Source organism: Aethalodelphis obliquidens, unplaced genomic scaffold (genome assembly GCF_003676395.1).
Source record: "Aethalodelphis obliquidens isolate GAN/ISIS:26980383/991018 unplaced genomic scaffold, ASM367639v1 scaffold34, whole genome shotgun sequence".
Taxonomy (NCBI): domain Eukaryota; kingdom Metazoa; phylum Chordata; class Mammalia; order Artiodactyla; family Delphinidae; genus Aethalodelphis; species Aethalodelphis obliquidens.
In genome coordinates, this window is record NW_020837978.1 from 11,054,456 (window position 1) to 11,126,544 (window position 72,089).

Below are 72,089 nucleotides of genomic sequence, written 5' to 3' on the forward strand. Positions count from 1 at the left end.
AGTTGACTCTGCAGGTGGTACTGTGGGAAGTACCTAGATTGCTGGACATGGTTTAAGATGCCACAATGATGGACTCTTGGCTGAGAACAGAATATATCTCATGAGGACAGGAAAGAATTGGCCTGGAAACTCACTGATCCAATCAAGAGTGTTTTAATAATTCAAGACTGGCAAAATGTTGATAATCTTTTTAGAGTAGACACAGAGATATGCTGATTGCCTCTAGGAAAGGATGCTTGGCCCAGCCGCACAGAGGGTGGTTAGAGACACCCTCCTCTTGTTAACTCCTTCAGGTCAACCTTAGCGTCTGAGTCAAGGCCACATTCTTCTCAGGGTAGCCCCAGCCAGTGACTGAGCAAAACTGTGGTCCAAGGGCTTAGCCATTTAAACTCAACATGGGACTCCTTTAATGGGTAATTTTTGCTCCAGACCTCTCCACTGGGCTGGCAGAAGGGAACACATGTGGACTCAGGAGATCCACTTGGGTGCCTCTTGGGCCAACCTTGCTCAGTTGTAATTATGAATGGAAAAGTGCAGCAAGCTTGGAGGTGTGTGTTCAGCTGACATCTTTTAGCTGTTAATTGCTTCAAGGATACTAGAGGTCACAGTCTTCTCAGGATGGCCCCAGCCAATAGCCACCAAGGCCAAGGGCCTTGGTCCAAGGGCCCAGCCATTTCTGTCAATACAGGACTCCTCTAAAGACAATCTTGGCCCTGGGTCCCCTTGTTAAACTGTGACAAACTCTGTCAGATCTGCATTACCATCTGACAGCTCCCTCTGCCCAGTCCTGCTTCCTCCCATTTCCTTCTGTGGGTGTCACTCCCCAGTAAGACTTTTGCTCTCCTAACTCCATCTCAGCATCTTCTTTCGGAAGGTTCAACTGACACACAGCTGAAGCCAAGAGATGTACATTAAACTTCGTTGTATTAGTCTCTCTACTTTGAAGTGTTTTTTAGTATTTTCACAATAAAATGTCTTTTAAAACGAAATAAAACTGAAAAGGGGAAAAAGAATGCCTTAAACGTAAAGTATAGATGAGGAGAAATAAAATGTCCAAAAAAATCCATAAAACTAATTGCTGTGAAAATCAGAAGATATTACATAGAAAAAAATAAATGAGTAAAGTGTCGGTGATATTTTTTTAACCAGAAAGCAATTGAGCAGGGGGGACAGAAAAAAATTGTTCTAATCTTAGAAGTCTTTTTTATGTCAGTCAGCAGAGCAGGAATAACAAAATGAATTGGGGATAACGTGAAAGAAATTCTTACAAGATAGGGCAATAAATATGAACTTGTTTCACCAAGCCTGGGAAAGAAGAGATACAGAATTGAAATACGCTGATGGAAGCATATGCTCTATTCGAGACAAACAGGCCTGTTAGAGGAAGAGACTGACTAGAGTCTATGCCAAGAAGCAGACATCTTTGTGGAAATCCATGGACCTGTGGATGGATGTGAGCTGAAGAGCCAAGAGATAAGGGTACGAAACTAGCAGGGATATTGTTGTGGTACAGGCAGGTCAGTGTTTCTTAAACCTGGCCAATCATTAACATTGTTTAGGGGACCTTCAAAATGCAATTTCTTCTTATGATTTCTATTAAATCATAAATTCTGGGGTTGGATCCTAAAATTTGTATTTTTACCACTCTCCAAGCAGTTCTGAGGATCAGTTAGGTTTGTGAATTTCTAATATACAGACTGGGCCAGTGGACCAAATAAATAAAAAGTGTAATATGTTCCCAACACAGTTTTTTTTTTTTTTTTTTTTTTGTGGTACGCGGGCCTCTCACTGCTGTGGCCTCTCCTGTTGCGGAGCACAGGCTCCGGACACGCAGGCTCAGTGGCCATGGCTCACGGGCCCAGCCGCTCCACGGCATGTGGGATCTTCCCAGACCGGGGCACGAACCCGTGGCCCCTGCATCGGCAGGCGGACTCTCAACCACTGCGCCACCAGGGAAGCCCCCAACACATTTTTTTAAATGACTGCGAGCATGATTCGGTAATGAAGGGGGATTTCAACTCTGTAAACATCTACTAAAAGCCTCACTGGGCCCAAAGCAGAGCAGCCTAAAACTTGCCTTGCTGTTTCCAAACAGATCAAGCACACGATGGAGAAATTACTGTCCTAGATTGAATTCTGACCTACTAGGATAAAGTAGTGTTTATCGAGGAGGATGAAAAAGGAGTCTTAGGGCAAAGGTCACTGAGTTCACAGACTGTGAGCCAACAGAAATGAAGACAGCATGATTCCCAGATAAGATTCATAGGTAAAGAAAAGCAAAATTCCGAGGCATGAGGAAGGAAGGTCCATTGCACTCAAAATGTTTCAGAAACTTCTCAAACATTCAAATCTCACAACGCAGATACAGGTAAGGCCAATGATAAAGAGAAAAAGAAAATCTGAAACAAATAACAAAAACCAGCACACAAAACCAGAAACAAACAAAACTAACATGCCACTACATTATACTTCTAACTTTGGCTGTCCACTGGGGGACTTGAAAAAAATATATATATATACAAATGCTTCCATCACTCCCTGAAGTTTTGATTCCATTTGTGCAGGGTGAGAAATCCACATAAGTCATTTTTTTAATCTCCCCAAGTGATCCCAATATTCACTTACGGTTGCAAAACACTGCTCTGGAAGCTCAGATTTTTAAAGGACAGGATGGGAAGAAGGACACAAACTTAAGAAGCATGTGAGAAAATGACATAGACAGCATTTTATCATAATGAACTCAGGCTGACAAACAAGCAAAAAGGCAAAAGCAAAAACGAAATACCTTTCAGCTCTCTTTGGGACTAGCTGGAGATCAGGGACAGGATAGGCATATGCTGTTTGGGAAGAAGTCAAAAGATCTTAGAAGGCTGGAAATGAGTAAATATCCTTCCAATTTTCTAAAATGGAGAGAAAATGGATTCTGTAAACCATGGATGATTGAGCTCGATATGGATCTCAGAAAAGATTCCAGAATGTATTACTAAAGCAATGTTATAATAGGCACCCAAATGACAAAGAAGTGATTATAGGACCCAGCATGGGTTCACAAGAACACATCCTGTTAGTCCGGCCCATTTCCATCCCTCAGTAGGGGGGTTGCCAGATAAAGGCAATGTTCACACATTTCCATTCAGGCATCTGGACTACAGCAAAACACTTGGTGATGTCTCTAATGATATACTTGTGCTTAACGCAGAGAAAAATGGGTCGGATGCTAGAACATTTTACTGGGTTATTAACTGTTCAGAAATCACATCCAAAGAATACTCGTTAATGGATTGATGTCAAACCTAGTGAGGGCTTCCTAGTGTCCTGGTGATCTGTCAGAGAAATAGTTCACAGCCCTGTGTATGCCTCAATATTTTTGATGGGCCAGAGTAATAAGCAAAATCTAAAGATAATTAGATTTAATAAGGTTAATAGGCTGGGACTTGAGTCCTAAAATCTTACAGTCCATGTAGAGGAGAAATTCAATATAAAGTCAGCTGACATTTTTTAAGAGCCTTGAGAACTTTAGTCAACAATTAATCCAATACCAGTTAAAAGCAATGTGGCTGCTATTATAGTGAAAGTGACCAACTCTGACTCTAATAAAAGTAAAGAATCTATAATAAGGGGCAGCACTTTCATCCTGTACTGTGTGCTGCTCAGATCACACTTGGAATTTTGCATTCATTTCTGGGTTCCACATTTTAAAAGTGAAGTATACAATCTGAAATATGTTTCAGGGAGAACCCCAGCAAGGTGAAGGAACGTAAAACCAAGCTATACAAAGAACAAATGACGGAACCGTCTTGCTTATTAAGAGAAGACATAAGGGGATAAGATGCCTGGCTTCAAATAATTCAAAGACTGTCTTAGGGAAAAGAAATTAAACTTATCTTGTGTGTTCCAAAGTGTTTAAACTAGAACAAGTACCTGGAAGCTTTGGAAAGGCAGAAAGACTTTCCATATGTAGAACCAAACATGGGCAATAAGCTATCTGAAAATAAAAACAGTGCCCTCAGGAAGCTGAGTTCTCCATCACTGATCATGTTAGGGCAGAAGCTGGGTGCTCACTACAAGGGATGTTGCACAGGAAAATCACGCATCAGATAAAACTGGATGACCTTGGAGGACATTTAGATCCTGGTATGTCACGGCACTAAGAATACAGAATAGACTTGTACAGCACATTAGCACACTCTGTCCCTAGGGGAAGATGGGAGGTGTTTCTAGCTACAATGAGGGTGAGGGCAGAGTCTTACCATCTCCTTGGATAGGAACTGATCATCCACTGATTGGTACCCTCTCTACCCAGCAATCCAAAATGGTACAGTCCATTGCCCACCAGGCGATTTTGGAGTAGGAGCAACCCCTTTCCCAATTCCACCACGCCAGTGCGGCCCAAACTAAATACATACTGAAAACCAATGGAGATCTAAGTTGATCTTTTACCAAAGGGTTCAGGTGAGTATCCCAGAGCTGGGGCTGGACGATGATGGGGACCTGCACCTTGACTGAGCTACTCTTGCTCTTACACCAAACAAACGCTCTCTCTCGGCCTTCTCAGAGAGCCTATGTGGACATCGTCTCCTCCCCAACACCTCCTGTCTCCTCTGGTCTTCCTCAGGTTCTCCCACTGTGTGCTCTTGAGGCCCTTCTCCCCAGATGAACTGCAGATTAAGCCACTGCACCCTCAGATTAACAGAGCCCTGTCTCTTCTTGCAGGTTGAAGATTCTGCTGCCTCAGGCTTTGGGTGGGTGTCAGTAGAATCTTCCTTTGAGAGCTCAGGTGTCTGCTGGCTCACTGGTGGAAAGAAGCATGAAAGAAGTGGAAGCAGGAGCTCTTAACGGGACACATGGTGGTGGATGAAGAGTTGACTTTACCTGTACCTTGATTTCTCTCTGCCAGCTGAACTCTGGCCATTAACCCTGGAAGGTCCATGAAGAAAATACATCTTCCACTGCAATAATCAAATTATCTCCCAAAGCCCACAGATTCAAATGTAGGAGTGCACGCATCTACAGACATGCCTCTGACTCATTCCTTGATAAATAATGGCTCTCGCCGTATTATTTTACGTTATTATTCATTTGCCTCTTTTCTGGCAGGGTCTTTAAAAACCATCAACTCCCACTGTATTAACCATGTCTTTTATTTTCTGTATACTGAGGCTATAATATCTGGGGACTTGCTGACCATGGAGGCTCTGCTCCTGTCAGGATTAGCCAGTTCCTAGAGATAGTAAACAACTCAGGGAAGCAGACTTTTCAAATGCAAACCAACCAATCCAGAACCCAGACGACCACCACCACCACCACCACCACATCCTTTATTGGGCTCTCACACTCTGGTCCACTATTCATCTACCCTGATTATCCCAGCGCCAGGTCCCAGACAACTAGGGACAGCCCTTGTGCCCCAGAACCCATCTGCTTACCTACTTTGCTCACTCTTCCCTGCAAAAACCACTATAAAGTCTATGCCTACATTTCTTCCCATTCCTTCGGTCTCCTAACTGACCCTGGTGTTTTCCCACATGGCCCTGCAGGCACACTGTGCCTCTTGTTTCTAAGGAACTGTGAATATAAACTTTTTCCTTCAAGACAGTTAAGTTATTTCCATATCTCTGTGTCTTACTAAATCTGGTTAAAACAAATCCTGGATACCCTTAAAACAACGAACTTAGCTCCCTGATTCCTCTTTACCCTTCTCTAGTCTTAGTCTCTGCACAGCAGCCAGAGGGAATTTCCTAAAATACGTACCAGAGCCCATCACTCCCCAAACCCTTCGGTCACACTTGGAATAAAATCCTAACTCCTTCCATGCCCACCCACACTGCAAGCTCTGGACCCTCTTGCCTGCAGCCCCAGGTCCTCTGACTGAAGCCCCTAGCCGTCTCTGCTCACTCACTCTGCTCCAGCCATGCTGGCCCTCAGCATGCCATGCCCCGTCCCCTCAGGGCCTTTGCACTGGCTAGTCTCTCTCACCCAGATCATCACGTGACTTGTTTCCTCACTCTCAACTGGTATCTGTCCAGGTTTCAGACCTCCCACACCCACCGCATCTAAACAGTTTCCTGTATCTATTTTTCTCTACCGTTTATTCTGCTTTCTTTTTCATCATTGATCCAGCATCTGAAACGTATATTTATCTGTTACTTGTTTCTGGTCTCCCCCTCCATCAGGGCAGGCATCTTGTCTGTCTTGTTCATTCTCAGTGCCTGGAACCTCGCCTGGCTCTACAAATATTCTGTTGAACAAATGAGCCCAAGTTGAACCCTGACTGCAGGGCCTTTGAGGCAGAGCACAGAGGTTACTTTTCCTACCCACCCCACGCCAAGCTATCCCGCCCCTACCAGCTTGTGAAAATGTAAGAGATCGATTAGCTGTGTTTGGCTTCATCTAATCCAGGAAAACGGCACTTGTTTTTCCTGATACTCCCAGGCCTCTGGGTGTCCTGGACAGAACACCTTGGCTAATGTAAACAGCCTCCAGCTGTAGGTTTTATTTGAGTGAGAGTGTTCTCCAGGTATCTTGGTAATGAAACTGGGCTTTCTTCAGAGGTAAGTTAACCTTTGACTGCCCATTGGTTCTCTGTTCCAGGTGGGGAATTCCTCTCCACGCTGCCTGCTGCTTTGTTAGAACAGCCCCAGAGCACACAGCGGTGGGGTGAGCGGGGTGAGGCATTAAACCATCTGTCTGGAGTTCTAGATTAGGAAAAATCGTAAAGCCTAGAAGGAGAATGATAGTGAAATAACGGCCGAGTAAAGCCTGGGGAGTCTTGGTGTATAATTTATCCAGAGTATCCCCTAGACCCCCACTACCACAGAAATGGGCATGGCTGCACACTTATTAAATTAAATTAAATTCTGGATAAATTAACGTTCTGTGCTAGAACATTAATCACCCATTCCCCATCCAAATGTTCATATCAAATGGTTAGAGCATCCAGGCTATGATGGCCAACTCTGAGCCCCAGGAAGGAGAAGTTATAGTTAAGAAATATTCATCCTGAGAAGTTATTATAAACCTGGGATAATTTTTTAAGGCAAGCAGACATGAAAATAAATTGTAACTGTGTATTATAATTATATTACTAATTATAGCTTCTATTTACATTGAAAGGAGAAAACCAGCAAACGAGAGTGACGATGACAATGATGATGACAAACCCTCATCTGACACTCACTCTGCTCCTGGCGCTGTTCTAAGGGCTTTACATACAACAGTTTAACCCTCACAGCAGCCCTGTGAAGTAAGGACATTACCCCCATTTTACAAATGAGTAAACTGAGGCAGAGAGTGGTTAAGTCACTTGCTTGTGGTCACACAGCTATTAAGTGGTAGCCTTTGTACTTAGATCCAGGCAGTCTCTTGACCACTATGGTACACTGCCTCTCCCAAGCTCTTGGGGACACATCCCTAACCTCGGGAAGGGAACACCAGACTTGGCTCAACTACACATTGCGGGAGAAGTTGATCCTCAGAGGCAGGGTCACTGGTTCATTCTTTCATTCATTTCAACTCGTATTTCTTGAGCAACGTGTGCAGGCTCTAGGAGAAGGGCCTTGGAGCAGTCCAGGGTGGGCAGGTCTCTTACACCTTTGCTCTTTTCTGCAGTCTGTATCTTTTCTCCTTTTATACCCCCAGCAAATCCTTCCACAAAAGAAAAGAGGCCCCGCCAGTCAGATAAGAAGATACCGGAGCAAAAAGCAATGCACTGGATTCCCCACTCTTCTGGCCTCTCCCCACACACCCAACTCCACTCCGATGACAAATCCCAGGGCTGTGCTGAGGCATGACCACTCACTTCTCTTCCCAACTCCGTGTTCAGTGACATTACGGCAGTGCCTTGAAATCAGCCACTGGGGGAGTATTTGCACCATGAAATCAGCAGATTCTACAAATCAAGGTGTGTGTGTGTGTGTGTGTGCACGTGCGCGTGTGCGTGTGTGTGTGTGTGTGTGTGTGTGTGTAGCGGCTTACCAGCCCACCACTCCACACATCACCAGCTGCCTCCCCAAGAGACAGAATGACGAGCCTCAAGCCCTTCCCCTCTTTCCAGTAACTGCACCAGGATAAGGCACAGCACACACTTGTCTTCCCCCGTGATTCCCTCCAGAGCCATTATCATCTGTCCAGCAGAACGTTCATTATGAACATTTTCACTCCGAAGAGGCACCAAACCACCAGAGTCAGCCCACTCACAACTTTCTCTGGTCACGTCATGCACAGACCCCGCATTTCTTCACATCTGCTGGCTCCTTCCCCAAATTCCCAGCTCCCAGCTCCCAGGCCCTTTCATCCCTCTCAGCACTGTTGGATTCTCTACTCCTGGTGTCAGTTAGAGTTAGACCTGCATTCGAATCTCAGCTTCATCACTGTAGATCCATTTAGGCCTCAGTTTCATCACCTGTAAAATGGGGACCATGGTAATGCTCAAGCTCATAGACTTGGTTTGAGGAATAAACTTGTAAAGGTACACAGAGCACACAGCAGTCCCCGGCATGAAAGTAGAGGCAGCTATTGTTACACACTCTCTCACAGGCAACTCTGGACACTAACTCTCATAGGCTGCTGCCCCGCCCAGGGATCCTATAGACACAGGGCACGTGTGCCACCCACCTCCCCTCTCCCTTGATGTGCTCACATCGCTCCCTTATTCTGGAAGGCCTTTCCCTATCTGTTGAAGTCCTACACATCCTTCAAAACCCTACCCAACGCCTCTGCCGCAGGAATCTTTGCTGCCCCTCCTACTTGCATTAAACTTTGACTTCAGGAGGCCACTGGCTGACTCCGATGGCAGCCTCACCTTTCCCCACCCAGTCTTCTTCACTTTGCCTGAAAGGCTGGTGGAACTCCACTCCTTTGGGCTAAGGGGCACAAAAGCATTGTTCAAAATGTAAATGTGCTCTGGGAGGGACCCGCATTTTCCCACGCTTGTGCGCTGTCCGGTATTCCTCAGCACCCACTAATTTCCTAGCCTCAGGGGTTCATAGTGCTGGAAGAGCTCCTAGAGGTCTCGGGCCGACCTGCATGTTTCACAGATGAAGAAACTCTGAGGCCTAGCAAGCCACTTAGCCCACGTCACACAGCTGGACTTAGAACCAGGATGCCGTGACTCCCCGCCTGATGTTCTGACCATCCCGCCAGGCTCCGGGAAGATCAGGACAAAGCCCAACGGAGGCAGGTTGAGGGACAACAGTCCGAGCGTGGAGGGTTTCCAAAGAAGGCTTGTGGGGCCTCCAGGAGGGCAGGACAGCCAGGGCAACATGAGGCCATGGGTCTAAGGGAGGGGAGAGAATCAGGCAAAGGGCTCGAAAGAGTTTCTGAAGCCAAAGTCCTGGAGAGCAATTATCTACCTGCCTCAAACTGTGGTCCATATTTTTGCAGGCTCCCTACCCACAACCTTGGCCAGGCCACACAAACGGCCACATGCAGAAGGCATCAGGCTGGGAGCCCGTCAACACTCTATTATTTAGGATGTGGGCTTTTTCCATTTCCTAATGGCTGCATGGGTTCCCGTCCTTGGAAGAATTCTGAAGTCTAAAATAGCCACCACCAACTCGCCACCTCTCCTGGGTCTCTGTTCCTTTACTCTGCTGTGTGTTCCTCAGCTTCAATGTGCTTCTCACTACTTGTAATTTTTATTCATTCATTCATTCATTCATTTTCTTATGTACCATCTGCTCCCCCATGAGAAGAAATGCTTGAGGATTAGGACTTTATCTTTTCCTAGTATGTACTAGGTGCTCAGTAAACATTGGTTGAATGAATGAATAAGAGTCCTAGCCATACCATATTGTTAGATATTGGTTCTTCGTACTTGCTTGGGAGCTTCCTTCTGCTGTTCTTTTTCTTTCTTCTTAAGACTGATGCTTGGCTCAATCATTTTGATCCTGCTTTCCTAATGCAAGCATTAACTTAAGTACTGGTTTAGCTGCATTCCCAAGTTTTGATTTATAATATGTTAATTATTCAGTCCCAAGTATTTTCAAATTTTCATTAGGATTTCTTTTTTGACTTATAAGTTATTTGGAAGCCTGTGTACGCTATGTGTACGTGTTTACTGTCCATATGAATGGGGGTTTTCTACATTTAACGTATTATTTCTAATTTATTTGTGGCTTGAGACTGCAATATGGGTGAGCACAATCTTCTGAAATCCAGTTTTATGGCCCAGAACTTGAGCAATCTGCATTACTATTTCATATGTTTTGGGAAAAAAAGTATTTTCTCCTACAGCTGCCATGGTCTATGTAGGTCCATCTGATCAAGGTCGCTAATTGTGCTGATCAAATCTGCATACATCCCTTCTTCTGGACGGGTTATTATTTATTTCCTTTTCTACTCCACTTTTAGTCTCTAGCTGTTTGAAAGCTAAAGGCTTTGGTCTATTCTTTAGTATTTATTTTTCCTTTTACATAAGATAAAGGACCTCATATCTCTTTAACTGTAGTCAAGGCTCTCCCATCTTACATGCCGTCGTTCTGTAAATATTAGCTTCCCTAGCCTAGATTTCCACACAAACTAGACATTATTTTATAGTTTTAAACAGTCTTATTTAAATGTACCTGCATCTTTGCTCATCATTCTTACTGGCATCTCAGAACTTTCACCTTGAATGATTTTCCTTCTTCCTAAAATAATCTTTCAGAATTTTCTTTGGTGGCAGTCTTTCCATGGTAAACTCCATCAGATATGGTTTGTCTGTAAATGTCTTTATTTTAGCCTCATTCTTAAAAGGTAGTTTTGCAGTGAAGTATTATAAATTGGCTAGTTTTCTCTAAGCACATTGAAGATACAGACCCTTTGTCCAGCCATTTCCACCAACGCTGATGAGAATCAGCTATCAGTCTAATCGCCAATCCTTTGTAGACGATCTGGCTTTTCTCACTGGCTGCTTTGTAAATACCTTCTTTTTTCCCTTTGGTATTCTGTAGTTTGCCTGTGGGGGGTCATGGTATCTACTTCTTTTTATTTATCTTGCTTAGATTTAGGGGCTTCCTAGAATAAATACTGGAGTCTTTCAATAATTCTGGAAAACTCTCAGCCATGATCTCATCGTCTCTTCCCCATTTTAATTATCTCCTCTGGAACACTGATTAGGCAGAGGTTAAACCTGTGATGTCCAAAATAATAGTCACTAATCACAGGTGGCTATTTAGGAGATTTCCATCAACGGAGAAAATTCTACTGGACAGCATGGCAGAGACCATCACTCTATTGTTGTTTTCTCTTAACCTTCCCTTCGTATTTGCCAAATCTTTGTCTCACAGGACCACAGACTGAATGATTTGTTTAGATTAATCTCCTGGTTCACAATTGCTCAATTTCTTGAGTCTGCTTTATCATTTTTTAAATTCCAACTATTATATACATATATTTGTATCTAGACTAGGATATATGTCATAAATACTATATAAATGGTAAAATAATAATAAGCATACCTAGTGGTGATTCTAACACAAGATTTCTTCAAATTACATTTGGGTGTGTGTAAAATTTTTTTCAGCCCACAAATGTCGTGTGAGCTCAGACTGAAAACTCCCATGAGGGTTGGCTTATGGTTACAGGTTCTCATGGGGAACCTGGAACCTAGGTCCTCTACCCAGCACCTAGGGTTGTGACAGACAAGTTTTCTAGCTGTCCACTTCTGTGTGGTAGAATTTATTTCCCATTAATCTGACAGTGACTGTAAAATCTTGCTCCCAGCTTACCACGGAGGCGGAAGACTTGGCGGGTTGACAGTGGTTTTCTATGATATTCCTCACTTCGAGGAAGCCCTAGATTTTATGTCCTTCCCCCACCCTGTGAGGCCATCAAAGCTAACCCTCAGATCTCAGGGCATCGAGGTTTGGCAGTTAGTCCTGGAGAGATTTGGTACTCATCTATTTTCTAATGTCATTTCTTTTACTTTGTTTAAAACTCTATAACCTGAGGAAAATCATCAGACAAACCCAAGTTGCAGGCCATTCTACAATATACCTGACTAGCACTCTTCAAAACGGTCAAGGTCATGATAGACAAGGGAAGACCAAGAAACTTTCCGGACCAGAGGAGACGAATATAATGTGACAACTCATGCACTGTGGTACCTGGGCTGGATTCTGGAATGGAAAAAAACTGGCGAACTTTGTATAAAGTCTGGAGTTTAGTAACATACCAATGTTATTAACTTAGTCGTGACAAATGCAGCATAATGTAAGAGGATAACCTCAGGGAAAACTGACACTGCAACTCTGTATTATCTTTCCAACCTTTCTATAAATCTAAAATTATTCCAAAATAAAAAGTTTATTTAAAAAGAAAACTGACGATTTCTTACCATCATTCCAGCTCAGTAGTACCCTTCAAAAGTGTGTCTTTTTTAAATCAGTGTTTTAGTTGTTTCATCTGGGAGCGAAGGGCATCTGCCACACCTACCACACTATGGGAAACAAAGCCCCTCGGGGAAGAAGAGATCAGAATCACAATAACCAAATGAGGCTGTTTTAATAAATGACATGTTATGGAAGTGGGGGTAGGGTGTGCTGAAGTAACCAGGACCCAGAGGGGAAGAGGCATTGGAGAGAACACAAATGGTAGCAATTATAGAAAAGTAAGATCCGCTCACATTTATCCCTCAACAAAAACAGTTACCTGCTCCACGTACATAAAAATGACATGAGGCAAAACATATCAATACTTCTCTTGAATAGAGTTTGTTAAGGATTGAATTGTATTCCCCCCAAAAAATTTATATGCTGAATTCCTCACCCCCAGTACCTCAGAATGTGACCGTATTTGGAGACAAGGTCTTTACAGACCTTGTCAAGTTAAAGGAAAGGTCATTAGGGTGGGTCCTAATCCAATATGACTGGTATCCTTATAAAAGGGAAAATTTGGACACGAACACATGCACATCATGTAAAGATGAAGGTAGAGATCAGGGCGGTGCATTTACAAGCCAAGGAACGCCAACCCACCAGACGCTAGAAGAGAGGCCTGGACTGGATTCTTCTTCACAGTCCTCAGAAGGAACCAGCCCTTTCCACATCTTGACTTCACACTTCCAGCCTCTAGAAGTGCAAAACCGTAAGTTTCTGTTGTTTAAGCCACCCTACCTGCAGTTCTTTGTCATGTCAGCCCTAACAAACGAAAACTCTATGTAACGTCTTCTAGGAGAGACAGTCCACCAGGGTCTGCTGTGTGGAGCTAGCTCAGACCACATGTTCTTTAACAGTCTGGAGGAACCTCGAGGGGATAAGAGGGTTCACTGGCATCTTATGCAACATTCCCAGAATTGGGCAATGTCCTCTTCTATTAATATTTCAGTTTCACAGAGAGGTCCTAGAATACCATCAATTCTTCTCCTTCAAAGTGCTCTCCTGAAAAAGCATGATGCTCTTACTGCCACTGCACTTAAAAAGTGTTCTGAAGTAAATCTACAGAGCTCTCTGGCTACTCACATCCGGAAACTGGTTAACCAATAAGGATATAAAGACACAGAGAGATGCTCTGGCAAGGTGGCAGAACAATTTGTGCCAGAGATTAGAATAGCATCCATGCTCCATTGCAGAGCATGGTCAAGGGCCTGGCTAACCTCCAACAACTGACTCTGTCAGTCCCTGGGGTTATGGGCTGGTGGGTAAGGTCTTTAGACCAGGAAGCTCCTATCGACTCTTCCAGTTCAACAAAGCCCAGTTTGAGTCTGTCAAAGTCAAAAAGAAAAACAAGATATCGGTTACCCCAAAATTCACCTAGCAAGGACCCAAAATCATGCAGAGTAATAGAGACTTGCTGGAATCTCAGAACCCCCCAGCAGAGCAAACGGAATATGTCCAGAACCAGACTCAACTTTCCTAAAGAAATAAGATAGACCTTTTCTCTATTGTCAGGTATGTGTGTTCCTTCCATTTCTTTTATATATTGAATATAAACTCACACGAGTCCATCTCAGTAAGCCAGCCCCAAAGTCTGATGAGTCAGCAACCTCAACCAACGATGTGTAAGTGGACCTTGCTATGGAGAAATACAGTTCCATTTACTGTGATGAATGGATTCCTTTGTCAGGGTTTTTTCAAGTTTTTGAAGGTTTGGAAGAAATTTTGAAAGTGGAACCTATAACATCAAGGCTTTCTGCAGTTGAAAGCAATTAACCACACAGCAGTTGTAAATAAACGTAAAGAAAACAGCTGTGCCATCCCACTACTGGGCACATACCCTGAGAAAACCATAATTCAAAAAGAGTCATGTACCGAAATGTTCATTGCAGCTCTATTTACAATAGCCAGGACATGGAAGCAACCTAAGTGTCCATTATCGGATGAATGGATAAAGAAGATGTGGCACATATATACAATGGAATATTACTCAGCCATAAAAAGAAACGAAATTGAGTTATTTGTAGTGAGGTGGATGGCCCTAGAGTCTGTCATACAGAGTGAAGTAAGTCAGAAAGAGAAAAACAAATACCGTATGCTAACACATATATATGCAATCTAAGAAGAAAAAAAAAGTCATGAAGAACCTAGGGGTAAGACGGGAATAAAGACACAGACCTACTAGAGAATGGACTTGAGGATATGGGGAGGGGGAAGGGTAAGCTGTGACAAAGTGAGAGAGTGGCATGGACATGTATACACTACCAAACGTAAAATAGATAGCTAGTGGGAAGCAGCCGCATAGCACAGGGAGATCAGCTCGGTGGTTTGTGACCACCTAGAGGGGTGGGATAGGGAAGATGGGAGGGAGGGAGACGCAAGAGGGAAGCAATATGGGAACATATGTATATGTATAACTGATTCACTTTGTTATAAAGCAGAAACTAACACACCATTGTAAAGCAATTATACTCCAATAAATATGTTAAAAAAAAGACATTTTATAAATAGAGAATTAAATTCAGTGATGTGTCCCAAAGACTCATTAGTGTCTTACATTAAAAATGTTACTTTACCTCTCCCCAAATTAATTATACTTTAAAATGCTTTTCACTAAATAAAAACTAAAAAGAAAAAGGGGGTGCATTAAAAAATAAATAAATAAGATGAGATTTGAGATCAATATTTTTTACCACATCTCTCAGGATATAATACACTACACCTTACATTTTTATAATTCTAATATTCCTATTAGTAATAATATCTAGTATTTGCTGAGCACTTAACTATGTGTTAACCACTTGACATGAATAACTATTCTTGTTCTTCATAACTATCTTATGAGGAAACTGATACACAGGTTGTAAAACACAGAAAATCATGCAAAAGCAGATTTGAGGTTAATTCTAAAATCAGTATTAGATATTACTTAAGATTACATCACCTTCCACGTATATGGCTTCCATGTATATATAGCTCACCAGTACAGAAAAAAGGCAAATTTTTAAGCATTTGTTTACCTTTAAGAACATTGGACCGACTGATTATTTATTTCAGTCCTTCTAACATTACTCTTCAAAGACAGTCAGTGTCTATTTCTAGAGAATAATTCCCCGTATTAGTCAGAGTTTGATCAGGAAAATGAAAGCCATTCCAGGTATTTGGTGTAGGAAGAGGTTTAATCGAAGGAATTAAGGCAGAACTATTGGAAAGTTACAGGAGTAAATGTCAGGAAAAATATTTTCAGGAAATTCAAAACAGCAGAGGTCAAAAGTCTACCAATGATCTCAGCTGCCAACGACACCAAAGTGAGCGATTCTCAGGAGGATGCCCCAAAGCCAGTTGCCTGAAATTTGATGCTGCTGACAGGCCTCCCCAGCGCTACAATGAAGAAAAATGGCTGCTCCTCCTCTGTCTTCCAAACCTTTTCCTGGAGCCTCTAATTGGCAGACTCTAGCTGGAACTCTGATGGCAAGGAAAAAAGTAGTTTCTAGGCTTTGCCCTGCTACAGTGCAAGCAGAATTGAGAATGTCAAGGATGGAACTGAGAATCAGTAACAATATCAGGTAAATGCTGCTCTTTGGATATTCCATGTCCATTCACAACCTTTGGCCCATTGTTAACCTTCCAAAAATAATAATATCAAGGATGCATTACCAAATAACATAAATACAACTATTTCTCTTTTTTTACAAAAAAAAAAAAAAAGAAAGAGAAAAGAAAACAGCTGTTTCACAAGTTGAAAAAATAATGTAATTTATCTCAACGAAGGCAACAAGATTAGGTAACAACAGTATTAATGACCTAAGTTCAAATGTTATCTGTTTCAAATTTTAATATGTTTGTATGGACCTAAAAGACTTGGTAGGCAAACGTTGTGTGAATTTCCTAAAAGTTGAAAGCAAAACAGTTTTGCCACCCTACTGATAAACAAAAAAGAGTAAACTGGCATAATACCCACACAAAAGTGTACCACAGTGAACTTTCAAATGGAAATTATTAAATACACTAAAATAATGAGGCGTCTGGGGCCTCTGGGTCCCACAGGTACATATTGTGGACACTACTGGTTTGCCCTCCCAATTTAAAAAAAATGTTCGACCACGGGTTGTAATATTTATGTATGCATGTGAAACATGCATGCCAAAAAAAGTGTTAAGCATGAGATTAAAGGATAGATAGAAATTCCATTTTTTAAATTTCCATACCACTGTGTGACGCTCACATTGCCTTAGATAAAATTATCCTGCACACAGGCAAGTTGGACTTGCCCCCCATATCTAATCTAACCTTAGACATCTACGCAGGAACTCAGTGGAGGAAAAAATGGATTGAACTCTAATATCCCTTGGGTTTCTAGAATATAGAAGCATGTCTGGTGAACAGTAGCAGTCCCGGATGGAGGCCAGGTGGAAAGAGAGAGCAGTGGGTCTTGGAGAGGGAACTCACACTAAAGGGCTAGAATGTTAGACAGGAGGCTGGGTGCTGGGGTAGAGGTGGAAGTGTGAGCTGATGGAGCCAATTACGTCAGCTCCAGGCAGGTCTACTGTGAACCTCCTGCTGATACAATGTAGAGCTGGGGGAGGGAGCATTCTCTCGCCTACCATGGTGACATCGTCTGGCCGGATTGACAAAGGTCTCCTGAGAGCGGGTGGAGGTCTCTGCTTGATGGGCCCCCCATCCCCGCAGGTCTGTGAGGGCTTGAGCGGGAAAGTCAAAGCTCAGCCACACCAGGTTAAGAGGTAAGTCGTAACACAGAAAGGTCTGAGCCCCTCCAGTCCCAAGTGTCCCAACATTGGAACTTGTCTCTCACCTCCCAAGTGTGGTGATGTTGCGGCTGAGGGACGTGCCCAAGCTTCTCTGCCTTTGGGAGCAGGGGGGCCTGTTTTCACCACCAATGGTACCTCTAGCTGCACCAGCAGTGGGAGAAATATATTCTAACTTCAGAGTGACCACCTAATGGAAACTTCCAGCTCAAGACTCTTGTGTGGGCCTGGTTTGGTCAGTAATGGATTCATAAATGACCAGAACTGATTTCTGGACACATGTGAACACCCCCTAGGGATTCTTAGAAAAACACTGAGAAAAGAATCCTGGAAGCAATTCATTTTTCTGCAGCCAGGGAGGGTATATTTATAACCCTGGTTTCACTTATATGAGCAGGCGAGTAAGGCTAAGAGGTTCCTGTTAAGCACCAAGACTGTCCTGCTAGTGCCACCAGATGAAGTGTGAGGACGGTGCTGTGAAATGAAGCAACCAGTCCTGGCAAGCTCACCAGATACCCCGCCACCTGCTAGAATAAATCACGTAATGGCACTAGTACAGTAGCTTTCATTTTAGAACAGCACAAAAACATCTGTAGGGAAAATTAACAGTCCCATGCCTTGGGCGAAAGAGTTGGACCGGGTGAGTACGGAAAGCAAGTAATCAAGCTGCCTGCTTGGAGGCGCCGACACACCCGTTCTTCCCCTCTCCCTGCCAGAACCTCACTAAAATGCAGGCGAGGAGTAAAAGTGGCTCAAACCCACATGGCCAGAGAGACCTGGAGAGGAGATGACGGTGCAAAATTGATGTCAACAAAAACTGAGAGCTGAAAGGTAGATTGCAGCTGACTTTGAAGCCCAGGAAGAGCTGAAACTTAAACCTGCAGCAGAGAGAGCCACAAAAACTGTTCTCCCCTAAAGAATCTTGGAAAAACCCAGCTGAGTTTCAGGCCCCTCAGAAGGCAGGGAAAATAGGAGGACTAGTTGGAAGACACTGTGAGTGGCACCAAGATCCCCAGATTCTGTCCCTGACTTCATGCAGTCAGATGACTGTCCCCCTCCCCACCCTCCCACTGCCTCCAAAGACTGCAAGTTTAGAGAGGTTCAAAGAGACAGACTTTGGACTCTGAACAGCTGAGGGCAGATGGAGAGCCTTACTGCAAAAAGGAAATGTAGGTGAAAGTTTACACCCCGAACAGTGAGGTCCCCAACTTTTCCTCCACCTTGGTGGGTAGAAGATTGGCAACCAAGGCAGAAGACTGGAGTTGAGCTGTCCAATATGGTAGCCACTAGTCAAAATAAGTGGTAGCTATTTAAGTTTAAATTAAGTAAAATTAAACAAAATTAAAAATTCACTTTTTCAGCCATACTAGCCACACCGCTAGTACTGAATAGCCACGTGTGACTACAGGCTACCACACTGGACAGTGCTGATACTGAACATTTCCATCACCACACAAGCTGGACAGCACTGGACCAGAAGAAGATCCCTCTGAAGAAACTGACCAGGCTGAGAGAAAAGACCTACAGAGACTGACATTCGTTGATCACCCAGAGAGAAACGCAACAGTTGACAAGCTCTACTCATGTAAACAGAGCTTCCTACCAGAAATTTGGTGACTCATCCTTAAACATAGATGGCAAATATGAGTGACCAAAAATTTGAGGAAAGTCCTAACCATGAGAGACAAAAGGAGATAATATAGTATGTTGCATCCATGAAAGAAAAATAGAGAAGTATAAAAATATGATAGGCAAATAAAAAACGAAATGGGTTAGATGGTAAAGTCTCTTAGAGTGCCAAACAAAAAAGAGTTAAAAAGCAAGAGGGAAAACTTGGGATAATTAACATATCTGTCCATGAGATTCATCTTTCAATTGGAAGGATTTCCAGCAAAAGAGAACTGGGAAAAATGGGGGAGGAAGAAAATTACCAAAGAAATAATAAAATGAAATTCTAAGAACTTTCCAGATTGAAAGGGGCCACTGAGTGTCTAGCACTATGGGTAAACCAAAGCACATCATGACATTCTGAAAACTGGAGATAAAGAGAAGTCTTCCAAGTCTTCCTGAGAGCAAAAGCAAGTCCCATACAAAGGATCAGGTATCAGGGTCACGCTAGTGTCATCAAAAGTGACACTGAGAGCTGGAAGACAGAACGACACCTCTAAAGTGCTAAGAAAAAATGAATTTCAACCTCAAATTCTATACCCAAGGGTGAGGGTAGAATAAAGACATTTTCAAACTTGCAGTGCATCAAAAATTTACTTCTTGTGTCGGTCAGTGCGGAAGACAGAGGGCTCACTCAGACTGGGGAGAATTCACTGTTTACAAAGATACGGTCAGGGTTAAAAGAATTCAGCCAGGAATGGTGAGGTACCCTGAGGCCGCCCAGAGCAGGGAGCTGTTACAAAGCTAAGTTCCCAAAACTGGAGTGAGCTGCAGCCATAGGAGACAGCCACCTGACTGAGGCCGCGGCCACCACCAGCTCACAGCTCAAAAAGAAGTGAGCTGGAGAACAAACACCCCTACTTCCTTCTCCTCGTGCTCAACTTCCGTATCTCCCATCGACCAAAGTCAACTGGAAGCCGGAAGGCAAAGAGACTACTGAGGCAGTCTCCATACGTGCCAGCCTCCCGGGGCACAGAGCAGGCGGAGAGTGCTCTGGAGTGACAACTGGAGAACTTCCCTCTATGTACTCTTCCTCAAGAGGCCACTGAAAGATGTGATTCAGTAACACAGGAGAGTAAATCAAAGAAGAAAAAGACACAGGATCCTAGAAACAGAGACTCTAAAACCAAAAAGGGGTGGAGGGGGGGTCCCAGGATAACAGCGAAGGAAGTCTCAGAAAACATCTCTGCAGCCTCCCCAAAGAGCAAAATTCCAAACTGGAGAAGACAGAGTGCTCTTGAGGAGTGGTGCTAAGGAAAGAAAGGTGAAGACTAGTTGGCACGTTTAGGACTTAGGAGAAGATAATCCGCTTTATCAGCCAGTTAGGAATTAATTAATAAATTAACTTAAAAAAAAATAAGCAAGTGGGGGAAAAAAGGCAATTATTAGCTCCAAAGAAAATTAAAAAGTTGTATAGAAAGGAAATGTAATTATGATTCACTACAACATACATTATAGTACAATGTAGTGAGCAATATTTACATAGCTGTGGTAGGCAGAGTAATGGCCACCAAAGATGGTCACATCCTAATCCTTAGAACCTGTGAATGAAAGGGACTTGCAGGTGTGATGAAGTTAATCTTGAGATGTGTAGATTATCTTGGAGGATCCAGCTGGGCCCAATGTAATCACAAATGGGAGAGGGAGGCAGAAGGGTCAGAGTGAGAGGAGATATGATGATGAAAGTAGAGGTCAGAGTGATACAATATGAGAAAAACTCAATCTGCCATTGCTGGCTTTGAAGATGGAAAAGGGCTCCAAGCTGAGGACTGTGGGCTGCTTACAAAGCTGAAAGAGGTGAGAAACATATTCTTCCCTATAGCCTCCAGAAGGAGCACCGCCCTGCCAGCACCTTCAATTTAGCCCAGGAGGACCCATTCCAGACTTCTGACCTCCTGAACTGTAAGATAATAAATTTGTGCTGTGGTAAGCCACTAGGTTTGTGATAATTTGTTACAGCAGCAATACAAAACTACTACAGTAGCCATAGAAATACAATCAAATATTATTTAATTAAAAAATTGTGAAGAATCTGTGGTAGTTTTAAAATATGTCCACAAACTCTTGGACATCCCTCTTCTCAGAAAGGCCCAATTGTCTTCCTTTTGTGATTCACTTCTAATGAACAGAAGGTACTAGAAGCAATGGTATGTGACTTCTGAGGCGAGGTCACAAAAAACATTGGAGTTTCTGCTTACACTTTCTTGGATCACTCATGCTTGGGGAAGCCACTTGTTGTGTCATGAGGAACTTAAGGAACCTGTAGAAAGGTCCAAATGGGGAAGAACGGAGGTCTCTGTCCAACAACCAACATTAACTGGCCATCCATGAGAGGATCTTGAAATCAGATCCTTCAGCTCCAGTGAAATTTTCAGATTACTACAACTTTATGAGAGACCTTGGGCCAGAACCCTCAAATTCCTGACCCACAAAAACTGTGAGGTAATAAATGTTTATCACATTATGGCACTAACTTCTACAGTAATTTGTCATGCAGTAGAAGATATCAGATACATAATTCAATTAGGAGGATAAGAGGAGGGAAAGAGTGTGTGTGTGTGTCCGTGTGTGTGTGTGTGTTGATGTATGGTGAATGGAGAGCGAGAAGCTATACAATTAATTTTTAAAGAAGAGAGTCACTAGTAGTATAGAAAACTGAAAATCAGAAAATAGAGGCATACACATATTACTTAAAATACAGAAGAAACATCTGAAAGAGTGGAATGTGTTTGCCTCAAGGTATCAGGAGTTGACAGTGTGGGGTGCAGTTGAGTCTAATCACAACAGTAAGTGTTATATTTGAATTTTAACCTATATACATACCATACTTTTATAAAATAAAAATTTTAAAAAGCAACTTCCACGGACCTCCCCACAGGATCTGGCGTCACCTTGCTTGGAGAGAAGTATGCTCCCAGCTCTTTGCTTCAGTAAGAAGAGTATTAAGAGGGAGTATTCTGAGATGAGGGTCCCAGGATCCTAGGTGGAAAGACTCCAGGAGCAGATAATCAGAGCTGGACGACCCAACCAAAACAGGTCATAAGGTTCATGAGATCCACAACAGCATGGAGACTAATCTGGAGCTAGAAATAAAGACTAGGGCCCTCATGCGGAAAAGAAGGCCAGGAGATGTCAGACCAAGCATCAGAATCCTTCCAGGACCCTGGGGAAGATGTTGATACTAATCAAGCTGAACTGGACCAATTTAAAAGATGGGCTATCTTAAGCAGAAGGGCACTGGAGAAATGCTCAACTGGTTTTACATATGCTTAATGGACATCTTATGTAACTAATGACAAATCCACAAAGTGGCTCTTGTAGTATTGCATTAATACATTAGAGGATGTTAATGCACTTCCTTCACTGAAGACTCTGTGCTGAGTGGATTACTTTAAGCAATTCACCTTCAAATTGTAACAGTTGCCATCTACATCATCGTCATCATCATTATTATTATTCCACTTACTATAGTCTTGATATCATTTTATAGGGGACATGTATTTTAAATTGTTGAAATAAGTCTTGGAATTCATTGCTAAATGCCCAGAAGCACTGTCTTCTGAATCAATGCCAGATTCCCATAAAATGAATCACCAGCACCGTAAGATGTTTAGTGTCTTATATGTGCGATCCTCCATGATTGCCAAAATCATGATCATCATTATCATAATCTGCTCTAAATCGTGTATCTTTCCAGGGCAGCTTCTGCCATGAGAAGTTCATGGTGGTCTGCTGGGAAGAGTTCCTATAACCCTCTGCCCCATGTCATGAAGGAATTGCTTAGCTGGAAAAAGAGGAACAATACTGAGGTTTTGGAGACATTGCTTCCGTTGGGTGGCCTCATCATTCACAACTGCCTGAGGAAGTGCAGACAAGAGAACAGGGAAGAGGCCACCCATACTGAAGGGAAAGTGAATCCTGGGGTGGATATTCCTTATTTGCTTTACACGGCTCTTGGCTTTCACTTGACATGCTTTTTGTCTCTGGTCATACTTTAGTCATTTTCCCCTCTCTCTTGCCTCATTAAATCCTGCTTTTCCCAACCCATGTGTGATGCTTTGGTCTCTAATCTTGCCTCTCAGATCTGGCTGCCCCTTTCCCCACTCCCCTGACCCTACTTTCTTGCCTCTTCCCAGCTGTACCTCTCTGCTTTTCTGGCACCAAATCATCACAGTATGTCAAACTATGTAAATACAATGACATTTGGAGGTCCTCTTCCTGTACCTCCACCTCCACCTCCATGTCTCCTTCAACCCCAGGAATTCTTTATTTCATTACTCAAGCCAGCATAACCTAGTATGCCGTTTCCAAGCAGACATTCGTCCCAGCCAGGCTGGCTCAACCCACTAGCCTATTCCTGTATCTGCTAACATCTACTAGATGATTTTTAAATACAAAAAATACATCTCCCTAAAGGCCCTTGGTTCATAATAAGGATAAAAGTGTTAATTTATTGCCAGAGAATTAGGCACCTTTCAACAGTAAAGCCCCAAGTCAAGCCATAAACTATTTCTACATTGCTGTGTAGACAACAAGGTCTGGGCAATAAACCCATCAACTATCAGGGAGACAGAAGAGCAGAAGGACGGTTCCCGCCCTTGACAAGGCCTCATGTGAGTTTAGGAAAAGACCCAGAAAGGCAACAGTCAATTACACCAGGCATCATCACTCACTCTAAAGGTCTTCAGAAAAGTCACACACCTACCGGAAACCAAGAGACAGGCTGCATATTCAGGATGGGAACGAATCATGGGAAGGAAATAATCCCTGTAATGTGGCTAAAGGAGGGATCAGAAGACAGAGGGAAGATTTGGTGAGTCCACCTTCAGAAGAGGACAAAATACCTTTGAGGCTTCCACTCGTGATCCCAGAGGGAGTTTAAAATTATATACAAGGGATCAAGACGATAAGAACGTCGAAAGATGCTGAACTATTTGCTGCTTCTCCATCTTTGTGATTTTTCGGATGCTGTTTTCCCTTTGTGATCAGTAGTAAAAAGCCTTAAAAACAAAAAGCCCTTTTGTGTTTGTCTTTGGAGGGTATTAAGGCAACAGACTCCAAAGGACAGTGGCAGCTTCTGAGGGAGAAGGAAGTGGCTTAATTTCCTGGAGCCTCAGCAGAGGGGGGAAAAGGAGACCATGGAGAGATGAGTGGGATCTCAGGAGAAACCCCAGAGCTGCAGGAGAAAATACGTTGTGGCGCTCCACCAAAACTGGCGGCAGAATGTGCGGCTCTACAACATCCCTCACAGCACAGCACGAATGATCCAACTTCCCGCTTGGGTCTTACTGCTCCTCTGACGAGCGCTGCTTTTGGCTGGAGATTGTCTGAAGCCAGCTGGTGGCATAAAAATGCTACAAGGCAGTCACAAAGCACCGAGCCGATCTCCCTGTGCTATGCGGCTGCTTCCCACCAGCTATCTACCTTACGTTGGGTAGTGTATACATGGGAGGGAGGGAGACGCAAGAGGGAGGAGATATGGGAACATACGTATATGTATAACTGATTCACTTTGTTATAAAGCAGAAACTGACAAAAAAAAATTTTTTAAAAATGCTACAAGGCCCACCACCCCTCCCGGCTGTTGACTGTATTCCTCCAGGACTGTTACAAAACCATCAAAATGCACCTTAAACCTAAGGCTGGGAGTGGTCTGTCCAGGGCCAGGACGCACGCCCCATCTTCACGGAAAAATCACTGAGTTCATTAAGTGTCTCGCTTCACAACCAGCTCTAAAACTACAAAGGGGCCTTAGAGATTTTTTAAATATAAAAGATAGACTATTCTAATGGGACAGCTGCATGGTGTAAGGGTTAGGAGGACTGGTTTGGGAGCCAGTCTGCCAGTGTTCAAATCACAGCTCTGTCACTTACTGACAATGATTTCTGATTAATCATCTAACTTCTCTGTGAGCCAACTGCTCATCCACACAATGGAGACAGGACGAGGACCTCCCTCACGGGGTAGTTTGCTCAGGAAGAGGTGCACCTTGACCTGAGCCTAAAGGAAACGTAGACCACGTATAAGTGAAGAGATATACAGGAGCACGCCAGGCAAAGGGGTCGGGCAAAAGCACAGTCGAGTCTGAGGCAGGAGACTGACAGACCCCATGTGGCATCTTGTGACTTTTGTGACCCTCCATGCTTCCACAGGACGCACAGGTTGTGGAAATTATATACATGCCTCTAAGGCTGGGCTGGTCCTTCTCCCAGGACACAGTGTGCCTCACAAACAAAAGAGGGAAACTCTCGTACAGAAGAATGATGAACAGGTGGCTATCTTTGTCCTTGGGTCCCATCTTCTTTCACGGAGTGCTCACTGAATACCCTTGGGAGATGGCAGAGCACAGGACCACTCAAGGAGATGGTCCTCGTTCAAAGCCTGCTCTGTCACAGATTGAACTGCACACCCTGAGTCTCAGTTTCCTGAGAGACCAACACGATTCGGCTACAAAACCATGCAGACCCACAAGCCAGTTGTTTGCAGCTCCTCAAACAAACTCTGCCCTCTCCTGCCACTTTGCCTTGGGGGATGCTGTAGTGGAGGTGGAATTTGGGGATCCAGGTCCAAGGATGTCACCGTGTGAGATTTACTATGTTACAGTGCTGAGCATGTCACAGATGGCCAACACATACATAACGACGCATCAGAGCTATGTCTCTGAAACCTGGGCACGACACTCATACACGCACAGAACTCAAATCTGCACCAGCAAACTGCTGGCCAGTTTTCCAAAGGACCAGAAACTGCTCCCAACATCTCAAGGGGAGGCTGATAATTGTACACAGAAGCTCCTGCTCTCACACGCACAATTACCCGGTTTTCACATGCAAATATCCATCTGCACATGGTTTCTTTGGTAAAGGCCAACTTCAAAGGTGCAATCCAGGTGCCCAAATTTGAGAACTTGGCATAGAGAGGAGCACGCAAGCTTCGAGTCAGTGATGGCCTGGGATCATCATTATAATTAGTTCCAATGGATGTGTCTGTCGTTCAGTAACAATGGTGGATGATTCGGTCTCGCTGCCTCATCTCGTTGCCCCCTTCCCCCACTCACCCCTTTTATAAGAAAAGCCAGCCACGTCTTGCTTAACTGTCCTCCCACCCCCATCCACACTCCCGCCTTTTAAAATGAAAAGCCCAGATGTGGGTGACCCATCTGTAGTGTGTGTCACGTTTTTAGCATCTTCTTTATTTAGAGCTGGGAGAAAGAGACTCATTAGAGAGGAAGTCCACAATGAAATTAGGAAACATTTGATCAGACCATTGTCCCAACACAATACGTGCAATGAGGGAAATGCTGGAGTTGGCTGCGAACCCTAACTGTGTTTCAGTCTCAGTGGCTTTCTCATCCTGAGCTGACCAGAATGGGGAGCTCGACAGCTCCCTGGGCAGAATCCAAGCTTCTGGAAGTGGGGAGCACCATTAGGGCAGGCAAATTCTCTCTCTCTCTCTCTCTCTCTCCTTTAAAGACTTTGCATTTTTAGAAGAGCTTTAGATTCACAGGAAAAGGGAGAGGCAGGTACACAGATTTCCCATCTATTCCCCTCCCCACACATGCATAGCTCCCTCCCCATTACCAACATTCCCCACCAGGGTGGGACATTTGTTAAGCCGATGAACCTGCGCTGACACATCACTATCACCATGGTTTACACTACAGTTCACTCGTGGTGTTGTCCAGTCCCTGGATATGGACAAAGTATGATGATGTGTATCCACCACTATAGTATGATACAAAGTATTTTCACTGCCCTAAAAATCCTGTGCTCTGCCTATTCATGTCTTCTTCCCCCAGCCCCTGGCAACCACTGATCTTTTTACAGTCTCCATAGCTTTGCCTTTTCCAGAATGTCATATAGTTGGAATCATACAGTATGGTACCTTCTCAGATTGGCTTCTTTCGCTCAGTAATATGTATAAAGTTTCCTTCATGTCTTTTCGTGGCTTGATAGCTCATTTCTTTTTAGCACTGGATAATTCCATTGTCTGGATGGACTGCCATTTATTTAGCAAATTCTTTTTTCCCTGTGGCCTCACTCTGCCGTGGAAGTTGAGGCATCTACTGCTATGGCAGTTAGGACACCCTTGGCCTTCACCAGTGTCAGTCCTTCCCTGTGGCCTCAGCAGAGGCATCTACAGGGACCCAGTGGTGAGGACTAACTCATCCCAAAGCATCTAGCCTTTCCCTCAGCTTCTTGGCATTTAAAGGGCAGAGGTTTCCTGCTGGGGACCTTATGTCAAGGGCTCAATACATGAAAACCACTCTTGAACTCCAATTCCATTTCTGGTATCTCAACTCACTTATTAAGCAAAGCAGAAGGTCAGAAATATACAGACTCCAAAACAGACGCATTGATGACACCTTTCAAGCTCTGGGTAAACCATTTTTCTACAAGGATGTCCAGTCACATCCCCAAATACTTAATCTGCACTGCATCAAAATCAGCCTAATTCTACATAAGGAGAAATTAAACCACAAAGAAATGGACCCTAGAGCCCTGAGTTAAGACTGAAAAGACTTGATTTCAAAAAATGAAAATGGGCTCCAGCCCTGACTCAGGCACTAGCTATGGGTCATGAGGGCCTTTAACCTCACGTCTGACAGAGTTCAGACTAGTTGTCTTAACTTAGAAGGTTGTTGTGAAAGTACAATATAAAGACAGTTATTAAAGCAATCAGGAGGATTAAAACATCATATTAAAGTGTTTGGTTTTATACTAACAGACCACACAATAAATTCTCTGCCATTTGTGGGATTAGAATTCATCTCCTACCTGCTAAATCCATTGCTTCTTCATCTAGTGACCTACGAGATTTGCCATTCTGAAAAGACATGGATAATCCGTTTCTTGGTCCAAGTTACAGAGCACAACATTTAGCACTGAATATAGGAACTTGAATAGAAACAATTGACTAAATAACTCAATCCATGCCCGCACTGAATGATACAAGCTTAGCACCTGGCATATAGCAGGCACTCAATATATACACTTGCTGAATCAATTAATTAATGAAAAATATGTAGAGAAAAATCCTACTGAAAACAAAGGCAAATTTATTCAACAAATACTTGTATGAGTGAATACCTAATGTGTACATGCCTTTGCTGTTTAGCTAATGTGTAAGTTGAATCAGAACTCCTTTATCCATAAGTCAGTTCTCCATCAACTTTCTCTGTGTAGAACTTTGGCGAGCACCACCAACCATCACTTAGAAGAGCAGGGATTAGACAGAGAAGCATACAGAAAACAGTGAGAAGTGACAATGGACAATAGAGCAACCAAAATGAGGTGGCAGGAAATTTGGAAACAAACTTACAAAAATTACGAGTTTGGGGTAAATATCCCCATACGTCTCCATAAACCTTGGAGGCATCGTCGTATTGATTTCTTTGAAGACGCTGTAGTGTACAAGTCCAAGTTTCTTTCATTATCGCATTAATCAAGATAACGCTGAAACTAAACCCTTTCTTAGTAACTCACCATGTGTTATTTAAAAGGTGGAAATATCTGTGGCATACTTTAATGGAGCCTTATGTTAAACACAGAGGATGCATGAGGGGTGGTTAATCATAAAAGCTTCTTTGTTTTTATTTTCCACTATTCCTTTAAACCGGTTCTATGGGATAATGATTTCACTGTTCCTGGATGAAACTTCAGGAAATCTCCATGACTTTTCTGGTTTTCTTAGGTAAAGTGTTAGAGTCAGGAGACAGGTACCAGTTTCTTAGGCAAAGTCTTAGAGTCAGGAGACAGGCACCAGTTTCTTAGGCAAAGTCTTAGAGTCAGGAGACAGGTACCAGTTTCTTAGGCAAAGTCTTAGAGTCAGGAGACAGGTACCAGTTTCTTAGGTAAAGTCTTAGAGTCAGGAGACAGGTACCAGTTTCTTAGGCAAAGTCTTAGAGGCAGGAGACAGGTACCAGTTTCTTAGGTAAAGTCTTGGAGTCAGGAGACAGGTACCAGTTTCTTAGGTAAAGTCTTAGAGGCAGGAGACAGGTACCAGTTCCTTGTGCTTTCTGCCTGCAGAAGATGCTTATCAACCCTAAGTGGTCCCACGGAAGCTCTTCCGTGATTTGGACGCACTGGTTGCCTTATTCTAAAATCCCCCTTATAAGATCAGTAGGAACTTAACCACAGCCTGGGTGAGGGGATTCTGGAAGACAGGCATAGAAGTTGTGAATAAGTTTCCAGACATGTTCTTTCCACATCTGTATCTCAGTGCCCTGTCACACACCTCGCTTTGCTCTCCGATATCTATGATATCTTTTGCCTCAGTCCAAACTTCCAAATTAACATTTGATTACATTAGAAACTTTTCACATTGAATAATATACATTGGGGAAGGGAGTTAAATCTTTAATAAGATAGCCACTTAACACACAGAATTACTCATTCACCAAGGGGTGTAGGTAGGTGGTTTTTGTGATTTTTTTTACTATATTTGGAAACATCTGGATTTTTGATGAAATGTTTCCAATTTAAATCCAGATGTTTGAGATCATGTAAGTAGCCAAAAGTTGGAAAAGTAAATTACAGGATAGCAAAAGAGCCCTGTTTTTGCTATCATTATTTAGATGTGATCTGACCGCATATGGAATTATATATCTGAAAATCTGGATCCAAATCTAGATTTGGACACTGAACTTTTCTATACCTGGAAGAAGCTACTTATGCCTCTGAACTCAATTTCTCTATAACCAATAAAGAGATTTATGTACTGTGTTGTGAGAATCCAATAATGTAAGTAGCTAACCCTATTGTGAAAAACTTATATTTTGTTTGGAACACGAACAATAAAAATGCAGTTTATGCCAAAGGATTTGTGTTGGTTTTACAACATGTCCACAGATTTCTTTCATATGCCTCACTTCAAAACGTGGAGCGTAATTCTCCTTCCCTTAAGTGTAAGCTGTACTTAGCAACTGACTTTTCATCAGTAGAATGTGGAAGAAGTGACAGTGTATGGCCTCCAAGATTATGACATGAAAGGCAGTGTGGCTTTCTCCTTTCTCTCTGATCACTCCCCCTGGGAGAAACCAGCTGCCATGTCATGAGGACACGGAAGCCGTCCATGGAGAGGTCCACATGGTGAGAAACTGTGGCCTCCTGCTAACAGCCATTAGAAGAGTCAGTGGACCCTTCAGCCCCAGTCAAGCCTTCAGATGATAGAAACCCCGGCTGGCAGTGTGACAGCAACCCCATAAGAGACTCCAAGCCAGAACCATCAGCTTATCCACTTTCATATACCTGACCTGCAGAAAGTGTAGCTTTAACCCACGAAGTTTTAGAGGAATTTATTGTGCAAAAATAGAGAAATAATATGAAATTGATCAGATTTTCTATTCTATTACGAGAATCAACAATACTCAAGAAATCAGTGATTTAAAAACAAACAAACACGAATCTCACTTTGAATAGAAAAAAATACCATTTCCAGATTTTTATCATTGAAGTTCTACTTAAGAAACAGTTCTTGAATCCGGTCCGTTTAAACCACTAGCTCATTGAAGGTACTGTGTATACGCAACAAATTCACATGATGACTAAAATTATTTTTAAATGCATGGTAAAAGCACAGGTATTCACTCCTCTAAACTGTGCTATGTACGAGGCTGACACTAAAAAACTTCTTAACAATGCACCTAAGGCTGCTTCTAGATGTTTCTTGTATTGGCTGCTTTTAAAAGGGCATCAATTTGCTTTTTATTTGTCTAGGGACTTTTTAAAAGGAAAGCATAAACATGTTTATTATAAAGATAAACCTTACCTTTTGTGAGAATAAGATCAAAGAAGTTGCATCTAGGATACTAAATATGCTTATGCATCACAGATGATCAGGACGCCACATACCTGCAGGGAGTTTATAGTTGCATATACTTCTCTCATTTAATCTTCTCGACAACCCAAGAGAGCAGGCATTATTTTCTCATTTTGCACACGTAATGGTGCAAAAACTATTAATGTGAGAATCCTCTAGGACGTACCTCCTCTTCCAGACCACCAAAGGTAATCCTCTGTGTCTAAGCCCAATTTCTCCTTTCCTTTCCCCTCCTAAAGATGTAGCATCCTTTCTGAAAAGAGGCAGATGTTGCAGTGCTGGGGATAGGCATGTGGGGGTGAAAGAAAGCCTCAGCAGCTACAATTAGGAGGATGGAAGAGAGGTTCTTGGAGAGGAAGATGTTAAGGAGAGAGAGAGAGAGAGACACTGGAGCAGCTGTGGGGTGTGAGGGGAGAGGGATATTTTAATGTATTTTATGGACAGTGTATTTGGAGCTCCTTTAACTGCATTTGAGAAATGTGAGAAATTAATAGAATTTGTTTTAATTGCATTTGCCTGTTGAACTGTGCTTTTTCAAAACATCACTTTAAAACTCCTGGGTTTTAAGGTGGCACACTGGAGAAAGTTCAGGTGCAGAGAGTATAAATGACCTTCTCAAGAATCCAGACCTTCTAATTAAATCAAGTGTTTTTCCCACTTTATCACTTGGCCTCCTCATTCATTCATTCATGCGACAAATAGCAACTGCTCACATAATAAACTCCAGGCGCTGTCTTAGGCCTTCAGGAAATAACTTGGCTTGAAGCTGCAAAGACTGTCATTTTGAAAGTCAGCAAAAGAGTTAGAGACCTAAATTCAGTCACCTTTGGGTCTGATTGTTCCCATGTTTGGAATAAACAACCTGGGTGGACTCCTTAATTACCCAAATGCAAAGCAAACACCCATCCATTATTCAGCACTAAAGCTGTGAAATGACAGTAATACCATGTTTTAGAATGAGAACAAAAGCCTTCTCTAATTGTAAATTTTTACCTCTGGTTGAGCCAAAGCTTTTGTTGATTTTTTTCTTTTGTGGTCGTTCTTTTCATTTTTTCTTTTAGAGACTGAATGGCAAGAATATGCCTTTTCTCTATATGGAGCTGGTGTATCCTGTGCCAGTGAATCTTTGTTTCTCTTGAGGAGAGAAGGATGTTCAGGCATGATCCTAACTTTAGTATAAAAGAAGGAGGACTGTGAAAAGGGCTCTTTGTGGTTCAGGCTGTACTAGGATGTGAGTGTCCTGCACACTGTGTTATTTAAGACCAGATAAAACACCTTGGGAAATCCATCAGTGTTAGAATACAGTGTTCCAATGTGCCAGCCCCATTGGGTGTATTCCAGCTGCCTTAGAATATATAACAACAGCTTAGGAAGGAGCCCCAAGCCAGGCTGAAGAGGAAAACAATGTACAGCTCTCTGTCTTCTTATTCAAGTTTCCCATATTCCACTTGAGGACTTCCTCTCTCTTGATGCTCCCTCCTCTCTTGGCTTCTAAAATACCACTTTTTTTTGGTTCTCCTCCCACGTCACTGGACGGTCTTCTGCAAACTTCTTTTCTGGCCCTCATCCTCCACCCAAGTTCAAATACATCAGGACTTGGTTGCAGACCTTTCTTTTTTCCATAGCTGCACTCTTTCCCTCGGCAATCTCATCCAGTATTGGGGCTTTAACTACCATCTATATTTTGATGTCTCCTAAATTTATATCTCTAACCCTTACCTTTTCCTTAAACTCAGAACTTACATATCCACTGCCTTCCCAACATGGTCACTTGGACACCTAATAGGCACCTCAAATTGGAAGTCTAAAAAAACCCTTGATTTGGCCCCAAACCTATTCCTTCACCAATATCCCCCTTCTAAGGAAATGATGCCTTGACCCACTCATTAGCTCAATTAAAACTGGGAGTCAAATTGAATTCTTCTCTTTTCTCCTGCATCCATAACTGATCAGAAAGTTGCATCAGTTTTTATCTCCAGTACACACCTACCCCTCTCCATCTGTACTTCCACCTCCACGGTACCAGTCTATTGCAATAGTCCCCTACCAGTGTCTCCACCTGACACACTGCTGAACTATTCCACTAGTCTTTTCAGCAGTCAGAGTTATCTTTTAAATAAAATGTATCAGGTTATGACCCTCTTTTAGTAACATCTCCCTCTGCGTTTGCTCTAAACAGCAAACTCCTTTCCATGTCTACAAGCCCCTCCATGATCTAGTCCCACCTGACTCTCCAAATTAACTTCCATTTCATACCACTCTCCCACTCACTTCTGCCACAAGATCCTCCATTTAGGGGAAGGAAAGCCTCGCCGCCGCACCGCCCCCCAAGCTAGAATAGTGGTAACAGCACTGTCCCAAGGGGGATGAATGGTCCTGGCCTGTTGGGAGACGACAGCCAGAACTCAGTGAAGATCTTGATGAAGGGCAGACAGAGGCAGCACCACAGCCTCATCTCAACTGAGTGCCATGAGCGTGGGACACCATGAGATGCTCTGAAAACACTGGAGACACCAGGAACATCAGAAGGTGGGGCAAGGCTGCCACCAATAAGACAGAACTCTGATTCACTGTAATCTACAGTATTAACAGAAAGGTGACCCCACCACTTGGTGACAATCACTTAAGACATTCAGTTTTTGCACCAATGAATCAGACAGAGCCTCTGCCCCCCAGGACTTTTCCGCCTAGTTGGAAAGACAGACAGGTAAACAAATCATTGCAGTACAGTGTGATAAGTGCTCTCACAGGAATACATGCTAGTAAGAAGGATGACACAAAGGTAGCAGTGGGTGATACTTGCTCCAGTGCGGCACCAAGCAGACACAGAGATCAAAGGATTATTCTCCTGTGGCTTGAGTTACGGCCCCTTTGGGCTTTTCCAGAGAAAATTTCCAAATGATCAGATTTTAGATTTCAGTATTTTCAGGAAAAATAGACCGGTACTATGTTTACAGAAACAAAGGAGACCATCTTTATTAGATGAAGCTCTTGATTTAAAAGTGCCACTGAAAAATAGGAGTTTGCAATTTTTACGGAAGAGAATAAAACCCATGTAAGTTGAGCTATGATTTTTGTGTACATTTTTAGTGCCATGCCAATTTTATTAATATTATTTCCTTTGGGGAGAAGTATGTTTTTCATTACAATCCCTGAAAACTAGGGATCCAGCAAAGGGAGCAGTGGAGGTACCTTAATAACTGTAGTACAAACGCTATCATTTCGAGAGTGGCAGGAAGGCAGGCACAGATCAACAGACAACTGTTCCACAAACCAAGAGATGCCAGCAAAGTCTTCGCTTTTCCTCCACCCCTCTGTGGTCCAAACAACACATTTGAGTCTTATGCCAGTTTTCCCCTTTTGGAAAAGTTAAAAAGGAAATTTCATCCTGAATATCTATGGTTTTTCCAAACACTATCAGAGAGATAAACCATGATGTTTTTCCTAACACCGTCAGACAGCAGTTTCTAGACTCACCTCCATTTCCCCACCTGCCCCATCCCATAGCTGTCATAGTGGAGTAGCCTTCCCAATATACAGTATCATTTCAATACACCAACCATCCACTAACGATAAGGAGCACAATTAGAGTAGTTTTCTGGAGGCAGGAATCAATAGCCTGGCATATGTGAACCCAATTAGCCATTGCTAATTAGAGCTCTCAGACATTAATCAAATACCACGTATGGGGCTAATCAACCAATGTGAGAAGCAAAAAAAAAAAAAAAGAAAAAGAAAAAAAATCTATCGTCTCCCCTTGAATTCTCCAACCTGTTCACCTTGAAATCAGAACCAGAGACAGAAAGCCTTGCAGAAGGTCTGAATGAACTAGGCTGGGAGGCTGTGCTATTTCACGGGTTCCTGAGTCTCCTGGAGAGTGAGGCGGACGTGACGTCATCAGGATCCCTCTTACACAAACACAGGCTCCATCCTGCAGCCTGGACACACTTCTCATTGACTGCATGGCAGTTAAGGATGTGTGCCAGGTGCAGGCTAGACCCAGAGAGGCAGACCAATACTCCTAGGCCTGAATGATAAATAAAACTAAATGCTTGCTAACTAATAGATTATTCATGAAATAGCCCAATTGCCATCATGCTACGTACTTGTACTCATACAATAATTCCTGTGTGTTTAAATAATGAATGTTAGGTTTGTGTTTAGTAACACAAATTGCTGATTAATCCGTATTCAAATCAAACAGTGCTTTATATGAACTCTTTGAAATACTGTACTAGATCAGCTTGTCTACCTCAATTTAGGAATAGTTTCTATAATGCTAATTCTAAGGCATGCGATTGAGCCCTTTAATTTGACAAAATCTTATGGGATAAACCAGGCTTGAATAAAGATTCTGCTGACAATGCTGTGCAAATCCAGATGTGATTTAAGATTTGTGGAAAATATTAAAAATATTTCCAGCAACTATGCCCTTAATTCCTGACTTTTTTTTTTTTTTTTTGCGGTACGCGGGCCTCTCACTGTTGTGGCCTCTTCCGTTGCGGAGCACAGGCTCTGGATGCGCAGGCTCAGCGGCCATGGCTCACGAGCCCAGCCGCTCCGCGGCATGTGGGATCTTCCCGGACCAGGGCACGAACCCACGTCCCCTGCATCGGCAGGCGGACTCTCAACCACTGCGCCACCAGGGAAGCCCCTTAATTCCTGATCCTTTAATGCTTCCAAATGTTACCTTGCAAAAAGCTACTTATTGCCCAACAAGCTCTTTCAAACTTATCACAATCTCCTTTAAAAAGACATTTTGCTAAAAAGCCACAACATGTGTGCATGCTATCATTATATTATTATTATTATTTTTTTTAGAAATAGAAAGTCAGCTTTAAATAAACCCAAGTCCCAAAAGGTTTACTTGAGATTTGAAATTCACAACCTATAAGAATTGAACACTTTTTATGCTCTAAGAGAGCATGTTTTTCCAACCATTCTTAACATTGTCAGTTTTAGACTTAAGTAGTGAGATGGAAATGAAATTCCTAGAACATAATTATAGGGCAAACTGAACAGCACTGGAGGAAGAAACAGTATAAAACAGTAAAAATAAGCATGGAATCAAATCTTGCTTGAATCCTAATTCACAACACATTAGTTGTGTGGCCTGGACAATTATTTAATGTCCCTGAGCTTCCCGAGGACAGTAATGTCCAAGGTCATAGTGTGGTTCTGAAGGTGGATCTGAAGCGATACACGTGAGGGCTTGAGACAAGTCTTCCTGCAGTTAGACTCTCAATAAGTGCTAGTTCCCATGGCCTCTTCCCTTAATGCTGGTTCTATGGGACATAATGTTCTGGAAAGTAAGAACTGCATCTGTATCTTCAGTGCCTGGCACTACGGTGGCGCATATTTGACTTAATAAATCATTACTGAGCCAAAATTAACTGCCAGAAAAGCCACCAAAAGATATTTGGGGGACAATGTAAATGTTTCTTTACCCTCCTTCCCAAAAGTCAATAGTGGACAGCATCTCCAAGGCAGTCATTTCCAGAAATCAGGGGAAAGCTTCCAGGAGAGCCAAAGCAACCCGCCCCCCCCCTGCAATTTCCAGTATTGAAAAGTGTGGTTATTAAAACACAAAACCAAACCAGAAGACTCTCTCTTTTACTTCTCTGGCCCCTTTCTCTTGTAATTTTGGGGATAGTCATGCATGGAAAATGTCAGGCAGGGCATACAATGCAAATATGATAGGTATCCAAACTATTGATTTTATGAGCTATAAAATATGAGTGTGGGCAGATGGTTAGTGAACACACAAGAGTGGAGTATGGTGCACAGATACTGGAGAAAGGGCAAAGCTTAGATGAGGGACATTGTTAATATCTGATGTCATTCTTAAGATAAATACATCAAGTGGGAAATACCACAGTTCAATGCCTGGAGTTTGGATCAGGGATACGCCATGGGCTTCCAATGAATTCAAGTGTTGGGAGGATAAAGGGTACCTACAGTGTGTCTTAGCCATCAAGGGAGAGGCAGTGCACTCATAAGCAGGGCCAGGAGTAGAATGTCAGACACTTACTGAAGGGGCCGGCCTTAGAACAGGGGCGTAGAATATAACCGAGAGCATGTCTTCCTAATTAAAAATCATATTTTCATTTCTTAAAGTAAGCAAATTCAGTGTGATGTAATTTTTTAAGTTGACTCCTAACATTTATATTGGCCACATGTTGTGATGGTGGCGATTAAAATTTGAAAAACTCTATAGAAGCTAGGAATGTGTTACTTTATCATATGTTGACTATTTAACATATTATTTAGCATTTTCTCATATCCCACCAAATCTCACTGTGACACTTTCTGCAGGAAAATTGGGAAAAAAGATGGCCCACCAAAGAGATCTCTCCTGCCAAGTTCTACATTACTGTTGGTCTCAGATGAACTGCCTTTTTTTTTTTTTTTAACAATGATTCTTAATTTAGTCAATCATAAGTCTTTATTTATAACCAAAGAAAATCTAAATTGAATAGTTGGCATCATCTCTTCCTCTGTGTTTAGGAATTAAATCTCTACCATTTGGAATCAAATTCTTAATTCCAAAAACATTGGGAGTCTCCAGATGAGCGAAGGCCTCGCCCAGGGACTGTAGAGGGTGATAGAAATTCAACCGAGTCACACGCAGAGCATCTGGCAGCTAAGCCTTTGCTACAGTGGTTGTTCAGTCTTTATTCAAATGGATATGGGCTCTGCAAGCCACTTTGTGTTCTAGAAGAAAAACAGCAGATGCTGATGCACAAGGAGAAAGGGCTGAATTTTTCCTTAAAATTCTGAGCCTCTGAATTCATGGTTTCATCCCCAAACCCCTTCTCCAGGGCCACCCCTGCCAGAACTCTATTCATTAGACTCCATCATTCCAAGTCAGTTCAAATACACAACCCAAATTTCCTGTAATGAGGGGCTTCTGAGACACAAACACTGCACAGCTGCGCTGAGTCTCAAGTTATCATATTATGTTGGCATAACTTTAAATATTAAACAATCTTCCCAGCCTCTGGTTATTGTCACTCACTATGGTAGACATATGTCATATTATCTGCCCCACATTGTTTCTCATTTTCTGACAAGAGCACCCCCTTTTCCTGTAGGTAATTATTCTTCCGCCACTCCATATAGTGCCAGGGTATCTGGGAGATAATGGTTTCGCCAGCACAACCGGCAGAGACCTTCCCTAGATTTTACATGTGGACACTGAGAGAAGAAAATCTTGTTCTTTGAGTGCCATCCACTGCAGCTTCGAAAGCCTGGAGCTCTCTCTGCAGACTTACCCACCCCACAACCAACCCTTGGCCATTTGAAGGTCAACCCAAAAGATAAGTAGAGAGACAGGATGACATCATCTAAATACTTGGAGCCAGGTGGGCCTGAGGCCAGCTCAACCTCTAAACTTCCAAGTTACACTGGCCGTTACAAGACCTTTGGTAACAGCGCCCTTTCTACAACACGTACATTTTTTAGCCCACAGACCCCACTTTTAGGATCCTCAGCTGTTACTCAACACTTCTCCAACCTACCAGGCTGGGTTGAAAACTTTCTTCCCGTGCCCCTAAATACAGAACTTTGGTCTTTTCTTCTTTTGGTTATATATCCAGCCAATTTTATTTCACAATGGAGTGTTTCTCACCAATTTAGCTGCTATCCTTGGGGATCTGTCCCCCTGGAAAGTTTTAGTGAAACTTTCTTCCCATTAAGGCATTGGGTTCTTGCTTCACTTCCCTGATATAACTGTGTCTAATTTTACTCTCTAGATTCTCCCTTCCACTACTTACTCTGCTGTTCTTATTTTCTTTCTTCCTTTGCTGTCTTTTCTTTAACGTCTCCCTAAAGCAGGAGTTCTTAACAAGGTCCATACACTATCCATCAATGGGCTTCCAGGGATTTCTCAAAGTCTCTTGAAATTATATTGAAGTTTTACATGAATATGCACATATACATGTGTTATCAATTGCTGTGTAACAAATTACCCCATAATTTAACAGCTTAAAACAACAAGCACTTACTATCTCGCAGTTTCTGTGGGTCAGAAATCCAGATGTAGCTTAGCTGGGTCCCTCTGCCCCCTCATAACGCAGCAGTCAAGGTGTCAGTCTGGGATCTGAAGACCCTGAAAAAGGAAAATACACTTCTAAGCTCACTCATGATTGCTGACAGGATTGAGTTTCTCATGGTTTGTAAGCTGGGGACCTACCAATTCCTTCCCACAGGGGCAGCTCACAACATGGCAGCTGGCTTCCCTCAGAACCAGATGAAGAGAATAACAGAGGGCAAGCAAGACAGATGTCACAGTCTTTTGTGATCTAATCTCACTAGTGACATCCCATGTCTTGTGCTGTATTCTACTGATTAGAGGCAAGTTGCTAGGTCCAGCTCATCCTCAAGAGGAGGAGGTTACACAATGATGTGACAGTCAGGAGGTGGGGATCGTTGGAGGCCGTCTTAGAGACTCCTGCCATAGTATACTGTGGCAAGGAAGATAATCCACGTCTTTCAGCATATTTTTTTTTTCCTGAATCAACATTTGTATTCTCTCTTTATTTCTGTCTCAACCATCAGTTTTACCCAGAGTCTTCTACATTTTCACAGAGTCACTAGAAATCATCTCTCTGAAACATGCTGGACTCAGCCCCCCTTTCACAACAGTCGTTATACCCCCTTTTCTTAAATTTTTATGATGTAAATAATCTATGTTGTCACCCATCCCCATCACACACACTCATACACCCACACACACACGCTTGAGTCCAAGGTCACTTGATGAGCAGTGGAGTGTTTTTTTTGTTTTGTTTTGTTTTTTGTTTTTTTTTTTTTGGTACGCGGGCCTCTCACTGTTGTGGCCTCTCCCATGGCGGAGCACAGGCTCCGGACGCCCAGGCTCAGCGGCCATGGCTCACAGGCCCAGCCGCTCCGCGGCATGTGGGATCCTCCCGGGCCGGGGCACGAACCCACGCCCCCGAGCAGTGGAGTGTTTTGATCACACAGGACAAGAACCCTATCTTGTAGAACACTGGTTCTTATACTCAGACTCCTTTACACTCTTAAAAATTACACTCTTAAAAATTATCAAGGCCCCAAAGAGCTTTCGTTTATTTAGGTTAAATCTATTCATGATGTACTGTGTTAGAAATGAAAACTGAGAATTTTAAAATGTATGTTTATTCTTTTAAAAATAATAAGCCCATTATATGCTAATATATATTTTTATGAAAAGTAAAAATACTCTGTTTTTCTAAAACAAAAAAATATAAAGAGTGACAATGTTTTACATTTTTAGAAATCTCTTTAATGTCTGGCTTAGTAGAAGACAGTTGGATTCTCTTATCTGCCTCTGTACTCATACTTTACAAATATGTTGTTTTGGTGTAAGTATATGAAGAAAATCTGGCCTCATACAGTCATATAGACATGTCAGTGTGAAAAGGAGTATTTATGTAATTGTAGATTTTTTTTAATACTAAACCAAAACTTGTCAATGATAGTTTCTTAAAGATTATAGAATGTGAAATCTGAAACTCTATCAATGACTTCTTTTCACATTCCACTACATTAATATCCATTAAAATCTTACACTTAAAATGGATTTTTTATCAATACATGATTTATCATGCACTGGCCATTTGAAAAAAATATATCATATTCACTGAGCTACACAGATCTCCTAAGTGTTGGCACATTTTGTTACAAAATATCAAAAAATCACAATTGTAAATATCACGACCAATCTCATGAGTCTTCAGGTATTGGAAAGCAGACAAGTTGCTTCATGGTGAAGAATACGAGTTTTCCAGAATTCTAAATTTCACCAAATTTTATAATTGGCTATACACACCGTCAGTTATTTTCCTTGAAGTAACGGGCCCATTTCATTCACTTTTGAGAAAATATCTGCCTAATACCCAAGTCTAAATAGTCATAGTTCGTCTGTCAGTTGTTCTTTCAAATCAAAATCGTGTTCCATGAAAAAAATGGGCTAGTTCAACTGAAAATGAGAGCTTTTCCTTGAGACAACCATTGTACTTGATACACAGCAGAATGCTTGATTCATACATTCTGTTTTGTCACATAGAATAGTACAAAGATGTAAAGTGGTGAGATTTAACACAAGTAATAAGTTTTACTGCTTTATTAGGGTTACTTTTGAGCGACACTGGCTTTTCTTTCCTCGGCCAGTGTGGGGAAGTATACAACCACCACCAGTGCAGTCTGGAGCCACTGCCTGGAACTGTCTGAAGACACCAGCATTTTACCTACCATTGCTTTTGCATCAACAGTGCAAATGTCAATATATTGAAAAGAGCAAATAACATCTTAGTATTATTATGGAAATAGTTCTGACATCATGAACACATTCAAAGTGACTTGGCAACCCCCAGGGATGCATGCACTATACCTTGAAAACCATTGTTACAGACGGTTTTATATTGCTTTTTAATCCTAACACTCATTATTACAGTGAAGGAGCCGAATGTGATATACTGTGTACTCACTTCTGCTTATCTAGATCTGATGGGAGAAGGCAGTCCTATAATAAAATTACCCTTTTGATTTATTGAGCATGACCCATCCAATATTTCCCAAATGTCACTAATTCACAAGTTTTGTCAGAGAAACGTAGTCATTTTTTAAACTTAAATATTTAAAAGAACCTTTTATCCAGCTGAAAACAAGTATGCTATCTTAGCACAAATAGAAGAAATATAATACCTTTAAAGTAAATATATAAGGACTCAAATTTTTGAAGAACCTTTCATCGAGAGAATTACCTAAAATCATTCCAGGTACCAGCACTGAGAGCTCACTTTTGAAAAGATGGCAATAATCCCTTCCTACCTTTGAGCTCTTTCACTTTGCCAAATTCCATTATATGCAAATTTATTTCCATATTTCTTTTAGATTTTTATATCTACAGATTGCAAATCCCTCCTGTTGGGGATAATTTTTAAAAAGGAAACTGGGGATTGGGAAAAAAGAAAAGGGAGGTAGAACAGATGGCAGCAAAGGAATAGAAGTTTGGGCACGAAGCTCTGGGTGAGATAAAGGGAGAGCAGCACAGGAGGAGGGTGGAGCCTCTGCGTTGCCCTCTCGGGTCTGGTGCGGCATGGAGGTGAGGCGGATGTAATCGGGACTCTGCTAAAATGTTCTTCCGTGTGATGAGAGCTGAGCTCTGGCATTGGAAACCAAAAATGCCTACCCAGCTGTGTTAAGTAAAATTTGCTGCAAAATTTTTCCATCTGAAAAATCCAAGCACTTTTGTGTCTACGAGACCAAGGCTGGATTCGGGACATGAGAATAACCAAATCTAAGTTATAAAATCAGAAGGGCATTGAGTATTTGGAAGAAAGGAAAGTGTAGGTACCCATGCGTGCACACACACATACACATACGCGTTGTCTCTTGGTGTGCACATGTTCGGCAGTGAATCAAAATAAAGTTGAAAGCATCCTGTAAATGTGGGGAGAAGAGACCATGCAAAGTCGCCTTTGAGCAAAAGAGTGTAAATGGAAATTAATAGTATAATGTCCATCATAACCCATTCAAGTTGTGAAAATGCCTTTCATGTGTTTATTTCTCCTGCTATCTTTATTGTTTAGTGTCAACAAATATTTCATAAAGTATTTATGAGGACTTTTATTGGCTCACTTGTTATCTTGGTTCTTAAAAACTGTCTTTGCCCGGCTTCCCTGGTGGCGCAGTGGTTGAGAGTCCGCCTGCCGATGTGGGGGACACGGGTTCGTGCCCCGGTCTGGGAAGATCCCACATGCCGTGGAGCTGCTGGGCCCGTGAGCCATGGCCGCTGAGCCTGCGCGTCCGGAGCCTGTGCTCCGGAACGGGAGAGGCCACAACAGTGAGAAGCCCGCGTACTGCAAAAAAAAACCAAAAAACAAAAAAACTGTCTTTGCCGTAAGGCAGTGCTTTCAGGTTCACTGGAATATATTAGGGCTGATGGCTGGGAAAGGTCCTGAGCTCCGTTGCCTTTTCTTCTATGAGAACGTCTCTGCTTTGACCTAGTTTGCATGTTAGTCTTCCCCCTAAGATTTCATCTGAAGAAAGGGCTCTGGTGCTATAAAAGACACATTTTTAAGCAAGAAAGCCAATGTCATAATGTCTAAAGTCTCTTGAAAATGAAGAAACACTACATGCCAAAAATATATGTGAAATAACATACAGAGACGTGAACAGGCACGTCAGAAGGAAGTCACCCAAAGAGCCAACAGGCATACACCAAGTGCTCAACTCCATGAGACATCAGGAATACACAAATCAAAACCACAGAAACGATGCCACTGCACACCCACCTGCTAAATTAAAAAGATGACGATACTAAATTGCTGGCAAGAGAATGGGAAAATGGGAACTTTCACTGAATGCTGGTGGGTGTGCAAATAGGACAACAAATCAGAAAAGAGCAGTATCTACCAAAGCTGAGAACGCATGTACCCAGCAATCCTGCATTTGTATTCCTACAAGTGTGTACCCAATGCAAGGCACTGGCAAAAATGGGAAAGAAACAAAGGCCATCAACAGTAAGGCAGACAGTTAAATACTGGCATATTCATACAGTGGAAAACTAGACAGCAATGAAAAGGAATGAACTGCTGCCATATATAACAGCAGCAAAGAAAAGCAGCTAAGCATAAAAGAGAGCATGGGGCTTCCCTGGTGGTGCAGTGGTTGAGAGTCCGCCTGCCGATGCAGGGGACATGGGTTCATGCCCCGGTCCGGGAAGATCCCACATGCCGTGGAGAGGCTGGGCCCGTGAGCCATGGCCACTGAGCCTGCATGTCTGGAGCCTGTGCTCCGCAATGGGAGAGGCCACAACAGTGAGAGGCCCGCTTACCACAAAAAAAAAAAAAAAAAAAAAAGAGAGCGTGTTGTATGATTCCATTTATATAATGTTCAAAAGCAGGCAAAACTATAGGAATGGACATCAGGATAAGAGTCATCTTTGTAGGGAAGGGTCTGGGGTGCACATGGCGGGGTTTTGGTGTACTGGCAGTGTTGTTTCTTAATCTGGGGGTTGTCACCCAAGTTTGTTCCCTTTGTGAAAATACATCAAGATGTATATACTCTAGACATCTTTGTGGCTTGTGCCCTCGAGTTGTTGTATTTTAATAAGAAATTTACTTGAGAGAAAAATATGAAATGTCCTTTTCAATTATGTAGAATTTCAGGGTCCTTTCCTGTCTCGGTATTTCTGTGAGCCCTCCCACCACCCACATCCTCATCCCACACTTTTTTTTTTTTTTCAGTTTTCTTTTCTAGATTCTGGACCGATTTAAAATTAGCTATTTTTCAACAAGGTATATTATAATGGATTGTCACTCTAAAAGCAGAAGAGCATACTCTCCTCATCCTTGTACACCTGCCCTGAAAAGGTGGCTTAATACACTAATTCAGTACATGTGTTTGAGCACTTACCTGGGCCAGGCACTGAGCTTGGCTCTGGAAAGGCACGGGTGAACGGGGCAGACACAGTGCTGGCCTGGGGGACTTTACTGTCTAACAGGGGAAATCTGCCATTAAAAGCAATTGTCAGAGAGTGTGTTAAATGCTGTGGTGAGTGAAGGTCAGGTGCTAGGGGGCCACACAGCAGGGCTCATGTCTCTTCTCATGTCTCTGGGACCACATTTCTCTCCCCTAATTTGAAGGCCAGTTGTACTTACTGCTAGTACCCCAGAGTGTGCTTCCTGTCGTTAACCTGTCACCTCTAATTAAGCACGGGGAATTGGTTTGATTGTGTATCTCCTGTTGGATTTAATTCTGGGCAAGAATTAGACCCTTTAAAATACCTGATGAGGGGAGGAAGGAGGAAGTTGGAAGGAACATCCATAAAGAAAGAGACTTTTCAGCAGAAAAGACGGGGGGCATTGCTGAGACGCAAACAGAAGCAAGAAGCATCTCTGCTGCAGAAAGTCAGAGGGCAGCAGCCTGAGGATGGTGGCCAATGGTCGTCTCCCAGAGCTTGGGTCTGTAGGCACTCAGGACCCATAGAAGGAAGGTTCTAGAACCACCTGCCTGACTAAATTCAAATAAGAAAAAAATTACTCTGACTTAACTTTTCTACTAAGGAAACCAGGATATGCTTGGGGAGAGAAGAGGATCACTCCAGAAACATGTCTACAGCATTAGAAACCTCCTGACACCTCACCGGCTGTAGCTAATGTCTTGACATCTTCCTACCATAGGGATTTAAGAGAGAACGCAGGGCTCACCTAATAAGGTACGTGTAAAGACCTTGCACAATGCCAGGATTCCCAGCAGCAAAACACTAACAGCTTAAGCTCCAGGAGAGACAAAAATGGGGATGTAGGAGGAGGGGGGAGAGGGAGGAAGGAGAGAGTGAGATTGCTTGCCACAGCAAGAAGGCATCAGAATGCTGAGAAATAAAGGGAAGGGAAAGGTGATGGGAGGCGAAAAGTGATGCTGCCTTCATTTCTTAAATTACCAGGGAATGAGCCTAATTACAGTTCTCCATCTGGTAACCTAGCTAGAACATTCTCTAACCAGCAGGGCCCCCATCAAGCTGGGACTATTGTGGTTATTATTATTATTTACTGCGTGGTAATACTCAAATACCTAAATTACACAACTAATCCCCTTAACTGCCACATTCTTTTTGTTTGTTTGGTTGGTTTTTTTGTGGGTTTTTTTTTGCAGTACGCGGGCCACTCACTGTTGTGGCCTCTCCCGTTGCGGAGCACAGGCTCCGGACACCCAGGCTCAGCGGCCATGGCTCACAGGCCCAGCCGCTCTGCGGCATGTGGGATCTTCCCAGACCGGGGCACGAACCCGTGTCCCCTGCATCGGCAGGCGGACTCTCAACCACTGCGCCACCAGGGAAGCCCTGCCACATTCTAAATAAATGCTTTCCAGAATACCATCTCTCGTTATCAGAGTTTACAACTAATTATATAGTACCCCAGGTCCACCTACCTCTTTATCATAATATTCAAAGCAATTACATTTTTTAAAATACCCAAACTCTAGGCATCATGTCTTCCCATGTAATAGAAATGTAAGTTCCTCCAAAGATTCTCTGAGTTGTGGTTCCTGCCTTTGCATTGATCCTCTGTCACGAGCAGCATGAATGCTGGTCCCCTAACGAGCAGTACACGCCTCGGAAGGCAGGTGCCTGTGTGGCACATTAACCCCACTTTGCAGTTCCAGAGGCTGCGGCCTCGAGACCCGTTCTCCAGTGCAGGCGCCCGTGCTTCCATCAGTTTCCTACGGCAGGATCTGTATTCATAATTCATGCTTCTCCTTTGGTTTCCTTTCCAGGTCTCTCTGGGCTGGTGCTTAAGCAGAATCTCTACCCACGCCAGGCACGTGTTAGTCCTTCCTCAGTTAATAATTAATAGCAATGATCATAAAGATCACATTTTTAGAGACTGGTTATCTTCTGTCCTTCATCTAAGGGTCACTTCTTCCTTTGCTTCAAGGGGTGCTCCTGAGGCACAGACGCGACTCAGACATCCCCAAACATCAGTGGCTGAATTTTATGTTGCAGTTAACAAAAAAACCCAGAGAGCTTAGAGTGGAAATGTGTTATTTTGCCATCAGAATCCGATCTATCCTTCATGAAGCAACAATGTTACATTTTGCTTTGAGGGAATGCTCTTCCCTATTCCCCACCGGACTCTCAGCTCTTGTCCACAAGTCTATCCTCAGGCTACATGAATGGAAACCACCACCCAGATTAGCCAACAAGCCTAGTCTGTATCCTCGCTACTCCAAGTATGGTCCTTGGATCAGCAGTTTCAGCATCACCTGGGAGCTTATTAAAAATGCAGAATCTCAGGTTCTCACCTGAGACCTTCTGAGTCAGCATCTGCCTTTTAACAAAATTCCCAGATGATTCATATGCACGTTAAAGTGTGAGGGGCTGGGGTCAACACCCCCTTCACAGTAATTGTCTCAGGGATGACACATTAGGCCAATTAGGACCAAGGGGATCCAATTCCCAAACTTTTGTTATTAGTCAGGAAAGTAGCTTCTCACGGTGACTGTATTTGAACCTACAAGTGTGTATCTTCCAGTTGCTGGCAGCGCTCTTGCAAGCAGTAAGGGAGAGAATGAATGAAAATCAAGCCCACCCAAAGGAAGAGAGAGTGACCAACTAGACCCTCAATGACATGACGGAGCCTGTCTTGACCTGTGCTAAAGGGCACATCTGTAACAAGACTGTTTGGATACCTGAGACACACACCTGTTTTTTTTGTTTTTTGGGGGTTTTTTTTGGTAATAAAGGAAATACAAATTTGGCTTTCTGTCACTTGCAACCAAAAGAATCCTAAATGATTCAGGGCCCAGCTCCCAAAAGAATTTATCCTCTGCCCAATCACCAGGGCAGGCAGTTTCTGACATTCTAAAGGCAAGTCGAAGCTTGTTTTTTTTTAACCTGGCCTTTCAAAACACCTCCTAGGTGAGGCCTTTAAAATACGCACCACCACACTGGAAGGAAAAATCCACAGGCCAAAGGGTACCAAATTGCTTAAAGGTTTCCTTTCTGCTTTTAATATACTAGATGCGACCCCTGCTTCCCCTTCTTCTCTTAGAGATGAAAGACTTCTTGGAAATGCAGGCACGCAGCTGTCATCTGGAAATGACAGCCAGGCTGGAGAAGGTTAATGCTGTCATCAAAGATGTCCATCTTCTAAGTTGGTTAAATGGACTTTTCTGGTTCGCCTGACGCTCGTTCTTTTCCCAGACTGCCCAGCAACTCAGTGAAGTGTTGTTGCAATTTAGGTGCCTTTGCCCAAGTACTTTGGGCATCCAGTTTTCCCATGTGTCCCAGGTTTAGCAAAACCCAACCAAAGATGGGCCCAGCATAAGCCAGAGGAGGCAGGTCAGGACAGACACTTCCTCTGCAGGAACAAAGAGAAAGGGACACTAGAGTGTCTGTCAGAGAAAACTTGTTCCAAAAACGAAGGTCCCAACTGCTTGCTTCCACTCACTCCATCAACCTCCCAATCCTGCCAGCGCTTCGCAAACAGTAGCCCACATGCCACGTGTCTCAGCATGGCCTGGGGTGAGCCTTACCGCTGTGGGCCCCCGGGCCTCATGACTCCTTCTCCAGACTGTTTGAGCCCCGAATTAATTATTTCACTGGAGCTGGAATTGATGTGCTTAAATAAAGGTCCTTTCTGACTCTGAAATTCAATGACCCTGTCAAGACAAAAGGATAAGACCGTCGCTGAGAGGTGGGTATTAAAAGCGCACGGTCAACCTGATGAGAAAGACTTGCCAGGATGGGAAGAGGGAAAAGTAGTCTTGAGTCAAGTACACGGATTAGTTGATTCAGTGAGCTAATCACACAGCCTTGCAGTGAACGAAACACAGAGCCAGGAGGTTTTATGGGATATTGAGGTGTGAGTGTGGAACTGGAGAAAAAGCAAAAAGTGACTGAAAGAAAACAAAAAGAGAGGCTCCATGCAACTCCCATGGCAGCTCCTTACCTCACCAAAGCTCAGACACTCCAAGAAAAATCAAGTACCTCCCTAGACAAGTCAGCAGGGTTTATGAAACATCTTCAAATGCAGGAGACTCTAAAACCTACTGGCAGACTGTCCCAAACATTTTGGGGCATTTTTGCTTTGTATTTTGGAAGAATTCCCAGATAATATTAGTTTTAAAATTAGATTTGTTTCTAAGATATGCTTAAACAACTTAACCTTTTACCTGGGCCAGCATGAGAAGATCAGAGCACAAACACTCATTTATTCTATTGGGAGAGCCATCCTGCTCTCTGTTCTGCTGTTCCTCTCAACACAGCTCTGCTCTGAGAAATGGCCGGAATGTACAGATTGGGAACACGTGGGTTTATCTCCCTAAGATGACGCTGCCAGTGTTCTACGTGAGGCAGGCAGCTCTTCGTGTGCCAAGAGCAGCCAGATGAGAACCAGAAAGCCCTGTTCCCTCACTCTTCAGCAAATGTGACAAGAACAGTATATTAGTGTCCTATTACTGCTGGAACAAACTACCACAAACTTAATGACTTAAAACAACAGAAATTCATTCTCTTAGAGTTCTGGGGGCCAGAAGCCTAAAAGGAACCTTGTGGGGCTAAAGTGAAGGTATGGTCAGGGCTAGAGCCTTCTGGAGGCTCCAGGGGAGAATCTGTTCCTGTCTCTTCCAGCTTCCTTTGGCTGCCAGCATTTCTTTGCTTGTGGCCACATCACCCTAATCTCTGACACCATCTTCACATTGACTTCTCCTCTCCGGCAGTCAAATGTCTCTGCCTCCCTCTTATAAGGACACTTGTGATTTCTGTTGACCCTTGAACAACACAGACTTGAACTGAGTGGGTCCCCTTATACACACATTTTTCTCCCATAAATACTACAGTACTAACGATAAGAGGTTGGTTGAAGCCACGATGTGGAACCACAGATACCGAGGGCCAACTATGGGACTTGAGCACCTGTGGATTTGGGAATCCAAGATGGGTCCTAGAACCAGTCCCTCAGGGATACCGAAAAGATGACTGTACTTTTGGGGCCAACTCAGACAATCCAGGGTAATCTCCCCATCTCAAGGTCCTAAGTGGAATCACATCTTCAAAATTTCTTTTTCCATGTACGATAATATTGACAGGTTCTGGGGGTTAGAATGTAGCTATCTTTGGGGGCCATTATTCAGTCTACCACAACGAGATTTGATAACTGAAGAATGAGCTTGCTGGGGCTGGGGAAAATACAGTGTCGGCACTTTCTGAAATCCAAGAGCTTGCCCCTCTATGACCTAGAAGAGCACATTCAGGCAGCTACACTGGCTCCATCTCATCTCACAGAGCTGGAACATTTTAACTCTCAGAGTCACATACATGAAGGTGACAATGGTTGTAGCTTGGAAACAATTCCCCCCCCCTCCACCTCGCCATTCACTTGTACTGGCCATGTTACACCTTTAGTTTCTTCTGGACACACCTGACCTGGGTGAAAGAAGAACAGAGTTTATGAGCTTCCTTTACGAATCAGTTGAAGACACTTCCAAATCAAAACAAGCTGACTCGAAATTTCTTCCACTGCTGCTTATTTTCTGAGATGGAGCCTGGTTTGACAGGAGTTCCAACAAGGGATAAAGGCAGAAAAATCTGCTTCACAAGTTTTCAGTGGATGCCGAGAGATGCGTCTTTTTATGTGCATGAAAGGGATGGCTTAAGACAGTCTGACTTTGTGGCCAGAGAAGGCATTTAATTATGGGGTTTTATGTCTTTTTATGTTTGCCTGGGAGAAGAATTCTTTGTAAATCAATGACATTAGCCATATGAAAAAATTACTGATTCTTTGAACTGAATTCCCACAAAGTAAAACAGAATCCAGTCTAAACACATTTTCTGACATCCTGACATCGTTTTACGACTGCACCATGTTGAAAACTTCAGCTGGTGTTCAGGCGGTCTATTCCTCGCTGCCTCGTGATCTCAAAACCACAGGTCAATGTAGGAGCTGAAACCATTTAAGTCTTGTAGGATGAAGTTCCCTAAGCCCCAACATTTCCCATTTCTCACGTCATTGCTGCCACTCCCTCTGGCTCTGGAATGCACTGGTTCCCAAATACTTTACCCCAGAGGATCTTCCTGCTAAATGTTGTCGATTACCCTGAGCACTGACAGCCAATAGGTATCCCTTCCTTCCCTCCTCCATCGAACCTAGACTTCCCTGCAGGTACTTTTTAAAGTCTCAATGGATTCTCTGCTTCTTTTCCTCTGTCTCTCAGAAAGCTAGACCTTGCTTCAACCTCTCTTCTATTCTAGATCTTTCTCCCTCAGCAAAAACTTCTAGGCCCGAGATATTTATTTACACAATCAAATAGCTGTACGTGGTGCCAGAATCCCACCCTGTAGAGTTGATTTTTTTTTTTTTTTAACAGCAGCTTTTGGACATTCAAACATTTGGAGAAAGTTAGAATAGAAAAAGCCCAGAGGTAGCAATAATCCCTTTGAGGTACTGACAAGTAAAAAGTGCATCTATTTGGTTGAAGAGGAGCCATGGATTTCCAGCAAGACCAGTTTCAGCTAGAGGCTAATAAACAATTCTGCAATTTATACTACTACATAGAAGGGCAATGTGAGGAGAGCGAATTGGAGAAACAAAGTCCATCCCTCAAAATTCCGTGACCTTAAGCACAAAGTTGCTCCAGAACTGCCCCAGCAGTCTGAAAGGCAAACAACATGGTTACTTTTTTTTTAAGTCTATAAATGTGCTTTACCTGCCAGCAGAGCTGTTAGAATTTAATAGGCTCATACCGAAGCTCAGGTGTTTTGAAACACCTATTACAAGGGTTGTTTTCAAAACGGACTTTTGCCCAATCAAAGGCAAGGGAAATTAACCCTGTAAGAGAAACAGGAAATTGACTGCATGGATTTGACTTTAGTGACATAGGCTAGAAGGCTCTGAGTTGATGTACACATCCTTTAATGGAACTCGATCTCCGCAGGTCTGTTGGCTGTGTACAGAGAAATACTTTGTTCGGACCTCCATATGACACCACTAAGTGGAGACCCAGATCATGAGGGACACCAGAGGAGACCCATCACCTGGTCCCCCTTTCATAGTCACACCTGGTCTGTGTGTGGAATGGTCACTATTATGGAGGCACATATGGTGGCCTTGAGGCCAACAATGAATGTTCACAACAACCTTGTGGGTTGGTACTGTTATAATTATTCCTATTTACAAACAAGGAAGTTGAGGCTTAGAGAATCCAAACTCTTGCCCAGTCACAGTCAGAAAGTAACAGAGTTGGGGTTTGAGCCCAGGGCTGTCTGCCTTAGGAGACATAACCTCTGAGCACCATTCACCGGTAAATGTCTAAGGATGGTTGGACCGTGGGATTGCTGAGGTACCTGCTGGCCATTTCTCCCTGATTCTTCTGATTTGTTAACAATTTCTCCCTCCAAAATGTTGTGTTTTCTGTGCCATTTCTGTACTGCAAAGCACAATCTCATCCCCCCCCCACCCCGCTCTTCCTCACCGGATACCACCCTCTGACCTTAAGGTGAAGCATCGATGCAGAAACAAGCCCAGTGCTCAAAGCATGGAATATAATAAAGGCCCCAATGACTGCTGTGCTCTTCTTTGCCTTCTTATCTGATGTCTTTGCATCCAATACCCCTTTTCAGCCTCCCAACAACCCATAAGGTAGGACTATTATTACCTCATTTTACAAATGAGGAAACTGAAGGTGCGAGACGTGAAGTCATTTGTCCAAAGTTGCATGAAGAGTTCATGGCAGAGGCAGGATTTGAACCTCGTTCAGTGTGACTTCACCACCTACATTCTTTTGCCTCCACTGCTCTGCCTTTCTAGCTCCTAGAGCAGGAAAGCGAGGTGTGCGCCCCGCCGGACCCGGCAGCCCAGCTCCTCCCAGCCAGCTGCTGGGTGTCGTGAGGTGTTAGCTCACGGCGCAACTCCGAGGGGAGGTTCCAGCACACACGGGCAGCCTCTGCCTGGCAGGCTTGGTGGTTCAGAAACACAGCTCTCCCTGCCTGCAGTGACACAGCCCTCCCGTTAATTTACAACAGACATCGTGAAGCTTTGGGTGCACATGCTGGTCAGGGACTCGGGTGTCCATTCGTGGCACATGTCCTGCCCTCCACGGCTCAGCTGTCCCAGGACTAAGGGAGGACCCTTGCCCCACAGACGGATGAGCTTCCTAACGCAAGGCAGGCAAACTAAGATGCCAAATCCTTGCACAGAGGATACCTGGGTGCTTCTCCTCTCCAGTTCAAATGAAGCCCAGAACATGTTACCCTGGACCAGAGGTCATGAGGACCACATGGCCAAGCCTCAGGGTCGCAAAGGCCTCCAAGGTTCACTTTTGGCCTTATGTCCAAACGAATATAATGCGGTTAACCAACATGATTGGAATAAGCAGCAGTGGTCCAACAACCTGGAATTTAGATCTCATTACAAGGACACACTACTTTTAATGTACCATAAATGAATAGTTTTAATAAATCCTATGATTATCTTGTTTTTAATGCACGTGCACATCACTGGCTTTGGGGGCTAAGAGCATTCATTTTTTATCAGGGGTCAGCAAACTTTTTCGTAGGGCCAGTTAGCAAACATTTTAGGCTTTCTCGGCACAGTCTTTGTGGCATATTCTTTGTTTTGGTTTTTTTTTTTTTTAAATGACCCTTTTAATATGTAAATTCCATTCTTAGCTCACAGGCTGTTCAAAAACAGGCTACAGGCCACACCTGGCCTGCAAGCCATAGTTTGCCATCCCCAAAATTCAAACATATAAACTATATTACGACCATTTTACTATACCTTCATTTATTTATTTATTTATTTATTTTTTTGCGGTATGCGGGCCTCTCACTGTTGTGGCCTCTCCCGTTACGGAGCACAGGCCCCGGACGCGCAGGCTCACGGGCCCAGCCGCTCCACGGCATGTAGGACCCTCCCAGACCGGGGCATGAACCCGTGTCCCCTGCATCGGCAGGTGGACTCTCAACCACTGCGCCACCAGGGAAGCCCCCTTTTTTTTTTTTACTGGATGCCTCAAAAAGTTATATAAGTGGCTGGAGTTGAGGTCCACCAGACCCCAGCTAAACCTCAGTCCATGGAAATATGAAGTAATCAGCAGGAGGAAGAGCTAGGAATAAGCGTAACAAATATTAAACTGTGACTTTTATTACTGTCTTTGGATGAATCTTTGGAATCCATCTTTCCACTTAGGTTTCCCCATCTGTACAACGAGTGTAATAACATTGGCATAGATCCTGGGCAGTAACCAATAGGTTACTTGTGTTCCTGTGGTCTGGCACATTTCTACTCAGAAACTACAAGTTTTTAGGTCAGTTCCTACTCTGTGGCTTTTCAGTGGAAGCATTTACTATTTCCTTTGGCAAGAGGAGGAAATTGTTGATGGGAAGGTGAATAATCCTGGGTCAGCAAAATACTTTAGAGTCTGAGGAATGGCACCAGCTCTGTAACTCCCGTTCCAGGAGTGCTTTGCTCATTGCGCAATGACCTGGGGTTACCCTAGATGACCTTTAACCACACCAGGCTTCCCTCTGCACTGACTCTGCTCCTCTAAACAGACCAAGGGCATTGGAACCAACCTCATCACCCAACAGGTCAGGAATTTCAGAAGGTCTGGCCCAAGTGTGCCACAGCAACTCCATCCTCCCAGGTGGATGCAGAACAGTGAGGCATCCTCAGGGATGCAGGGAGCATCCTGCAGAGCAGTGGTCCCTGACCTGGGAGCCAGCAGACCTGGATTCGAGTCTCATCTCCATCCCTAATCAACATATTACCTTAGGAAATGTCTCAATCCTCTGAACCTCACTGGATAAAATAAGGGCTTTGAACTAAATGGTGTCTAAGAAATGTCTGCCCCTAACTGTGTAAGTCCCATTAAGTTAACTGCTACCACCCCACCCCAGTAGATGCCATTAATTCCTACTTCCCAAAATAGTTCCTGAGATTTGAGATTTGTTCTCCTGTCTTCTCCTTGGCTGCCTTGTGAATAAGCCGTGTCTTTGCTGCAAACCTCGGATGTCTCAGTGTTTTGGCTTGCTGTGTTTCTGACAAAGGGAACCTGGCTCTGATAAATCACCCAGCAAAGAAAAATCCAAGACACCAGTCAGATTTTTACCACAGTTGCCTACGCCGTGTGGCTGACAGGGTCTTAGTGCTCCGGCCAAGTGTCAGGCCTGAGTCTCTGAGGTGGGAGAGCCGAGTTCAGGACCTCCGGAGACCTCCTGTCCTCACGTAATATCAATCGGCAAGAGCAATCCCAGAGATCTCCGTCTCAACGCTAAGACCCAGCTCCACTCAACGACCAGCAAGCTCCAGTGCTGGAGAGCCCATGCCAAACAACTAGCAAGACAGGAACACAACCCCACCCATTAGCAGAGAGGTTGCCTAAATCATAATAAGTTCACAGACACCCCAAAACACACCAGCAGATATGGTCCTGTCCACCAAAAAGACAAGACCCAGCCTCATCCACTGGAACATAAGCACCAGTCCCCTCCACCAGGAAGCCTCTACAAGCCACTGAACCAACCTACCCAATGGGTGCAGACACCAAAGACAAGCAGAACTATGAACCTGCAGCCAGAGAAAAGGAGACCCCAAACACAGGAAGTTGAGCAAAATGGGAAGACAGAGAATATGCAGCAGATGAAGGAGCAAGGTAAAAACCCACCAGACCAAACAAATGAAGAGGAAATAGGCAGCCTACCTGAAAAAGAATTCAGAGTAGTGATAGTAAACATGATCGAAAATCTTGGAAATACAATGGACAAAATGCAAGAAACATTTAACACAGACCTAGAAGAACTAAACAGCAAACGAGCAATGATGAACAACACAATAAATGAAATTTAAAATTCTCTAGAAGGAATCAATAGCAGAATAACTGAGGCAGAAGAACAGATAAGTGACGTGGAAGATAAAATAGTGGAGATAACTATTGCAGAGCAGAATAAAGAAAAAAGAATGAAAAGAATTGAGGACAGTCTCAGAGACCTCTGGGGCAACATTAAATGCACCAACATTCAACTATAGGGGTCCCAGAAGAAAAAGAAGAAGAAAGGGACTGAGAAAATATTTGAAGAGATTATAGTTGAAAACTTCCCTAATATGGGAAAGGAAATAGTCAACCAAGTCCAGGAAGCACAGAGAGTCCCATACAGGATAAATCCAAGGAGAAACACACCAAGACACATATTAATCAAACTATCAAAAATTAAATACGAAGAAAAAATATTAAAAGCAGCAAGGGAAAAGCAACAAATAACACACAAGGGAATCCCCATAAAGTTAACAGCTGATCTTTCAGTAGAAACTCTGCAAGCCAGAAGGGAGTGGCAGGACATATTTAAAATGATGAAAGGGAAAAACCTACAAGCAAGATTAGTCTACCCAGCAAGGATCTCATTCAGATTCAACAGAGAAATTAAAACTTTTACAGATAAGCAAAAGCTAAGAGAATTCAGCACCACCAAACCAGCTTTACAACAAATGCTAAAGGAACTTCTCTAGGCAGGAAACACAAGAAATGGAAAAGACCTACAATAACAAACCCAAAACAATTAAGAAAATGGTAATAGGAACATACATATGGATAATTACCTTAAGTGTAAATGGATTAAAAGCTGGAGCTAAAAGACACAGACTGCCTGAATGGATACAAAAAGAAAACTCATATATATGCTGTCCATAAGAGACCCACTTCAGACCTAGGGACACATACAGACTGAAAGTGAGGGGGTGGAAAAAGATATTCCATGCAAATGGAAATCAAAAGAAAGCTGGAGGAGCAATTCTCATATCAGACAAAATAGGCTTTAAAATAAAGACTATTACAAGAGACAAAGAAGGACACTACATAATGATCAAGGGATCAATCCAAGAAGAAGGTATAATAACTGGAAATATTTATGCACCCAACACAGGAGCACCTCAATACATAAGGCAAATGCTAACAGCCATAAAAGGGGAAATTGACAGTAACACAATCATAGTAGGGGACTTTAACACCCCACTTTCACCAGTGGACAGATCAACCAAAATGAAAATAAATAAGGAAACACAAGCTTTAAGTGATACATTAAACAAGATGGACTTAATTGATATGTATAGGACATTCCATCCAAAAACAATAGAACACACTTTCTTCTCAGGTGCTCATGGAACATTCTCCAAGATAGACCAAATCAAGCCTTGGTAAATTTAAGAAAATTGAAATCATATCAAGTATCTTTTCTGACCACGCCATGAGACTAGATATAAATTACAGGGAAAAAAATGTAAAAAATACAAAGACATGGAGGCTAAACAATATGCTACTAAATAACCAAGAGATCACTGAAGAAATCAAAGAGGAAATCAAAAAATACCTAGAAACAAATGACAATGAAAACACGATGACACAAAATATATGGGATGCAGCAAAAGCAGTTCTAAGAGGGAAGTTTATAGCAATACAATCCTACCTCAAGAAACAAGAAACATCTCAAATAAACAACCTAACCTTACACCTAAAGCAATTAGAGAAAGAAGAAGAAAAAAAACCCCAAAGTTAGCAGAAGGAAAAAAGTCATAAAGATCAGATCAGAAATAAAAAGAAATGAGGGAAATGATAGCAAAGATCAAGAAAACTAAAAGTTTGCTCTCTGAGAAGATAAACAAAATTGATAAACCTTTAGCCAGACTCATCAAGAAAAAAAGGCGGAAGACTCAAATCAACAGAATTAGAAATGAAAAAGGAGAAGTAACAACTGACACTGCAGAAATACAAAGGATCATGAGAGATTACTACAAGTAACTATATGCCAATAAAATGGACAACCTGCAAGAAATGGACAAATTCTTAAAAAGCACAACCTTCTGAGACTGAACCAGGAAGAAACAGAAAATGTAAACAGACCAGTCACAAGCACTGAAATCGAAACTGTGATTAAAAATCTTCCAACAAACAAATGCCCAGACAAATGCCCAACAAACAAATGCTAGAATTCACAGGCAAATTCTATCAAACATTTAGAGAAGAGCTAACACCTATCCTTCTCAAACTCTTCCGAAATATAGCAGAGGCAGGAGCACTCCCAAACTCATTCTACGAGGCCACTATCGCCCTGATACCAAAACCAGACAAAGACATCACAAAAAAAGAGAACTACAGGCCAATATCACTGATCAACATAGATGCAAAATCCTCAACAAAATACTAGCAAACAGAATCCAGCAGCACATTAAAAGGGTCATACACCATGATCAAGTAGGGTTTAACCCAGGAATGCAAGGACTCTTCAAAATACAAAAATCAATCAATGTAATAAACAATATTAACAAACTGAAGGAGAAAAACCGTATGATCATCTCAATAGATGCAGAGAAATCTTTCGACAAAATTCAACACCCATTTATGATAAAAACCCTCCAGAAAGCAGGCATAGAGGGAACTTTCTTCAACATACTAAAGGCCATATATGACAAACCCACAGCCAACATCATCCTCAATGGTGAAAAAGTGAAACCATTTCCACTAAGGTCAGGAGCAAGACAAGGTTGCCCACTCTGACCACTATTATTCAACACAGTTCTGGAAGTTTTAGCCACAGCAATCAGAGACGAAAAAGAAATAAAAGGAATCCAAATCGGAAAAGAAGAAGTAAAACTGTCACTGCTTGCAGACGACATGATACTATACATAGAGAATCCTAAAGATACTACCAGAAAACTACTAGAGCTAATCAATGAATTTGGTAAAGTAGCAGGATACAAAATTAATGCACAGAAATCTCTTGCATTCCTATACACTAACGATGAAAAATCTGAAAGAGAAATTAAGGAAACCCTCCCATTTACCATTGCAACAAAAAGAATAAAATACCTAGGAATAAACCTACCTAAGGAGACAAAAGACCTGTATGCAGAAAACTATAAGACACTGATGAAATAAATTAAATATGATACAAACAGATGGAGAGATATACCATGTTCTTGGATTGGAAGAATCAACATTGTGAAAATGACTATACTACCCAAATCTATAGATTCAATGCAATCCCTATCTACCAATGGCATTTTTCACAGAACTAAAACAAAAAATTTCACAATTGGTATAGAAACACAAAAGACCCTGAATAGCCAAAGCAACCTTGAGAAAGAAAAACGGAGCTGGAGAATTCAGGATCTCTGACTTCAGACTATACTACAAAGCTACGGTAATTAAGACAATATGGTACTGGCACAAAAAAAAGAAATATAGATCAATGGAACAGGATAGAAAGCCCAGAGATAAACCCACACACCTCTGGTCAACTAATCTACGACAAAGGAGGCAAGAATATACAATGGAGAAAAGACAGCCTCTTCAGTAAGTGGTGCTGGGAAAACAGGATAACTGCATGTAAAAGAATGAAATTAGAACACTCCCTAACACCACACACAAAAATAAACTCAAATGGATTAAAGACCTAAATGTAAGGCCAGACACTCTAGAACTCTTAGAGGAAAACATAGGCAGAATATTCTATGACATAAATCAGAGCAAGATCCTTTTTGACCCACCTCCTAGAGTGATAGAAATAAAACCAAAAATAAACAAACGAGACCTAATGAAACTTAAAAGCTTTTGCACAGCAAAGAAAAACATAAACAAGACAAAAAGACAACCCTCAGAATGGGAGAAAATATTTGCAAATGAAGCAACTGACAAAGGATTAATCTCCACAATATACAAGCAGCTCATGCAGCTCAATATCAAAAAAACAAACAACCCAATCCAAAAATGGGCAGAAGACCTAAATAGACATTTCTCCAAAGAAGATATACAGACTGCCAACAAATACATGAAAGAATGCTCAACACTAATCATTAGAGAAATGCAAATCAAAACTACAATGAGGTATCACCTCACACCAGTCAGAATAGCCATCATCAAAAAATCTACGAACAATAAATGCTGGAGAGGGTGCGGAGAAAAGAGAACCCTCTTGCACTGTTGGTGGGAACATAAATTGATACAGCCACTATGGAGAACAGTATGGAGGTTCCTTAAAAAACTAAAAATAGAACTACCATATGACCCAGCAATCCCACTACTGGGCATATACCCTGAGAAAACCATAATTCAAAAAGAGTCATGTACTACAATGTTCACTGCAGCTCTATTTACAATAGCTAGGACGTGGAAGCAACCTAAGTGTCCATCGACAGATGAATGGATAAAGAAGATGTGGCACATATATACAATGGAATATTACTCAACCATGAAAAGGAATGAAATTGAGTTATTTGTAGTGAGGTGGATGGACCTAGAGTCTGTCATACAGAGTGAAGTAAGTCAGAAAGAGAAAAACAAATACCGTTATGTTAATACATATATATGGAACCTAAAAAAAAAAATGGTTCTGAAGAATGTGGGGCAGGACAGGAATAAAGACGCAGACGTAGAGAACGGACTTGAGGACACGGGGAGGGAGAAGGGTAAGCTGGGATGAAGTGAGAAAGTAGCACTGATATATATACATTACCAAATGTAAAATAGATAGCTAGCGGAAAGCAGCTGCATAGCACAGGGAGATCAGCTCGGTGCTTTGTGACCACCTAGAGGGGTGGGATAGGGAGGGTGGGAGGGAGAGGCAAGAGAGAGGGGATATGGGGATATATGTATACGTATGGCTGATTCACTTTGTTATACAGCAGAAACTAACACAACACCGTAAAGTAATTATACCTCAATAAAGATTTTTTTTTAAAAAAAGGTTCCTACTTCCCAACGAAATAAAGGGCAGCAAAGATGAACTTGTCCACACCCTCTTCTCTCCCACCCTCTAAATGACTGACTCCTTTCTCATGTTCCCTGCCCAATGTCATAAAAAGGAAGTGAGGTGTCTTTTCCTCTGTGGCTAAGTGCCCCCTTCGACCCCAATTCCACTCTGTCCCCCCAGTCTCAGGATCATATTCCTCCCGCCTGCATCTGCACCCTCCCTCTCTACTTGTCCCCTTCGCTTGTGTGGAAAAGCATCCCAGTAGCCCTATTCCTAAACCACCACCATGAACCCCCCATGGACCTGCCTCCCCTCAAGCTGATGGTTGAGAGCCACCTCCAGCAGTTCTGGCAGGGGCTCCTGAAGCAGGGGAACTTCCCCACTATGACACAGCGCCCTTTAAGGAAGGGTCCCTGAAAAGTCTGCTCAACCCAGTTCACCCCAGCCCTGCTGAGAAACACGTGTTTCTCGTTTCTGAATCTCAGAACCTGTCCCGGTGCTTGGCATAGAGTAGACTCCTCGGCACGTGTTTCAAGTTACAGGGAAATGACAGCACTGAGGAAGGAAGAAGGAATAACCACTTCTGGAAAGCCACACCTCACCTCTGCTTGGGAAAGCTGGCCCCTGCAAAAAGATCCTGCTTTATTTCCCCACAGCGAGCTGGGCTCCTTAGTTTTTAATCTATTGGGAATCCTTATTACCAGCCTAGAATGCAGGGCTGGATAGAAAGAAAGGCTTAAATGGTTCTTTTATTTTCTGGCCATTTTCCTCTTTTGCCTCCCTCTTAAAAAAAAAAAAAAAATAATGGGAGGGAGGGGGCAATTAAGGAGCTGAGGTTTTAAACCTTCCCAGAGGTCAAACAAATTGCATTTTTGCTACAAAGAGGGGGAGGGGGAGGGGAGGGGCAGATGGTAAATCGGCCCTGGAGACCCTTCCGTGATGTCTTTCACTGGGCCCCCAGCTGGCGAGACTGCAGCAGCGCGAGGGGCAGCCCCTCCAGTGGGCAGATCCGATCGCAAATAGAGAAACAAGGCGTGCCAGCAGGAGCCTCACCGGCTGGGAAATTATTTCCTAATAAAACTACAAAGGGAAGGACGATAACTGGGCACTGCTGACAAGTATTGTTGTCTTGTATCAAAATCTCTTTATAAACCTGTTTGAAGAACAGAGCTGGCTTCTCTTTGAAGTCCCATTTCAAAGCCTCAAAGCCATTGACTTGCAGGGTTCCCAGCTCCGGAGGGGGCGGCCAGGGAAAGAGAAGTCAGAGGAACTTAGCAAACTCTGGGCACAAACCGGTACTCGTGCTCTGGGACGAGGTTTTAGTTAGACTTCCCGACCAGGCGCGTTCTGCGGATGATCTCATTTAACACTGACGGCCCCGGGAGGTAGACAGTGTCGCCCCCAACTGACAGATGAGGAAATGGGGGCCGAGCCCCCAGCTCTCAGGCTGACTCCAAACCAGGCTCATCCTCCAGCCCATACGTGGGCCAAGTTGCCACCCAGACCCTGATGGCTGGTTGCGTTGTTTCAGCAGCACCAAGCGAAGGTCAGGATAGAAAAAGAAAAGTAACAGCACAGGTTCTGTCTCCCAGCAAGCTCTCAAGTTTAGACGACACAGGCCTTCTACACAGGCCCTACGGACACAGAGAGAGGATCCCTGCCTCAGTGTTCCCACACCCAGGTGGGAATCAGGCCACTAAGGGGCACAGACCAAGGCCCTTCCTGGAGGAAAGGAAAACCTCCTGTTGCCGCCGCAAGGGTTGAAGTCTATCCCCCCTCCCCCAACCCGTACCTATGAATGTGGCTTAATTTGGAAAGAGGGCCTCTGCAGATGATCAAGTTAAGATGAGGTCAGCAAGGTGGGCCCTAATCCAGAATGACTGCTGCTCTTACACAAAGGGGAAACTGGGACACACAGACAGGCACAGAGGGAAGATGAAGTGAAGAAACAAGGAGAAAGCCACCTACAAATGCCCACAGGCACCAGACGCTGGGAGAGAGGCCTGGACAGACTGTCCCTCACAGCCACAGAGGAAACAACCCTACCGATCCCCCAGCCTCCAGACCGGGAGACAGTAAGTTCGTGTTGTTTAAGCCACTCTGACTGTGGTACCTGGTGACAGCAGCCCTAGCAAACGAATACACCTACCAACCTTGGACACACTGCAAAGGTCAGCAGAAGAGAAAAGCTGTGCTGTTCCTGGACTGGAGCCTGGAGAGAGGAGAGCATATCCCTGCAGGCAATGCTCCTTCCTAGAGGGTGGAAAACAGGGTAGTAGGGAAGACCTACCCACACCTGGAACCGGAGAAGAGTTATGCTCCCGGCCTGGGGTAACGGCCACTTACCCGCCTCCAGTCCTGCTTGTGTCCTCACCAGCCTGCTGTGTCCGTCAAGTCCCTCTTCATCCGGAGCCCTCTCTCATCACCTGCCCCCAATTTCTATCTCCTTTTATCTTTCTGCACCACCTTCTCCCCAGTACCTCTCTCCAAAAGTAGGTCCATTAGTTCTCCAAATCAGTGGTTTCAAAGGCTGGGCCCTGAACCAGAAGCATCAGCAACAGCTGGGTAGAAATGCAAATTCCTGGGTCCCACCTGGAACCTGCAGAATCTGAAACTCCGGGGATGGAACCCAGCAAGCTGCTGTCAGGACAGCCCACGACATCCTGATGTTTGAGAATCACTGTTTAGAAAAGTGGCCGGCAGCTAAATGTTGTTTTTCCTAAGATCATAGTCAAAATACACTGAAGTCAGGAATCAATTTCTTGTACAGACATGGGCATTTCATCATAACCATATTCCAACAGTTATCCAACAGTTAACTGTTGGAATATCCAATATTCCAACAGTTCATCCAGCTGAGGTTTAAGGCAAAATGATGACGTTTTCTTTGACGAGGCAGGCCGCCTTCCCCACCTTCCCTCTTTATGCGTCTCCTTGAGGAGGTCCTGGGCCCGGTGAAAAGCTGTCCCCTTCTGATTTACCAGCAAGGCCATGGATCCTAAAACCCCTGCACTGTCAACACTTAGCTCAGGACTGAGCTCGGGGGTCTCTCGCAAGGTATGCATGAGACAAACAAGGGGAGTCCTCTTGTCTCGAGGAGATGAAGTTTTCATCGTTAGTTCTTCTATTTTTCTAGTATAAATTGGTGTGAAATTCTGTCCAGACTCGCTAGCCACTTTGGCGCTCCCTCCCATGCACATAACCCCAGGAACGCTCGCCCGGTGTTGGGACGCTGTTCCTCTCTCTTCCACTTCGGTAGGAAGGGGAATTTGTTGGCAAGACTATTTCCCTAACACAGGGCCATGGTTGCTAAATACTCTGCAGTTCTTTTGCCTCGTCATCCAAGCCTGGGAGGGGGGTTGGGGGATCGGCAGAAGACAACTGTCTTCAAACATCTTTTCTCCCGGATTTATACCTCAGAGACCTCACACCCATCAGGCAGCCTTGCCCAGCACGGGTCTCCTGTGGACCCTTTCACTCTCTGCCTGGCTCTATTATAATTTTCTTCTTTGCCTTTACTGCCACCAGACACATTCCATCTATAACTGGGGAGTTGTTTGTGGTTTCTGGCGTCTCCCTCAATTAGAATGTCAGCTCCACGAGCTACTGACGTGGATGGTTCGTGGCCGTTTCCCCCAAACCTGAGCAGACACGTGTAGGTGCCACGTCTTCCCAGGAGGCCCCGTTCTCCCTCCCCTAAGAGTCCCTGCCCATCCCACTCTTGAAGAGCAGACCCAAACCAACACCCTATTAGTAATCTCCCCTGAAACAAAACAACCGGCAAAACGGAAAGCTGCTGGGAGGAGCGTCCCTCAGGCCTGCGCCACCAGCGGGCTCCCTGCCACAAAAGTAACCCAGCCATCAGTTTAGCACAGATGCCACGTTGGGACTCATAAACACATCACCTCAGCCGGCTTCTCGGGACTCCGCTGCCAAGGGAGCAGAGGCCAGTACCCCGGGCCGACAGAAAGACATGGAAGGAGGAGGCAGGGTGTTGGGACAGGCATCTGCCGTCTCGGCAGGTCTCGCCTTGGCATAGAATCCTTGAATCCCTCGTGCCGTGCAAATGTGGTGCCGAGGAGGTCACTGCCTTCTGCCGGATTACTACCTCTGACATTTTATTCATAATAATTACAGAGCCTTTCCCCCTTCAAAGTGCTTTGCAAACAATAATTAATTAATTAACGCTCGTAACACCCTGGTGAGGTAGCTCGGTGTTATTCATTTATCTCTACAGTATATTATCATCCACTGTGTCCTCCCTCCCCACCAAAGCCGGTGAGCTCCTGTGCTGTGTTTCTGGGCCATTCCTCCCAGTTTCCTACTTCCGTATTCCACTCTGCTCAGCAACGATATGCCTCGGAGTTTGCCAGCCGTGCACACCCCTCTTCAGCCTGGAGACTCTGTTCGCTACAAAGCACCACCCCGCTCGTCTGAGTCAGAGCTAAGGCCGTGGACTGTATTGGTTTCCCTCCACGCCCGGAACTCCCACCCCCAACACCTCGCATTAACTCAATTCTCACCTCTCTCTCTGCCACCCCCTTTCATTCTCTCCTGTTCCTGCCACATTTTCCCCATCTCCAACTTTGTCTTTTTTTTATGATTCCAGCACAAGCAGAGCTCTAATCCCCATCTTTCAGCTTGTCCTCGCCTCTGTGCTTCCTTCCGTCTCTACACTTCTATCTACCATTGGCTCACCATTCATTCTCCTAGTTATCTGGATTTTAATTATGTAAATTAGACTTCTCTGAGGGGTGCTTAAAGGAAGGCTAACATTCAACTCCTCTCTCTCTCTGCTCCAACGCCTCGTTTTTTTAAATCTCATTTTCTTCCTGGTGTGTACTGCTCTCTCCCTGTCTAATCCCGTCACCCCACAGCCCATCCCTTTATCCTGTGCTTATTCCACCCCAGTCCTTGAGTGCCTACTACAGGCTAGGTTCTGTGCTAGAGTGCGGGCAGAGGGAGAAGGCAACGAAGATAAACTAGAACCCAGGCTTCAGCCTCAAAGAGGATGAGATAAGCACTGCAGTAGAAGGCTCTGAGAAGCGCTATGGGGATTCAGAGGCAGTGATTAATCGCAATTCTGCCTATAGGAGTAGGAAGAGGGGAGGGGTCACAGAGATCGTCACAGAAGTGAGGACACTTGAAAGATGAGTGGGTTGGAACTTAACTGGCAGAAAAAGAGGGAAAGGGTGTCGCAGGCGTTGGGAACAGCGTGAACAGTGGGATGTAGGCACGGCCTCGGATTACTCAGCTTCTGAGTAATATGGCTTGGATAACCCAGCCTTTGATTTCACCTTGGGCCATCTGTAGGCAGGTCCTCCCCTGCCACCCACTGAAAGAAGAGGGGAGGGGAGGGGAAAAGATGAAAGTCACAAGCATGGAGGGGGCAAGGATTTTACCAAAGATTTTATAGGGACAGAGAGCAGGGACGATCCACATCACATAGCAGGCAGCGTTTCTCTCCAAAAATCTCCCCTCCACATTTTGTCTTCCCCATCTAAAGTCCCTTGGAAACCAACCCAGATTATTCTTTCTCCGGATCACACAGCCTCCAGGGCCCAAATCGCAAATTTCCCCAGGCCTGTCACACACTCCCTTTCACAACCGGAGATAGTTTACTCTCTCACTCTTCGTCTCTTGCGTGCTCTCACTCCCTCACCTCAACTGTCTTCTTGGGGATAAACAAACAAAAAGGAGCTCCAGGTATTAGGATCTTGGCAGATTGGGAAGAATAATTATAAATATCAAATAATTTCTTCCTTGTGGTAAGTAATTTAGTCATTTTTATTTGTTGAATTACAAAGAGTCTGGTAGCATAGTATGTGGCTAAAGCATTGTGTGTGTGTGTGTGTGTGTGTGTGTGTGTCTGTGTGTGTCTGTGTTTGGCAAGGAGAGTGGACCTCAAACACCAGGCTAACAAGCTTGATTGGTTTCTGCAGGCACTGAGGATTGTATTCGCTTCCTACGGCTGCAATAACAAAGTACCACAAACAGTGTGGCTTATAACAGAAATGTATTGTCTCTTAGTCCTGGAGGCTGGAAGTCCAAAATCAAGGTGTCAGCAGGATGGGTTCCTTCTGAGGGCTGCAAGGGAGAATCCGTTCCCTGCCTCTCTCCTAGTTTCTGGTAACAGCTGGCAATCCTGGGTGCTCCTTGGCTTGTACATACGTCACTCCAATCTCTGTCTCCCTCCTCACCTGGCCTTCTCCCTGGGTCTCTGTCTTCATGCATCCGTTCTCTTATTAGGACACCAGTCATGTTGCAAACTCCAATATGACCTCATCTTAACTAGTTACATCTGCGATGACCCTATTTTCAAATAAGGTCACACACTCTGAGGTTCTAGGAGCTAAGACTTCAGCACATCTTTTCGGGGGACACAATTCAACTTATAACAAGGCTCAATAGCAAGTTTTTAAGTAAATCAGGTAGTCACCTGAATAGATCCACAGGTAGTCACCTGAACAGATCCACATCTAGTCAGAAAGGCAATGGGGCTGCAGCAATGTGGAGGACAGATAAGGTGTCAGAGAGACTGGAGGGGGAGGCCACCAGAGGACAGTGGGACCATCAGGCCCACAGCTTCAGCGTTCCTTGCCGTGCACCTGCACCCATACAACCCTCCAAGCAATCCCCAGTCTCCTGCTCTCCATCCACCTCTCAGCGGGTCTCCAGTGTTATAAACGGTCCTATCGAGTACAGTCATCATGGGGTGCATTGCTTCTCGACACTTATCCATCCTGCAGAACTGCCACTGTGCATCCTTTGACCACCATCCCCCCATTTCCCTCACCTCCCTGCTCCTGGTAACCACCGTTCTACTTTCTGCCTCTATGAGTTTGACTTTTTTAGATGCCACATATGAGATGGTGCAGTTTTCTCCTGTGTCTGGTTTACTGCACTGAGCATAACATCCTCCAGGTTTACCCATGCTGCAAACGGCAGGGCCTCCCCCTTTTAAGGCTGAATTATATACATAATAATATTTATATGTACATAAAATCAGGTATCTCACATCTTCTTTATCCATTAGATCTGTCGATGGACACTGACGTTGTTTCCACATCTCAGCTATTGTGAATAATGATGCGATGAACATGGGAACACAGATACCTCTTCAAGACACTGATTTCACATCCTTTGGGGTATGTACCCAGAAGAGAGGTTGCTAGATCACATGGCAGTTCTAGTTTTAGTTTTTAAGGAAACGTCATACTGTTTTCCGTAATGGCTCTACCAATTTACATCCCACCAGCACTGTATAAGGGTCCTCTTTGCTCCACGTCCTTGTCAACACTTATCTTTTTTCTTTTGATAACAGTCCTCCTAACAGGTGTGAGGTGGTATCTCCACCTTAGTCATATTTAAGTGTACACATCAACAGTGTTAAGTACATTCAGGCTGTTGTGCAACTTATCTCCAGAACTCTTCATCTTGCAAAACAGAAACTCTACCTGTTAACAGCTACCCAATCCCGCTAGGACCCAATGTCCGGCAACCACCATTCTACTTTCTGTCTCTATGATTTGACTGCTCTATGTATTCCCAACCCCCGCCTTTATTATCGTGCATGATTGTGTCCTGAGTTTAGCACCAGAGTCTACCTCTCCAGTGTGCAGAACATTTTTAGTTTAAACTATCTTAGTCCCACTCTGAGCTCCCATCCTGGGGCAGTGGCAGAAATTCCAGTATAGTCATCACTGGGCCCACCTGCTCAGGGCGGGTGTGCAGTGACCAGGCCTCCTCCATCACCAAAGCACTAGGGAGTTCCCTCCCCTCACTGGTCATCTCTTCTTGGTCCCCAAATTCCCCCCATTGCCCCAACCCACCTGGGCCTCCAGGGCCAGCGGCTCCCGTGCCTCAGGGTCTCATCTGGGGAGTTTGGGGCGAGGCTGGGATCCCCTGTGCCTTGCCAGCCCCTCTAGGTCTGCTACACCCGCGCCTTTGTGATCTTTCCACATTTCCTCACCTCTCTGCCTTCCTGCCTCTCCTTCATCACCCTCAAAGCCCTCTCTCACTCAGCCTCTTGCCCGCAGAATCATGTCCCTTTTCTCCTGATGCCCTCGAAGGTGTCCTCTCTCTCCCCTTTACCCCTGGGATCCCTAGCAACCTTTCTTCAAAGAGCCTGGGAATTTTACAGAAGCCTTTGACTTCAAGCAGCTTCTGTTTTCTGCCCTGAAAATATCCTGAGGCAAGGACAGCAAAGCATGCATCTACCTGTTGATCTGAGGGAACATAAAAATAGAGCAAAATACAAAACAATCACTCAAAGTCTCTTTTGCCATATTTATATGTTTTCGTACTTTTCTCCCTGCTAGACTGGACACACCTTTAGCACTGGATGTCATCTCCTCTTTGTATCTCTAATATCTCTGCAACCAGAGCAGCTCTCAATAGACAGTGTGGATACAGAGGAATGAGGGTAGCGCAGGACTTGTCAGCCCCAGCTTTCTCTCCCTTCAACAGGCACAGAGACGCACCAAAGACCCACTCTGTGGGCTCAGGCAGAGGATATGTAAGCGTAATCCTACTACCTACAGTATTTATTTCATCCTTGGGTTTCCTCAACTAAAAAGGTGTGCACAATTCAAGCTTTTTTAAAAATAGAAAAATACATTTTATTTTAAAATCTGGGTCATTGGGAGAGAGGGCGGGCAGAGAAACAATGATCTCCTCACACTACAAGACAGCGTGAACGCTCTGCTCTCACAGTACAGCGTGGAACTACTTGTCTCCACCCTCAACCCGCGCCCCCATGCCCAGTACTAACCCCGGAATGGGAGAAGAACGCACCATGTTCATTCTTCTTATGGGGCCCTGCTCTGGGAAAGAGTAACAAGAAGGAGAAGAGGGAATGGATTAACAGATAAAGGATTTCCTGTTAAAACTGGGAGCAAACCCTGGATGCACAAGGGCATTAGATTACCCCTTAGCAACTGAAGACCTGCTCTTTGTCAGGCCCAGTTGAGAGTCCGGGAAGCCACAGTCTTCTGCAAGCTTGGCCAGCTCAGATGGAAAGAAAGCTATGTGGTGCTCAGATCTCGCAGGAAATCTCGGCTCCTGCAGTGGGGCAGCGTCCAGACGGGGCTCCCTGGTCTGGCCATCTGGAATGGCCAGCTCTATTTACTGACCCCAATTCATCCTCTCCTATTCACTTCAGAGGATGCCCCATGAGGGAAAGAGACAAAAAGCCATCAGGGGGATCTGGGGGAAGGGAGGGAACTGGCTAAATAATTAGCCCTCCAACCTTCAAAGTACTCTATAATCATTAATTAATCCACCCAACTGGGATCTATGGGCAGATGGATGCTTACCCACCGCCCTGACACACCCATTGCTAAACGCAGCCTGGGGGCTGAGCAAACGCACACAGGAGCCAGTGGTGACCTGACGGGGTGTGGGGATCAAGACCACGATGCTTTGGCTCCAGATTTGCTGTTAATAATAATCTTTGGCTAAAACCTGAATGAGGCGACAAAAGGGAGCCCAGAAGACTTTTGAGAAAGAATTCACCCTAAGGCTGGGGGAAATAGAACCAGTGGGTGGGCTTCCACTCCAAAGGCCAGGAGTCAAGGGTGTGATGGCCCTGAGTCTGCAAGGAGGCTGCCCCCACGACGGTATCTGAGTCCTTGCTGGGCATTTCCCTGAGGAGGGAGACTTCTCCTGAAACCATGAGGACCACTGACGGGTCCCACCAGCAGCCTTAACAGCAGCCGGCACCGCCTTGATCAGAACCAAGGAAGACGCCCAGGGAAGATGACCCAGACAGACACATGTGTTTGAATTGCAGGAGTCAACCCGCCCCGTCCCTCTACTGTGGAGCCTGCCACAGGGAAATCTGTCCCTCTGGGGGTGATTCTAGATTGTTCTGTCCACACCTTTTTACCAGGTCTCCCATCTACCACTGTGCAGTCCCCGCAATAAAATAAGGTTTCAGCCTAATATTTTTTCACCACATATGAGCTCACACTTCCAAATTCTCTATTTTCACCAATGCCTAGAAAGGACAGTGAGTGTGGAGACTGAGACATTGACAAGGAGAGAAACTGCTAATTTCTCAAGATTCACGAGGAATTATTCATCCCAGCAAATTCACGGAAATGCCCGGCCCCCAGGCAGGTATACCCCCCAACTCAAGTTCAATGTCTTAAAGTTTTCTGGACTTAAGGAGAGTGAGTCATACCAACAAAACCTACAAGAAACTGAGATGTAGCATCAAAGTGAATTATATTACAATCACTATCATTACCGGACTCTTATTGTGGAGGAGGCATTCAGCAGAGCACTCGTCAATATTATGTCTTATTCTCCTTATTCCTCTCGCTCACCCTGTGACATGGGACTCTTCCCACCCCCATCTTTCTCAAGCGGATACTGAACTTCCCAGAGCACAAGACCCTGCTCCAGTCCTCCCCTACTGTAAATGGAACAGCTGGTCTTCAAGCTCACGAATGACTCCCACGTCCAAGTTCTGACCACTCCTCTGTGCTGCCAAGACAAGTGTTAAGTGCCAAGCCCAAGAGGTCCCCAGGCCACCGTGTCCCATGTCTTCCGCCTGCAGGCAGGCTCTGTGGAGAGTCAGATTTTCAGAAGGCTGCTCACCGTCGATGCAATATAAAAAGGGGAAGCACTGTGATTTGAGAATTTCAAGGCTTCCTCCATTTTTACAGCCCTCTTCCCACTGCGGGTACCTGCCAGGCCATCCCTCACAGAGCAACCGCCCTCTTGCACTCAGGGGGGTCCTGTCCAGGCTGCCTTGTGAGGCTCTCTTTTCTGTTTTTCCATTGAGGGTCACCACACGCTTCTGAGGAACTGGCTGACAACACAGCCACATTCAGGCCTTATTCCTGCTGTTTGCTGCTCGTCTGTCTCTTTAAGGAAGTCTTTGCAAACCTATGTTCTACAATAATCTGTGCCAATAATGAGGGAGATGCTGCATGATTCCACCCGTATGAGGTACCACAATGGGCAAATCCATAGAGGTCAGCAGGGGCAGAGAGCAGGGGGTGTTAGTATTAAATGGGCACAGAGATTAGGTTGAAGATGAGAAGTTTGGGTACAGATAGTGGCGATGGTTACACAATGTTGGGAATGTATTTAATATCACTGACTTGTGTGCTTGTGAACGGTTAAAATGATCAATATTATGTTATGTATATTTCACCACGATAAAAAAGAAATGAAATTCTAATACATGGTACACATGGATGAACCTTGAAGATATTATGTCAAGTGAAATAAGCCAGACAAATGCTGTATGATTCCTTTGCATGAGGTACCTAGAGTGGTCCAAATTCACAGAGGCAGAAAGTAGAATGGTGGTTGCCAGGGGCTGGGAGGAGGGGGCAATGGGGGGTTATTGTTCATGGGGACAGAGTTTCAGACGGGGAAGATGAAGAAGGTCTGGAGATGGATGGTGGTGGTGGATGCACAACAACGTGCATGGCCTTGATGCTGCTGAACTGTACACTTTAAAATGGTTAAAATGGTAAACTTTATGTTACATATATTTTACCACAGTAAAATTTTTTGTCTTAAATGAGGGGGAGGCTGCTTTGTCCAGCACACCCTCGAAAGGAGTCTCCCCAGAGCTGAGAGACCCAGGAGTCTTCCCCCTCCACTAGCCTCCAACTTCTGGGAGGGGCTCCCGATTCCCGAGGGATGGAAGGGCGTAGCCAGGCAGGACCCAAGGCCGAGAGCGGCACAGCTCTCATGGGCTCCAGGAGCCCCAGCATCTCTGCAGGATTGGCTGTGCGTGGCGCCCCTCTTCCAGGGCCGCGAGCCCCCGTCTCCCTGGCTCAGTGTCTGGCTAAGGAGCTGTGTTCTTGGAGGTTGTCAGGGAACTGCTCTTGGCGAGTTTATAGCTCCAGAAACCTTTGTAATCTTGTTTCCATTACCACCATCCCTGCTCTCAGAAAACTCAATATTCCCAACTCTCAACTTACAAACAGATAAACCCTGATTGCAATTCTTCAGAGTTCTTTCCCTGAAAATGAGCCTACCTTCTATTTAAGCTACAACAATAACTTCTTTAGAATACCCAGACTCCACTCTCAAGAGCATGCACTTCTCGTAAAGTAAGACAGACACACTGACAACTCTCCTGGAGCTCCAAGCACGACGGTCACCATTACCTATCCCAGCCCAGAGAAGGCGGCAGGCATGTCCACATCCCTCCCACCGCCGGGCGACGACCCCAGCAAGAGCCCAACTTGCAGCCTGCAGGCTCTAGCC